The sequence below is a fragment of the Epinephelus fuscoguttatus genome, linkage group LG14 (genome assembly GCF_011397635.1).
Source record: "Epinephelus fuscoguttatus linkage group LG14, E.fuscoguttatus.final_Chr_v1".
In the NCBI taxonomy this organism is placed as follows: Eukaryota; Metazoa; Chordata; class Actinopteri; order Perciformes; family Serranidae; genus Epinephelus; species Epinephelus fuscoguttatus.
The window spans coordinates 43,128,732-43,195,012 of record NC_064765.1 but is presented as its reverse complement, the minus strand read 5'-3'; the positions used below and the strand labels follow the sequence as shown (position 1 = coordinate 43,195,012).

Below are 66,281 nucleotides of genomic sequence, written 5' to 3'. Positions count from 1 at the left end.
ACTGTGATGTCAGTGTCTTTGACCAAAGCACAAGAGAATAAAATTGTATTATTAATGTTAATGCAAATAATGTGACTGACAAATATTCGAGTGATTGGGTGTATTTTTAAACATGGGTCTCTTTAAGGGGAAGGGAAGCATAAATTGGCAGTTATCAAATGAGGTTCTTTTTTATTGAATGTAATTATAATTCATTGGAGTTTATAGCTTTTGCGCCCTCCTTTTTTACCCCCACATGATTGATTTTAGTAACATTGGCAGTTGGTTCACATTGAAATATCCATGCATCAAATGTTCATAATGAACAGAATTGAGAAACATTTTGTTCGAAAACAGAGAGAAGCTGTTGGAGACACTGAAAGCGAATCCTGGTGGGGCCAGAAAAATAGAAAATATTTCAGAGCCGCTCCCAGGGATGATTGGCTTCATATGTTATCCTGTCATTCCATGAGCTGTTATGAGAGGATGGAGTGGGTGAGGAAGAGAGAGAGGATGAGGACAAAGGGAGGGAGGGAGGAATTAAGGGGAGGGATGAGAGGAAAGGAGGAGAGAAAAGAAATGGGGAAGGGGATGATTAGAGAAAGAGGGAATGGGGAAGAAGCACAAAAAAGAAAGGAAGGGAACAAGTGCAGAAAGGAGGAGAAAAAAGGACAGAAATTGGGAAAGAGGAGCGAGTTTAGAGAAGAGGAATTATAGGAGATTAAAGGAAAGGTGAGAAGGTGCGATGAGACAAAAGGGTAGGGAGAGGAAAGGAAAGATGAGTTGTTAAAATGAAAAAAGGAAGAAAAAGAGACAAGAAGTCCAACTGGAAACAGAAGAGGAAAACAGTGAAGAAGCATGGAGAGCAAAGAGACGACAGGAGTCAAATCAAATCAAGTCTCACTAAGAAAACAACCAGAGCAGGAAAGCACAGCCAATTTGACATGAGAAAAATAAAATAAAATAAAGTGAATCCCAGCAGACTGAATCCTGGCTCTTCACCGCATCTGTTTTCAGTCTCCGGCTGCTGGACGGAGAGCTCCAGGCCCGGCCCACCACCCTGACTGGATCATACAAGACTTACACCCACGTACGCAATCCTAAGAGAGTAGGCCCGACGCCAGATCACAACGTGAACCAGCTGTTCTCCAGTTCTCACATATTCAACCAATCAATAGCTACAACCATGAGAGACAGAGTGAGAGAGAAAAAAAGATGGTGTAACTTTATTCTTGATCTTGCATAACAGACTGAAGCAGACTCAGGAGATAAGGTCATGACTTTCCCACCTCCAGATGTGAAATATTTGCCAGAAGTTGACCTAGTGGCCCAGCTGTCTCTCATTTGACCTGATAACCTTCAATTTTTAGACATAAAATCAGGGCACACACACAGAACCATCACCAGAAAGCCTCCAATATTCATTTTATTGCATTGTACACTTTGTGCTCTCAGGGTTGTTTGAGGGAAATTTGTTTACGGAACAAATCAAAAAAGGGGCCGCCGGTCCTCCGAAGCTAACTGTTCTGAAGTTTTCACTGTGTCTGGTGATGGAGAGAAGGGACATAGGATGTTTATGCTCTCCAATAAAGCTGAAAATAAAATAAATGCCAGAGAACAAGAAGAAGGACAATGAGCAGAATAGGGCTTTTTTGCCAGGAAGCAGCAAGTTTATAGAAAAGCTGGTCTTAATTTTGAGAAACAGCAGTGCTCAGTGTTGGAAGAACTACTTGGATCCTTCACTTAAATAATACCAAAATATAAAAATAACTCTCATTACAAGCCCAGCTAAGCTTTTTAGTAAAAGTAGTGATTATCAGCAAAATATGTCCATCCATCCATCCATGATCTGGTGCCAGGTCATGGGTGCAGCAAGCCAAGCAAGGCATTCCAAAAGTCCCTTTCCACAGCAACATTTTCCAGCTCCTGCAGAGGGATAGTGTTCCCAGGCCAGATGAAAAATATCATCCCTCCAGAATGTTCTGGGTCTACCCTGGGGTCCTTTCCCAGTGGGACATGCCCGGAAAACCTCAAACTGGAGGCACCCAGGAGGCATCCTGATCAGATGCTCATACCACTTCAGCTGGCCCCTTTCAATGTGAAGGAGCAACAGCTCTACTACAAACTCTCAATGTCTGAGCTCCTCACACTATCTCTAAGGCTGAGCCCAGCCACCCTGTGGCCGAAACTCATTTGCAGCCACTTGTATATGCGATCTCATTTTTTTGGCCACTACCCAGAGCTCGATCATAGTTGCCCTACAATCATAGAGCCCATAGAGCCCTCTTTTGAGTATTTGAGTAAAAGTACTCACATTCAGTGATGCCCCCATATATTTTTCACTGGGATGGCCACATGTGGCCTCTGAATATCTTGAGTTGGCACACCAAAACCATTTCTGACAAGTCATACCAATATGGTTGAGACCAAACCAAGGCATCCATTAAACTAGCTTAGAAAAGAGCGCCACATACTTCTCAAAGACAGTACTATCAGCCCCCAGTTATTTGTCATGGAGGGGGCATGGTCCACCCTTGAATGTGCCACTGCTCACAATGTGGGGTGTATATCCATCCATCCATTTTCGTAGCCGCTTATCCTCTTGAGAGTTGTGTGTGTGTGTGTGTGTGTGTGTGTGTGTGTGTGTGTGTGTGTGTGTGTGTGTGTGTGTGTGTGTGTGTGTGTCCAACCTGCATGTCTGTGGTCTGTGGGAGAAAGCTGGAGTACCCAGAGAAATCCCACGCTGACACGGAGAGAACATGCAAACTCCACACAGAAGGGCTCCCTCCTGGGATTGAACTGCTACACCACCATGCCGCCCTCTTATCCATATCATCATATTTAATATTATGTCTGGTTGGTTGAGGTGAGGCTTATTTTTAAGTATTTTATAGACTGTAATAGGTCAACTTGTCGTATTTGTTGATAAGTTTTGTATGTAAAATCTGAACCTGCAAAGTAACTAGCTTCTAAAGCTTGAGATATTACGTATTGTATAAAATTTCCCTTTGAAATGTGATGAAAAGAAAAACATATTCATAAAAATCTGCTGCTGCATTGAACACATGTCCATACCAACTAAGTTTTTCAGACATGCTGACAAGATTATATGCTGTATTTCCACGCCAAGTCATTATTCAACCTATTACAGAGAGAAGCATTCAGGCAGGTGATACAAATGCAGTCATAAAGATATTACACTGCATTTCTCTTCTTGTTAAAAAACAGCCACATCTTTGAACATAAATCCCAGTGGTGAGTCCAAAATGTGTCTTCTGTAGTAAAACAAAGGACAGTGGTATAAAGAAGAAAGGGCTGCCTTGAATACAACTACTAAACATCTCCATAATAAAATACAGACATTGTAACTGACAGTTGTGTTGTGTTTATTTTCTGTCACGCTTTGGTTTTGTTTCCATTATTTAGTAATAATCCCACATAGCCATCAAACAATCATCTCTAAGGCTGCTTCTTGTCATCAGTCAAAATAGATACGTTCTGAACAAGATTCAGGCTGTTTTGTGGCTTTGGCCCTGATCATTTTTCCCTCTGAGGTTTTAAGATCACAGCTGTGCCGGCAAGACTCTGACGCAGGTTTTTACCTGATCGGGTCAACAATTCGCAGGCAGCTGAACCAGCTGTCAGACAGGGTCAGAGGTCACATCCAGCACCTCAACAGTTTAGACTAGTGTCACTGCAGAGTCGCTAGGCATGTGTGTGTATGTCAGTATATATACACACACACACACACACACACACACACAGATATGTACGTGCTCATAGATTATGCATAAATGTATGCAGTATTGTACCATGTATGTTCTGTATGTATACACCCTGGTACATGCATACACACAGTCACACACATACATGAACATACACTGGCAAATGTTCAAAAATACAAACATACTATCTCTTAAGCTTTGTTTAATTATTAATTTTCACATATAAAATGATGCAATATGTTACACTATAAAATATTTACAGTTTGTGCAAATGAGATAAAAAGATACCCCCGGGGATTTATAAAAGGATCTGATCCCAAAAGAAACAAAGAAAAAAAAAACTTTCTAGGGGATAAGTGAAAATGCCTCACTTCTCTTGTGTGCATACTCCATTTTCCACACACTCTGTAATTGCAACAAGCCACCGTATCCACCTCACTACCTAATATCTTCATAAAACAGATGCCTTTTGCAGCCTGTTGACCTCTGGATTTGAGAAAATGACGTACACTCAGAAGGTTCTGCTGATGGTTTGGCTCAGATAAAGGATCATCAATTGTTCTGGCTCCTGAAGGAAACATTTAGTGTTCATCTTGTTCTTGTTTTTTAACAATACACGCATCAGACTTGTGTTGCGGCGGTGTTGCTTTGTTAGAGTTACAGAGTGAAATACAATGCAGAATTAATGCTAATGTGGCTCTGTGTCTGCTGAATGTGAACAAAAGTAATTGTTTGCTACCACATTAAGCCCAAACTACTTATAGCCTGGAGATATTGTGGCAGCTGTTGGCTTACTTTTTTTTCTATCCCCTTGTTGATCAAGACTGATGAAAGTAGCTTTAAGTAAAAGTTAAATTACTTACTTATTAAAAGCACACAAACGCTGCTCACGTACAGTGCCATGGAATTAAATAACTAAGTTTACAGCTTTTTGAGAATGCAAAAACGTGCAAAGCAATCGACCCCCTCCGAAAAACATGAACAGACACTTAGTCATTGTTTCACACTCGCAGAAATGGTAACAATGACCTCTTCACACACACCTAAAATGCACAAATCACAGCCACGCTCTCTGCTGCTCTTATCAATTACTTTCCCAATATGTAATTTGAGAAAGGCTTTGCTGACAGCTGCTCTTATACGCCAAACGCTGTAGAATTAGTCAACAGACAGGCTATTCAGCTGCACAAAGTGCCTGTCAGAGACAGTTATTACAGGGCGGACGCAGAGACGAGGCCTTGGACACGCTGTCACTGATACTCTTGGGGAAACTGTTGTGGCAGTGTTGCAAAATCTGGGTTTGGAATTTGCAGGAGGATGATAGACCTGTCAGGCACAGGAAGGTAAACTGCTGTCAATCTGGCTTTGAAACCTGCTTGAGGTGACTGCAACAAAGGAGAGACTGAATCACCTTGACACCTTTGGTGTGTTTCTCTTTTTTTTTGTTTCACCTGGTTAGCTCTGCCTGCAGGGTCACCTCATCCACAGGCCCGCAGGCTAGTGACAACCTTTGCTTTTTATGACCCTGACTGCAGGTTGACCCCAAGGTGCCTGGGGCAGGGTCATGACTGACAGGAGAATGCCTTTAAATTAAAGAGTCAAGACAGCTTTAATTTTCAGGGTGTTTTTCTTTCTTTCTTTATTACCAACCCCCACCCCCCTTTGTTTTACATTACTCCCATTGTCTTGTCACCTCTTGGTATGAATGACCTGCATTTACGGTTTACATCTTAAGTGCCATTCACAAAGAACTGATATTATCTGAGGAAGGACAGTCAGGGAAAATGTAATAATTGCCTCAATAGACAAGTGTCATTTTAATAAAATCTGCTATGTGAATTGGAAAAGAACTTCCAGCACAGATTGCCTACTGCATTATGATAAAGACAGACTGCTGCTGATAATACTGACAACACTCAGTTGGGTGAATAAAAACTAATTTCAGATGTGATTTGTTTTTGGCTCCCAGCTCATTATCCTCCTCCTCTTTGGAGGAATTCCTCTATAGGCTGAAAGTCTATTTCAGTGCAAAGTGAATGTTTTGCTTTGCTTAATTAAAATGTAAAGTTGAATTCATTATAAAATTGGTAACATTTCCCCATTATTAGTCTGTGCAAATGTAGATGGATCCCCCCCCTGTAGGAATCATGCACTGTTGCAAGCAATCACTTTAAACAATGATTTGGGTGAATCTAAACATAGCAGCTTATTTATCCAACATATTCTCACTCTGATCTTGTCACATATTGACGTGCTTGGACTTTCCACGTTCACATATGACGTGCAAGGTACCCTGGGTGTGCTGGTTGTTGACGTTCTGGGGCACCGTGTCAAGTTATGTCTGTTACATGCCTTGTCTTCTTCTAAGATGCACTTCCGTTTTCACAGGAAATTTAACCTTTACATACATACGTCTCAAAAATAAGCACACTATGTTGGTACAACACTGCAAATTGATGTTTGTTTCCTGCAACAGCAAACACACAAGGTTGGGTTAAGGCAATAAAATCACATGGTTAGGTGTATGCAACAAAAGCAGGTGCTTAGGTTAAGGAAGAAGGAACAGGGTTTTGCTGTAGAATCTTATGGAATGCAAATGCCGCTCTCTCGGGTGAGAGTCGGTTTTGTTGGACCCATCCACCACCCCTTCATCCCACCCCACTCGGACGCGTTTGCTGCCTTAACTTTAGTCCTTCACGATGCTGCTGTTAAACTATAATGGCAATGAGCAGCGTATCATGCTGACGTTAAGGACGCCTTTTTCGTTGGTTTATGGCCACAAGTCACTACCCAAGTGCTGGGCTCATTTATCTCCATTTACAGCCAAAAGGGTTTGCCCCACAGCTACATGCCCTTAGCAGTGGTGCTCAGAAACACACAGGGGGTTAGTTTCTATTTCTTCATGCATTGCTCAGATGTTCATTCACAGAAATTCGTAATATGGTTTTTTGTAGTGCTGCAGTCAAGACCTCCTACAGAAGGCCAAGTCCAGAGTGTATTGAGCCGAGACAAGATCAAGACCAAACCATAGTCCCACACCGCATGCAACGTATCCTCATACAACGGTTCGTTTGATATCCTACTAAAAAGGCACACACAAACAGCACCCCACAAATTAGGTTATGTAATTAGCAGAAAGGTATGGAGGTTAGGTTTAGGCAAGCAAAGTTATTGTGGTAAGGGTAGGAAAAAAATAAACGGTGACAATGCACCTTATGACAAAATGACTCAAAGCTCCTGCCACCTTACAGGGATTTCTTGGGTCTACATGGGATATGTACAAATTTTGGTGCATTAATTGTCATAGTACAATGTATGATTAGGACACAGTCCATTGCATGACACACTAATGAGGAAATGTAGAACATGCACACTATACAGTAAGCACTCCTCAAATTGATCTAAAAGATCCACATTCCCATATACATATTGCTCTTTATTCGCCTCTTTTATTATCAAATTGTATATTTGTGTGCATATTTGACAGATGTCTTGATAATATAATCAAAGGACATTGCAGAGGTAATACAAACAAACACCAAGGAGCTGAAATCAACATAACCATCTTAATTCAACACTCCTTTTTTGCACATGGCGAATTAGGGATATCCCAGCAATTATGGTCTTGACAGGTCTTGAAATAAAAATGTAGTCAAGTCTAAAGCCGCTTTTAGATAGGAGTTGTGCAAATTTGCAGGAAAGCCCAATCAGTCTTTTTCAGCATTGGCAGAATAAAAATCGGGAGTGCAAAATGCCGCCTGCCTACTTTTGTTTAGAATGCGCCTTTTCGGGCAATGGGGCGTGAGCAAGTAACACAAAGTGCAGCTCAGCATGTGACGTAAACAGTGATGTGGGAGGAAGCCGCGCTAGTCAGTCCTTCGGCAATTCTCTCGTAAGTCGGCCCGTTCCTCACCATCCCCATCATCTGACAGTTAATGGCCTCTTTGTTTGTGAGGGCAAGAAGGCGAACAATTCCTTGTCTCCACATTTGCTCATCTTTACAGTGTCTGTCAGGTTTGTGTTTCCCTCTTGCTACTAGCTGCTCGCTAATTCCTGCTATCAGCTGTTTCCTGTTTATCCACCACCAGTGGGTCATACGTCCAGCGTCATCAACAGCTCCTCCCACAAGTCTTCAACAGCCCCTCCCATTGCGGAAGGCCGCCTCTGTCTTTTTAAACTAAAAGGGTTCCGCAAATATGATTACCCTACGAGGCAGAAAATTGGCAAAGCGGCTCAACATTCGCGGAAAATCTGGCAGTTTAAAAGGGGCTTCAGACGAGATGGCCTTGAGCCTGGTCTCGAGACCGCAACCAATCTTAAGTTCTACAACACTGACTTATGATTCAAGGACCCTCGAGAGGTGCACTGTCTTCAAGAATCTAAAGCAAGTTTAGTTGTCTTTAACTCAGCACTTCTAGATATACTACAAACTGGATAACTGGGAATCTTTGCAGACTTTCTGGGTCCAATGGTGTCATGTGACCATTCTTGGCCACTATGCCAAAACTGCTGCACAGCTCAGTCCTGCTCTTGGGAGTTTACAGGATGCGACCAAGATGCCTGGTTGAATTATGGCAACCAAACTGTTTGTTTTCTTGGTTGGATTTCTGTGTTGCTGTGACTGGATCAACACTGACCAATCCACAGGGGCAAGCAAAAGCTTTAAAGTCAGAGAAGAGATGCCAGACAACACGAATTGGGAAACCACAAGTTCTGCCAGCGATTCATAAGATCTGGAAACCAGACTAGTGCAAATGTGTTTTATGACATACAGCAGCTGTGGGGTAATTAGCAGAGGACCCATTGGTCTCGTGTAAGTATGGCATCGAGCATCTACAGATGTGAGCACTGTACAAGCATGTGTGGTTTGCTCACTGTGCTATCATCATTCCAACCCAGAGAAATTATGTAGCAGGTTTATTTTTTTCCTACAATATGCCCCACTAAGGAAATCTTGACATACTTTGTATAAATCATTGTTCTCTGTGATAAGCAGAACTTCCTCTGGATTTTCTTGTCTGTTTTCTGTCATTAGATCTTGCTTTTCTTTCTTATGTGATTATTCTGGGTTAATAGGAAACACACCCAGGACATGCCCGACAATAAAAACTGGTTGGTTGTCATTTTGGAGATAAAGATAATTGAAGGTCATGCTGTTATTTGAGGCAAAATCATGTGACATATGCTCTAGTTATGCCTAGAAAGTAAATGCAATAAATCCAGTATTTACCGATGTTAAATGTAGAGTTGCCCTTCATTTGTAAGCAAATAATTTCTAGCAGGGACATGATTTGAACAGACAGGGACAAACAGTATTCAAAACAGACCAGAAAGTAGAGCAGAATTGCATTTGTCCTTTTCCTAGTAATCAAATCTGGTCCAGGATTTATGTGCATCTCTTCAATGTCCAGCCTCATATCTTGATGTTTGTTTCCCCTTGGTTTTATCGCAATTTATGTCCTCTGTGGCCCTGTGATGAACCCGATAGTTAAAACCCTCTTTACAAATACATTTGACTTTAAGTTGAAATGCCAAAATGATGAGTGTTTTTTTTTCTGCTTTATACTCCCATGGTCACAAAGTGTAATACACAGCGTGCAGCATCATACGTCTCAGAGATCAAATCTGAGATAACAGATATAACCTCTCCTTTGGCTGCATGTGATCTAGTTTTACTTATTAATTTAAACATATCTCTGCAGTTTTTCTAATGTGAACAATTCTGTAGAAATGCAAATGTAAATAAAATTTGTCAACACATACCAGCTGTGTCCTCAAATGCTATGGTTCTACACACTTGATGGGCCCTGATATCTGACCAGACACTCCTTTAGTTCTCTATTGGCCATCACAGCTCTGGTTTACCTGCAAGTCTGCTGTGCTGCCTGAATCCACACACACACACACACACACACACACACACACACACACACACTCCGGATGTTCAATGTATATTTGCTAAAGGATAGAGCATGGTCCACTTTTTCATTATATGGGTATGAAGCATCAGTTCCTTAAGTAGGAAGCCATGCAACTGACTGGCTCAAAATAAAGATCTGCTTCGGTTAATGCATGGTTCATTGCCACAGTTTACAAGGCTGGCAAAGAGAACCTTAACATTTTCCGTATTTTACAGTTTTCTGTGTTTTACTGTATGAAACAGGCTGATTGCTTGGCTTCCGATATTGCTGCTTGCAGCTTTTTCAAGAACTGTTCATCCAAACCACTTCAACTGTGCTTCTTTGGGTCCTGAACAATACACCTGCAATGACATAGTTGTGTTCTCCAGCAATGCTAGAATATATGCATCATTTGCTAACAGCTAACTATTTGGGATTACTATAGACTATTTCCAGGAACAGTTCCTAAAGTTACATTGCTGATGCTTGAAATGTTTGAGTTTGCTACAATGTAACATCTCTGGTCTCTTTCTCAGTTGGTTTCTGAATGTACTGTAGCAAGTGTCAGAGAGCAAGCTGTACCCAGCATGTGGCAGTGGAACAGTTAATAGGAGTTCCCTCTCAACACACTTCACAGCATGTACATAAAGCATTACTAATAAATATATGTCCCATAGATTGAGTTGAACTTGCCCTTGACACTGCATTTCCTCATCAATACATCCGCCAAGTGTGAAGTCAGTTGGATGAAAAGTTGTCGAGAAAATTGAAGGACAGGCATACATTCAGACCGTGAGAGTCATTTAATTTCACACAGATTGTAGCATGGTTGTGCTTCTGGCTGCCATCTTTGTTAAGTTTAAGGAAAGAAGTAGGACCTTGTGATACATTTAATCCATGTTACCCAAGGTGATTCCAAGATATAGTTTCCTTTTTGTTTTATTTATTGGATGGCAATGTTTGTCATTCAGTTGAGCGGGTCATCCATCAGTTCGGAAAATCGGCAGTTTGATCCCCAGCTTCACCAGTCTGCATGTCGAGAGATACTTGAGGCATGTTGAGCAAGATACTGAACCCCAGATTGCTCCTGATGGCTGTTCTATTGGTGTGTGAGTGTGCTGAAAACTGAGTAGCAGGTGGCGCCTTGTATGGTAGCCTACTGTATATGAATGTGTGTGTGAATTGGTGAATGTGACTTGTAGTGTAAAAAGCACTTTGAGTGGTCAGATGACCAGAAAGGCGCTATACAAATGCAGGTCTATTTACTATTTACCAGTATGCCACAGATGGAAATCAACAACTATCCAGTGTATTGTCATTCAATCAATTTCTACAAACATTCATGGTCCCCAGAGGATGGATCCTGACTTTGGAGATCCCCTGACTTTTCCTCTAGTGTCACCATGGGGCTGACATTTGTAGTTTACAGTGAGATACCTCAACAACAACTACATGGATTGCCATGGACTTTGCTACAAATATTCATGAGGTCCTCTGACTTTTCCTCTAGCACCACCAGCAAGTCAAACATTCCACCTATCCAGTAAAATATCCGAACATTTACTGATGGATTGGCACCTCTTGGGGTACAGAGAACCATAGGGTCCAGATGATGTGTTTTGGTGACATTTGTGATCCCCTGCCTTTTCCTCTTGTGCAACATGAGGTTGACATTGTTGCTTTTATCAAAACAAATATTGCTGTGAAATTTGGTACACACACTCATGTTTCCCAGAGGATGAATTGTAATCAGTCTGATCCACTGACCTTTTATGTAGCGCTATCATCTGGTTAATTAAATTTTGTTCAATACTTTCGTTTATGACCAAATAACTGCAGTACTAATCACACTGCCATCTGCTCAGTTGTACATTGTGTTTGGTGCTAATTAGCTAATATTATAATGTTAAATTCAAATGCTTTGTGCTTGGAATTTCTCAAGATTAAGCATGCATCTGTGTTGCGGAAAAGTAGTGGTTTATATCTGTTACATGGCTAAAGTGTCAAATATGGTAATTGGATTACAGGGCATGCATAAAGTCAAATGGGATTCCTCCATAACAGTAATAGATTTAAGTCAGTTTAATTTTTGTAACAGCAAATCACAAAGTCTCCTCAAAAGGCTTTGCAGTGGGCTTTACACAATTTTGGAGAATAAGGAGAAACCCTGAAAAGAGTGACAGAAGAGGTAGTCCTCTTCCAGAATGGATGGACATACTAAAGATGTAGTATGTACAGAGTAATACAATAGATATATGTGCAGAGTATATGACAGAAGCAACGATGATAAAACTGCACTTAAGAGAACTATAAGTAATACTGATCAGAGGAAAATATAATAGCCTTCCCTTTATTACAAGCCTAGCTTTACTTTTCAATCATGTTTTTCTGTTTACCACTTCACAATGGCTTTAGTCCTCTCTTGTTTAATCTTGTAAACCCGTGGGAAAAGTTTCCTTGTGCACATCATTACCGGTCAGTGTTAAATGAAATGTGTGAAAATGGATTAAAAAATGAGCCGTTCTCAGCTGGTTACACTAACTGAGCATTAACACAGAATGTTGTAAATGGGTTCCCAGTGATTAATACAAGGGTTAACATACTACAATGATGGTATCATAAAATATGTCATTACTCTCTCCTGTGTTAACTGTGGAAATAATAAACTCACCAATTAGAGAAATAAATACTGCCATTTCAGCACTCGACAAAACACTTCATGTGACGCACTGATGCTTTTCCACGGTGGATAGGAATCAAACAAACTACCCACTCAAGTATAATATGCACCACAGGAGCCAAGCAAGGCCTGTAAAACGATACACTACCACAATTGTGCCGACTGCAAGCAGCGACTTCAAAGAGTCTCTGATTGCTTATACTGTAGTAATGCTGCTCGGTTCATGTTGGTTGCCTCAAAGATTGTATGAGAAAGACATCTTTTGTTTTTGTTTTGCGTATTATTCCAGGACATTTGCCTTTGCTGTTTTTAATGAGCACATTTAATACCTAATTGGGAGATTAGCCTCCTTGCCTGCAGGCTGGAAATTGTGTCCCCCGCTGTGCTGTTTGCTGTTCAAATACAAAGCTCAGACAGTCATGCCTCTCAGCTTTGGTCTGAACTCATTCTTCGCTCTATCAGTCTGCAGGGAAATGAATCTTGATCCAGTGCTACAGGAATAAACTGGATAATGCAGCATTTGTACACAGAGAGGCTGCCTTTGTCAGGAGCATTTGACGGAGGGAAAGTTTGCCTCTATCTGGTTAGCCATAAGTAACTCTGAATGCCACAGAGTCTCAGGCTATTTAGCCTTCAAAGTGATCTGCTGATGAATTCACAGCATCAAGAGATGATGAATGATTTGATTCCTCTGAACGCACACCGAGACGAATTTCATTATGAGGATAGTGACTCTGTAATACACTAAAACACATGTGGTAGAACTTTAACGCATGGAGAGGTGACTCAGCCACAAAAACAAAGCTGTGAAAGATAAAACCGATAAAGAGAATAAGAACAAATTGATTGTTTGGCAAAGTTGCAACTTATCAGCATTACTTGCCCTTATGACTTATGACTGACTCTAATGTTTCGAGTAATTCTTGGCTATTGGTATGCATACACTGTATGCATTTCATGTGTTTTCAGCAGACAATAATCCTTATTATCCCATGTAAGTACAAGATATCTTATGTAAACCTCCACTACTTATTACAGCTAAGTTTTACATTTAATCTTGGGTTTCTTGTGGTCTGGGCAAAGCCCCTTATATCCACTACAAGAGAAACTGCGCACAAGATGTTTTAGTACTGTGGCTCAAACTTTGGACACCTTTGGACAGAACTGGAACACCTACTGAGAGAGTCGGGCCTGACTGACAATCAGCAACCAACCTTACTAATGCTCTTTTGGCTGAGTGGGAGCAAATCCCTGCAGCCTTGTTCCACATATTAATTAATGTGGGTGTAATATGCAGGTGCTCACATCATGTTCGTGTAGTGTAACTCTATCGTTTACAAGATTAGAGCCACAACTGGTTAGATTAAAATAACTTCACTCCCATACAGGTATGCCAAAATTGTAAAACCTTTGATTCTGATCAATGCCAAATAAAATTCTTGCTTCCCATAATTTTTGGGCATGGCAACTCTGGCATGAGTTAAGGAAGAATGTGGTTATGGCAAATACATTCTGGTTTAGGTTAAGCAACTAACACCTTGTAGGGAAAGATCATGGTTAAGGTTAATTAAAAGGCTAATTTAAAGGGACATTGTGTAACATTTTCAGTTGTTTATTGGCAAAAATCGATGTCTGCATTCATAAATATGTCATCATTGGTGTATTATTACCTCAACCAATAATCTGACTCATTCTCGTAAAAGGAGAATTTCAGAATTGTCTGCACATTGTGCGGGTAAGTCGTCTGGGGGGTTCCATAACGTTTCGCCATCTTGAGAATACATTCGCCAACAAAGGACATACAGCCCCGGCTTCAGCATTTTCGTTGAGAGCCAGGCCAGCGCTGTGACTGAGAAGCCAAAGGAGAGGAGCAAGAGGCCCTCCAGGATCATGCATATGCAGCATCACAGGAGACGGAATCCTCATCGATCTACAGCGTCGACCTCGTCAATCACAGCTAACAGCGCTAACAGCACTAACTGTTAGTGGCGCAGTGATCCGAGGAGAGGAATGAGGTGTGTGAGGTTTAGCCACTTGTCAGTTGTCAAAAGACACGACGTGATTGGTTTGTTTCGATTTACACCCGCCCCAACAGTCCTACGTTGTACACACAGCCAGCATGGTGAGGAGGGGGTTTGTCAACTCGCATCGCGTGTGTCTGGAGCCTGAATGAATACTCCATGAAGTATCGGATGACATGGTTTCATCAATGTTATCATAGCTTTTTGGTAGATATCATAGCTTTTTGGTACACAGCAGCTACCGTTGTTGCAATATGTGTTTGAATCAGTGAGGCACTAGAGTGCGCTATCCGTTTTAATGCAATATATGATTTCAACGGTAGATGGGAGAAATTCTTACACACTGTGGCTTGAAAGGTCTATGATGGGACACAACTTTGGTCTTCTGGATAAAGGTGGATGTGCTATAAAGCAACCAACCAAACACTGACCTCAACACTCTCACTTGTTACAAAAAGGGCACACTGCTCTCTGCATCAGCACTGAGCATTGGCACTGGACGGAAATAATTAGGTGAAGAATCATCCAATATGAATGTAATTCCTAGGATAATGGCTGCCTCAGATACCCCCATGAGTAAAGTCTGGAGAGACTACCTTCCAGCTATTTTTCACAAAGTAAATGGAGCAAAGTACAAACGATTCTAAACCTTCAATATCTCATCCCATCGGATGACTTGAGCTTCTAACTTACCGTATAATCTATGTAGTGAGGTTTACTTATGATGCTGTTTGCATCTGTCTCCCTTCTGTACTTTGGTCTCTCTTACAAAAGAGATCTTAATCTAAGGGACATTACCTGATTAAATAAAACTTATGGTAATCAATAATGACTATGCTGAGGCAGCATTTCTCTTAATTTAATCACTGAGGAGCAAGCAAACAAGCAGCCAGCTCTAAGACAAGGAAGACATAGTCTACGCTGTTACAACTCACTATATATCCTCATTCTAGGGAAGAAAAAGTCAGATACTGCCCAGTATATTACATGAGGTGGGGTACATTGCCCAGAATTAGCTCAGTACTGTAAAATTTGAGACATTTTAATATTTCAGAGTGAAATGTCACTGCGTGCACTCGCGTCTGTGCACAGTACTCAGCTTGTTCAAAACAAGACAATATGGTATAATTCTCACGTCAGCGAGGATGGACAAGACATTCCTCTCCTCGCATCCAATATTCCCCGCGCTCAACACAGAGCCACTCTCGCCACATCTCCTATGAAAGCTTCCTGTGGTGCCAACCTGCCCTGAGACTGGTGGCTTATGGGATTTGCGGCCCCTCATCACAGCTGGACTCTGCCTCTGAGCTCCACTTAACCTCCATGGTCTGCACGTCTGGGAGTCTCATTGAAGCTCCACTCACACTGGGGTGACTGGAGGAGGGGTGTGTATGTGCACTATTTGTACCCTTTTTTTCCCCAAAATTACTGCATATAAATGCAGGTTTTAAATATGAAAACCACTAAACATAGGCAGGAGACGACTTTCTGTAAAAAAAAACAAAAAAAAAAAAAAAAAAGAAAGTAATTCCTCTTAATCATCACTTGTAACCCACTACAAGAATGTGGAAGTGTATCTGCAGAGGCCTTCAGTCTGTTCTCTTATTTTCTTCTTATTTTGTTGAGTTGGGGACGTTCCTGGGCACAGGTAAGGTGGGGACTTTATGGAGTGGTAGCGACTAGGGGCCAGACCGTATAACAGCATGCATCCAAGCTCTCCATGCTCTCAGTTTCACTTTTGCTGGCAATGCTCTTTACAAACACTCATTGACAGTTCCTGCATAGTATACCTTCAGGGTGTTATACATTTATGCTTGAGGCATCAGTTTGCTTACAATGAAGTTGAGACCACTTTAGTGTCTGAATTAGGTTAAGCCTTTGATAATTAGCAGAGTACATCCACAGGGCTGCTGCTGGCTATTTGGGTGCCCTAACCGCAATTGTTTGTTGTGCCGCCTCCAACCCCAACTATTTGTATCAGTGTTACAAATAAGAAACCAGAACTATACAATTACAACATATATTACACTATAGAACTAACTAGAGAACAAGCAAACACGTAATAAAATACACGAAAGAATCATACGATACGATACGGTACGATACGATATTATATTGATTCCATTATAGTTAAAATAAATATAAAGAAATAAGAAAACAGAACTGTCCAATTAGTCATACAAAACAGAAGAAAAGTCACAAAACTTTACAATTCTGTAGAGAGGCACATATCTGCAAGATCATTAATGAGGTCAAAATATAACAGCTTCCGAGGAAGTTCTGCATCAGTGCTGATGACAGAAAGACCACGGATGTTCCTGTCCCATTGTTGAATGCAGGTATGTTTTTATATTTTTTGTATGTTTTTAGCTTGATTTTTGAAAAACTTCCAGCAGAGGCAACTGACTGCATTAATAGCTTCACTGTAAAACTAACCCTGTAGCGAGCGCAGTGCTTGGTGAACGTGTGCTGCAGCTTCGCTGTTTTTCACTGAACCAGGGGCAGTGCAGCTCAAACTGTATTGTGTTTGAGAGGGCCTTAACTGGAAGAGTTAATGCAATATCTATATAATTATGATTGATGATGATCATATTAGGCTGTTTCAGTGCCCCCTCCAGCACTGGTGCCCTATGCACTGCGCATGCTGTGCGTGCCTTTAGTGGCTGTGCTGCACACCTACATGCAGCAACAGCTGTGAGGAGGCAAGAAAGTAATCAGAACTTTAAATTTTCTTTGTCAAGCTGTCTTTCTTGATATTTACACATCTGCTTCTTTCAGCACCTAAAATATCTTGGACAAGAGACTGTCTGAAAATATGCTTTATCCCCATTTGTTGGTTGATTGTGTTTTCCCCCTCTCTCTGATGGTGGGTGTTTCATCCCGTCTTCAAGTGTGACCACTCTGAACAGGTTTAAACACTCTAACCTTAGACATGGTTGGATGACACTATACATCATCATACAAACTGCTATGTCTCATGCCATGGGCTTTAGGTGACTCAGTGCACTTGGATTAGGTGAAAGGTTTTAGTCTTGGTTGAATACTGAAAATGTCAACATTGATTTGAAGCACAAGATGAGGCATGACCCCATCTTGTGCTCAAAATTGTGTTTTGTTCATATCTTTGACTTTTCACTGCTTTTTAAGAACACCACACTACTTCCCACATTGGACCAAAACATTGCCAGTAATTGTGGCATAGTTAGGTTCTCTGCAAAACATATCCAACAGTACAAATTGGTTGCAAAACAGAGAAAGGGTTGAAATAGCACAAAATGTTGTTTTTTATCCCAAGTGCCTGCATGATGGTATGCAATTAGGATCTCAATTATTATTTATTTATGTTTTTTTTTTTTTATAAAATAATTACATGGTATTTGGTTGAGGGTGAATTTGGATGTCTCCTGTACTATAGTTGCTGTCTGTAAAATGCTTGCTGGGTCTGAGACCACAACATGGTCGACGTCAGCCCTTGAGGTAATCCTTGTAAGCCACTTTGGAATAAAAAAGTGCCAGCTGAATTTCTAAAACGGGAAGAAAAAGGAAGGAAAAAAATCCTCCATATTTGCAGTTACATGTCTTTTCCACAACAGCAGCATTAAGCAGCAGACTGCTATCTATGGAGAGGCATGCCAGTCTAATGGCAACAGTACAGGGACTCATATTTAAGCTCCCACAGACCTCAGTTGCTCCCACAAATGAGGCAGCTCGGTGGGCCAGGGAGGCGCACGGGGAGCACAATGCCAGCTGATTGGTTGTACTTACTGACTCAGTACTTTGGGCTGAATATGGAGAGCCTGTGCAAAGTGGCTCTGAAGATAAAATGAAAATTAGTTGCCCACTTAGCCAGCTGTACAATTTGACTAAATCACAAATCAAGTGTAGGTATTGTGGTTTTGACAGTTATTGTGAGGTCTCCACATGCAGGACAGGCAATTCTGTACCACCTGACACTGGTTTCTAAACTCGGTGCTTCTCTGTCATCCATCAACATGACGGAGTGACGGGAGGATTTCAGCATTAGTTGTCAGGGAGCCTCAGCTTTAACCTTTCTCTATTCTTACGGTAAAGCTGTGTTTACATCAGCTTGTGCCGTGTGCCATTGTAAGATGAAAATGTTTTTCCATAGAGCTTGTTCTGGCTGGAATATGTCAGCCACCAGCATAAGAAACTTAAAATCAACTCAGTTAATTCCTTTTATAGCCCAGTAGCATGAATCACAAATTTGCCTTGAAGGGCTTTATAATCTGTACAACGTACACCACCCTCTGTTCCTTTACCCTTAATTCAGATAAGGAACAACCCTCCCAAAAACAACTTTAAAGGGAAAAAAATTCAAGAAACTTCTGGATGAGCAGTTGAGGATCCCTCTTCCAGGTTGGACAGAGACATGGATGGAATACTGAACAGGTCTACCAGGCACAGACACCGGGGTCCAAAGTGTCAGGGCCCCCCCGTCCTTCACCTATGAAATGCCCCCTCAAAAGATATGTAGCAACCAGGAAGACACTCAATATGACCATGAAGAGACATGAAACAGCTACAAAGAGATGCAGAACAGTGGTAAAGAGACACAGAATGACTACAAAGAGACACATAATGACTACAAAGAGACACAGAATGACCACAAAGACACACAGAATGACTACAAAGAGACACATAATGACCACAAAGAGACACATAATGACTACAAAGAGACACAGAATGACCACAAAGAGACACATAATGACCACAAAGAGACACAGAATGACTACAAAGAGACACAGAATGACCACAAAGAGACACAGAATTACTACAGAGAGACACAGAATGACTACACAGAGACACAGAATGACCACAAAGAGACACAGAATTACTACAGAGAGACACAGGATGACTACACAGAGACACAGAATGACCACAAAGAGACACAGAATTACTACAAAGAGACACAGAATTACTACAGAGAGACACAGAATGACCACAAAGAGACACATAATTACTACAAAGAAACACAGAATGACCACAAAGAGACACAGAATTACTACAAAGACACACATAATGACTACAAAGAGACACAGAATGACCATAAAGAGACACAGAATTACTACAAAGAGACACAGAATGACCACAAAGAGACACAGAATGACTACAAAGAGACACAGAATTACTACACAGAGACACAGAATGACTACAAAGAGACACAGAATTACTACAAAGAGACACAGAATGACCACAAAGAGACACATAATTACTACAAAGAGACACAGAATTACTACAAAGAGACACAGAATGACCACAAAGAGACACAGAATTACTACAAAGAGACACAGAATTACTACAGAGAGATACAGAATGACTACACAGAGACACAGAATGACCACAAAGAGACACAGAATTACTACAAAGAGACACAGATGACTACAAAGAGACACAGAATGACCACAAAGAGACACAAAATTATCACGAAGATACCAACATTTCTACAAAGAGACTCAGAATCACCACAAAGAGACACAAAATGATTACAGATGTGCAAAGCAACTATGGAGAGACTCAAAATGACTACAAAGATACATAACATGACAGACTACAAAAGAGGTAAACAACAACAACAAAAGATCCGTAACCGTTATAAAGTGTGTGTGTATTGATGGTGGAGCCTTCTGCATATCTGTGCCCAGTGGCCCATTGTCTCATATTTTGCCCAAGGTCAGACAGTAGATGAGCAATAGATGTTGTGTGTACAGAGAAAAAGAAAAAAAACAGACTCTTCCTCACAAAATATGGTTATAATTTTATTTTATTTATTGTTAAATGGGAGTTTTTAAACTTTTTTTTCTTTTCAGTGCTTTCCTTCAGACATTTTTTCAAATTATTTTGCAGTTGTTTCATATCAATATCAATATATTTTCACTTTAACTCAAACAGCATGTTTAATTTGGAAATATGTACTCTTATTTCACTGTTGTTCATATTTGGTGCCTTTTCTTGTTCTATTTACATGTTGTGGGTTTTTCTTTAAAGATCTCTTTGTTTTTTAGTATTGAACCAAGGAAGTGGAAGTTAATCAAGATCAAAAACCAGAATTGATTACAAAACTTATTCCACTGCTGTATCACAACATACAGCTACTGTGGTGTAGAAAGCAATGTCTGAAGTTGTAACCCAGTAGAAAACTGACTTCTGTAAAGTTATTTTACTCCCAGTGTTGTTTTATGTATTATTTATTTCATTCCAGTACATTTTATTTTCTGTTTGCTAATCAAGGTGTCAATCACAGGTATCCTACCTATACTTGATTCTTATTGGTTCAGTCAGCAAATACAGACTTCTGATTGGAGAGGAGAGTCAAGTCCCACCCTCTTCACGTAGCAGGCCGTCAGCCAGAAGCACGGAGACGGCACTAGCAGCTGAAGCAGACATATTACTAAATGAGTTGATAACTAGCAAAACTAAAACTAGTGGTTTGTATAAATTTAAGCAGAAGTCTGGGTGTGAGGTGACCTACCGGATCTACGGACGTGTGCGCCAGGAGTTTTAACAACTGTTGGCAGCGTCTTGGTGAGTTGAGCCGAGCTGTGGCTAACTGCAGCTAACAATGGTAGCAGGTCTGCGTGCCAAGTTCAATGTGTCGTCATGCGGTCCTGCAGAGAGTTTGTTGCCTTGCTAATATGTGAAACTTAACTTTCTGTACACTGCTGATATGAAGAGTGTTAAAGCAGCATCATTTTTGCATTGATAACCTGATAGAAAAATATACAGTATGAGTAATAAGTCAATTATTTTCTGTTGATGGTGGATTAATTATTCTTTGTATTCTTTTTATGTTATACTGGGTACACTTGCAGTATGGCTGTCCTGTTATGCACCACCAGTGCTAATAATATGCGGTATGGTTAAGAAAAAGTACAGTGTGATGTGTGACATCAATGCTGATGTGCTGTCATTCAGCCCATGATTTAAAAAAAGATACATACATGTCTATTTCATGGATGAAATGTCAAATAATCATAATTTGATGTGTAAAATGTTAAATAATCATAATTCATGGTTAAAAAGCTACTGAGACTAGTTATGTTAAAAGGGATGAAGTGCTGAACAGTAATTCATGAAGTTAATCACTATTGTGTGACGGTAGTGTTTCTGCACAGGCTAGGTTTTGGAGATTCCCTGGAGAAAACCCCTAGATTTGAATGTGGATTCAGATTCTCCTTGATGAAGGAGATGGCGAGCCAACTGTGAAACTGAGCATCCGAGGAGCTGGAGTGACATCACTCTTGCCCCAAGGAGGAAACCCACCTTCCTGTCTTTTCCCCTTTCACCTCTGTGGTAGGACTAAAGGTCACACCTCACTACCTGACTTGACTGATTTAAAAAGCACTTGACTGAAATTGATTGTCTGACTGATGCTAGCTGAACTGAACTTAAAGGGACGGAACAAAGGATCATTGAACTCTTTTTCAATTAAAGGGACATTTTCTGTTATTTAAAGTGATCTGTTATGTGATTTGCCTTACCTGTTCAAAAGGGTGAAATATCGTTGATTTGTTGCACTGAATGCACTTAAGAGTCTCAGCTGGTTGAGTGAAGCTAGAGTGTTGGTTTAAACAAATATTTTATTTTGCTCTTTTTCCAAAGTGCCTTTAATATAACTTAACATTTAATACATCATCTGGCTCCAGCTACTTATTGTGTCTGTCATTCTCTCTTTAAATCCCTCCTACGAATCTAGACACTGGTCCTAACTGTTTAACTACTCTGTGTACCCTATCAGAAGTGGGTTACAAAGTATTACAGTAGGTTTACAATGTCAAACAGACATCCAGTATTTCTATCGAACATTATACAAACCTTGAGAGTAAAATTATGAAATACTCTCAGACGCAGATGCTCCTCCCGTCGCAGCAACACATGGCTGACAAGTTTGCCAAAGTTTGCTTGTACTGTAGCTGGCTTGAATACTTAATATTCCTTGCTCTGTGTCTGTATGTGGGCGTGGAACAGCTGTGATGAGATGAGCCTGGGTCCCAAGTGACAGAGCCTGCAGAATGTGTGCACAGTTTTCACCACCCCTCATGGCTTTCATTCCCTTGCACAAACTAAGAAAAAAAATGTCCATCAGAAGAAATCCTCAGTCGGCCACTGAGCTCTCAAAGCTTGTTTTCTTAAAAGTGCACTTTGCAAGCAGCAGTATGCCAATCTTTTGTGAAGATGAGCTCCAGCTCCTCCCATTCTGAAGAACTAGGATGATTTTCCTCATGTGCTCAAATCAAATTCTGGCATTAGATATGGACAAGGGCAAGAAATCTTCACCATCTGCAGGAAGTGATGGATCAAAGCTAAAGAGTGAGATACAAATAGTCTCCTTAACAGATGTAAGAGGCCACTTAGGTCTTTTTTCCTCTTTCTCATCCCTTTTTGGTATCCTCTGGTGTAAATAATGCTCATCATTCTCAGTTCACCAGGACCAGTTTAAAAAAATCCGACAGGGTTTCTGTTAGGAGAAATTTGTTTTGGTCCATGTGTCCTGGAAAAGTTCCAGTCCAATATTATCTTTGTTTATTCAGCTTAAAAACACTTGATAGTACTGTTACATGATGTAAAACAAACCACATATCCATCAGCTGTACGCTCAAAATCAGAAGAGAGATGTAACCACTAAAATCATGGGTGAGTACTTGCTATGTTCCTGTGTCTGTACATTTTAAACAGAAAACAAACATTTTGTATTGGGATATTTGCTGGAAATGACGTACTATACAGCCACCAGCAGGCAGATTATTACTGATGGTCATTTACCTTGAAAAGGGTACTAAACTCTCAGCTCCCTGGCGCCCTCCCTCCAGCCAGGTGCCACCCTATTTAGGTTTTTTATTTCAAAGACAATGCCTCACTACATCTTCACTATTCAGCCGTTCCTTGTCCGGGACGTCCAATAAAAGTTTTGCTAAAAATTGTTTCTCATAGCCAGTAGGACAACGCAGTCAAACTGATTTTGTTGCTGACATTCGCTTGCATCACATTCAGTTAGGACACAGAGCGAGTTTTTTCACCATACATGTGGACCAGGGAGATTTTGAATATGCCAGATTTCTGGTCAAAAATCTGGAATTAGGCCACCAGATAACATAAACCTTGAGATCAGAATAGTTTTATCTTTTTACCCAGATTTTCTCTCAACATATCCAAAAGGTTTTGCGTCTATAAAGTCTACTAGTGAAGGTCAAACCACATATTTCTGTGTATGATGTTTATGTCTATATATAATATATATAACTGTAATGGCATTCCCATCAGAATAATAATTTACAGTAAAATATAATCTATAATTTTTCTCAGTGTAATCACTTTCGACCCCCATGGTTCACTTTGTGAGCAGTGGACCCCGCCCCCCAACTGCACTACCCCCCCCCACTGGGGGAGGAAATAGGACATTCCTCCTGCTGGCTCGGGCCACAGAGGAAATGGAACAATATACTTCAGAAATAACAAGAGGAGGTCATCACAGCGATGGCTTTTATTGGTCCTGGCAATGTTGAAGTGGTGAGGATGGAAGATGGAACACAGAAATACTTTTTTTGTCTGTAAAGAACGATCACGGTCACAGCTGCTGGACTTTGTCCTATGTCTTCTACCTGAGCAGAAATCCCATTTATTTGTCAATTCAAAATGACAGAGGGAATTTTATTATCTTAATGCACTCTCTGTAGACTAACATATTCAAAATATCTTCTTAGCAAAGAGAGCAACTTTAGCTCAACATATCTGATGCAGGAGCTATCTTGATTTGAGAAATTAAAGATCTGATTTGTTTCATCTTATCAGCAAAGCAGTCTGATGTAATGAACTTATTCAAACTACAAACCATAAAGGGAACATAATCATAATCAGATCAGACCGACTTCAAAGTCAAAAATAATTGAATATTATATATTTTAAATACTGTGGAGAGAATTATGTAGCTTTGTCCATGCGCTAAAACAGGCTATCTGCATAACCAAAAGCAACCATTTCATCTGATTAGCAATGCAAACTGGTGTTATGAACTTCCACTAATATGCTCCCATAAAACTAATATGCTCATAATTTCTTACTCGCTTCATATGGCGGATATATGGCACCGTATTCTTATATTATCTGCATTAAAGGTTAATCTGTTTTGATCAAGGCACTGCTGAACTCCAACTGTGGGAATTTGGCATTGAGTCTGTTGACTGCAGAAAACCACAAGTGTGAAGTACTGGCATGAGGCCGACCTGGAATTAGATTTTACAGCCCACAAACAAGGTGTTTAACTGTCTGAGGTACAATCTCACATTCCTTCTGCTGTTTAAGTGCTGGATTTTAATGACAGACAGAAACAGTAGGCAGTGTTAGTATTCCTCAGTGTTTAATTCTTCTGGAATTTGCTGCGTCAATGTAGGGCCATTCAGTATGCTGCTCCTGAAGTGGGTTCCATGACGCGATCTAGACTACAGACCAAAGATGACCGAGCTTTACAAATTGGGGTCCGATGTCTTTTAAATGACTTGATTGAGAGAATGACACTTTTATATCTAACCCGTTATCAACATTTTGGGATTTTCACAAGTTAAATGTATAAGATTGTCTCCTATCTGCAGTGCTTTCATAGCCAATCCACATGAGAAAAATGCCTCCAACTCATACGACCATCATGTACGTTGTTTGTTCCTCCTCTACGTAAAATGACGATGATATATACTTAACATAATGTGACGTTACGTAACATTAAGTACATAAATGTAATGTTACTTATGTGCATTACGTAAAATCAGTGGCGTAATGTAGGGTATACACAGGTATATACGGGGTATACCCACCTATTTTCATATCCATTTAAAGTAAGCAATGGAATAAATAGGAGAGTCCATCCACTTCCTCCTCAGTAACCTACCCATCTATCTAGAAGTGCAACCATCTCTACAACTACCACGACACCACTGCTTTAAGTCTCAGAAGACGTAGTCTGAGTGGGCGGAAGTTTGCTGCAGAGATCAGCCTCTCATTTGGCGGAACGAGCCACCCGCTGAAGTCCCGCCCCTACCACCTCGGTTGTGTAGCAGTTTTCAACCGTTTTCAACACGTCCTTTACTAACTTTTGCGGTGTTTGATCTTGCGGGGGTGTAGCCATTTTTCTGCCATGGTTCGCGTCCTGTAGGTGATATTTTTGTGGGCGTGTTACACCAAAACCTGTTTCCCCCCGGCAATATTTTTGCAAGCGCACTGTTGCTGTGGCACCCCAGAACGATTGTGATTGGTTGAAAGAAGTACAAGCAGCCGGGCGTTTTTTCTCCAATCTCAAAGTGAGAGTCCCAGCCAGACCTTTCTTTTCTTGAGAAAGGTCTGGTGAGTGAGACTACAGAAGACGTCACTATTGGTTGTTTGTTGAAATTTTTTAAACATTGGGAACAACTGTTCAGTGTCTTGCTCAAGGACACTTAAACAAGTGGACGGGAAAATCCACAGACCGAATCACCAACCCTGTCAATAATGGACAACCAGCTCTACGTCTTGAGTTACCGCTGCCCCAAAGCTGACCTTCGACTGAACAGAGACAAGGTTGATTGGTTGTTGGTTACATGTTTGTATACTGCTGTTGACATGTTTTGCAGCCACTTGTGACTGAAGCGAAATACACTAAGTAAACTGTGAACAGTTGGTGACAAAGACCACTAGTCATGTCACCAAGGTTTGGGCAGCATCTCTTTTATGAGGGTGTGCAAATGAATTGATGTGGTAAATCAGAAAGCGGTAATCATTTTTGTAATTCTGTATTCTAAAAAGTTATGAAGATGATAAAGCACTAAAATCTGTGCATTTTTTCTTTACCACATTCATGTAACATCCTTTCCTAACTTCTCTTTTCACTGCATGCTATCAAGCAGAAATGACAGGTACTGTAGTTTTAGCACATCTTGCATCATAATAATTTCCAGTGCCATATAGACCAGCCGCTCATGCAGGCTACATGCTGCACTAAAGTGCTGGATAAACCACTGGCTCCACATCAGTATTCTCAGTGGGTGCCCTCCTTCAAAACACCATATTCTTGCAAATTACATAAACAAATTGTGATTGACCACGGCGGGGGCGTCAGTTTAGACAGCCAATCAAAACAACTCTACATGAAGTCAAAACCGCCAGGCTGAATTCTCTCACACACACGGTCGCAACGCATGAACAGACATTTAAACAGCACGTCTGCCACTGTGTCACCTCTCTGCTGTATTGGCATTGTAAAAGGACCTTGTAATATATATATATATTTTTTTAGATCTTGAACGCTGAGCTCTCCGGTGCACTACGGCTGGGTGCCTTCCATCCCAGCCCGAGCTCAGGAGCCCGCAGTCTTTTTATATCAATATTGCTGCAAAGCCACAGAAATTTGCTGAAAATGAAAAATGAAATAGGTGGGTTTTGTATGTGTGTGGGGAGCCTTTAAAGAGTGGGTGAGCGGCCTCATGGGAACAGAGTAAGTGAGGAGAATCAAGCCTTCGGGAGGCAGCAGGCCATGCGACTTCCTCCCTCTGTCTGCTCCACGGCAAATTCTCCCTTTGGATGCCTCAGAGCTTGAAATGAAGAGATGAGAATTTGGAGGAACTAAAAACAGCCTGACACTCCTCTTGGTCTTAGACGTAATTACTCAATGGACAAGGGATATTAGTTACAGAGAATATATGTTGATGCTAGAGGCTTTGGTTCCTCTGGGAACCACTTGGTTCCAAGTACAAGGTGATTCAGGCTGAGTCCAAAGTCTTTTAGTCTAAATAGGTTTAGGTAGGGTCCTTGTCTATTGCTGCAGGTAGTCACACTGCTGTTGTTGTCTCCTAATTTAGGTCTATTCAGGTCAACAGCATACAGGATCAGGTATTGTTATCCCCAAGTCTACTTTAAACTGGGTCTTAAATTGCCTTTGAGATCAGATCGATGTTGTTGAAGGAAAAAAGTAATTTATGCCTGTGACTTTCAGGTAGTTTCCATTGTTAAATTTTGGGTCAGGATCAAAATGTTAGACATGTAGACTTCCTTCTTGATGCTAAATTGAATCTGAATGTTACTACATTAACGTTGCTCTCTCTCTATGTATAGTGCCCCAAGATTCCAGTGGGTTGATCAGGCTGAAGTGTGCTATCAGGGCAGTTGATGAGCAGATTCAGGCTGAGGATGGATCTCTTTGGCTCCGCGACACTTGTGACAATCATTCAGGACTCATAACCTCCTGCTGACATACTGCCCAATTACTCGGTAATATCCACGGTACCTGTGCGTATGTGTGTGTGTGTTTGTGTGTCTGAAAGTAAATAGGTAAGGTGTGAGTGATGGATAAAGCTGCCGGAATGACATACATGTGGGCAAGTATGTGGACAAATGCGTATGTGTACACAGTGTGTGCACCATGTGTGAGCATGTCTGTATGTGTAGGCGCATCTGTGATGGATCAAGCTATCCCTGGAATGACATTCTTGTGGGCGAGTCTGCCTGCGTGTGTGTGTGTGTGTGTGTTTATAGCTGTATATATCTGTGAATGTATTGTATAAGTGTGTGTGTGTGTGTGTGTGTGTGTGTTTGAGATAGAGAGTGTGTGTGCATGATGGATCAACCTATCTCCACAGAGGCAGAATGACAGAGAGGAGCTGAAGACGGTGAAAATGGGAGAATGTTTTGGTGCTGTGACCAGAGTTCAGATGTGTTTTAGCTCCTGAAGTAGGAAAGCTGAGAACACTCAGGGGGACTGTTTCTACTCACAGATAGGTACCAAAGATAATGCATTATATTCCTTTAGAATCTGCAGATCTAATAATAGTCACAGTCCAACTTCCTTCAGACAGGTAGGTTTGGTCAGGTGAAAAGAATTGACGAGTTGAAACAAATCACAATCCTGGAAATGAGCACATGGAGCACATTTCAAGGCAAATGTGGCAGAAATACGTAGCTATTCAGAATTACAATACATGTCAAAAGAGAAAATAAAATGAATTAAAGTCAAACTAGAATTACTGCCTTGTGGTTGTATGCCTCTGCAAACCAGTCTAGTTGCAGTTAATGTCTATGTCATTGTCAATGAAAATGCTTCAAACATGAATTTTGCTGCAAAGAAGCTACTATGACATTGAATAATGTTTTAGCAGAACATTAAGATGTCACAATGAAGCTGACCTTTGACCTTTTGGATATAAATGTCATGTTTTTATCATATTAGACATTTGTGAATCTTTGATTTATAGCCAAATACATGTTTTTGTGAGGTCACAGTGACCTTGACCTTGACCTTTGAACTTCGATCACTAAAACCTAATTAGCCTGCTCATGAGCCCTAGTGGATGTTTGTGCCAAATTTGGAAATTCCTAAAGGTCTTTTCTAGATGTCACGTTCATGAGAGGAGTTGGACACAAGGTCACAGTGACCTTGACCTTCGACCACCAAATTCTAATCAGTTCATTCTTGAGTCTAAGTGGATGTTTGTGCCAAATTTGAAAAGAATTCCATTCTTGAGATATCACATTATGAGAATGAGACAGACAGATGGATAGATGGGTGTTTCAATCTACCAGAGATCTTCAGGCATTTTGAAATCAGATTCAGTTCGACAGACATTTTGAAACAGGATTTCAAAATGCCTGACAAAGAAACATTACATCATATGTTGCACAAATTAAATTTACTGGGAGCTGTTAATACAGTGTGTGGATCTCCTTTCTGGTTCTTGCTTTAGTTTGATTATTGATCCAGCACCTGCTTAAGTCTTTTGGATGTGCATGCCCTCCACCCTGCTTGTTTATCACTGGTGTGGAGGCATACAAATTAAAATGAATAAAAGAAAAAAAAAACCTGTTTGCTCCACAGAAGTGCTACACATCATCCAAAAGGCGCCAGCAAATGGGATATAATGTAAAAAAAAATGCAATCATCTTAGCTTCCTAAATCACAAGGAGGGTCTGCAGCAGGGTAAAGTATCCCTTCCCCTGAGAGCCCGAATCAAATTCAGGTTCAAGTAGGGTCACTGCTGGGGAATTTTTCAATGCACTGAAGAGACAAATGGGCTCTGAAGAGCAAATCAGAAAATGCCGCCTCAACACTGGTCCTTTATCCAGAAAACCTGGACTCACCAATCAATAATCGGTCCACTTCATCATCTCCACCGACCTCAGACAATAACCATTAGGGCTCCTCAGAGAACTTAGTGGAGAACTATAACTTGTTTTTATGTATTTGGTTTGTTTAGGCTTCATGGTGCTGTCGTGAATTTACAAGCAACATTGGACAGAGTTTTCGTAAGCTACCAGCAGTGACAGGAGTATGATGATTTCAGCACCTGGTTCTCCTGTACAACTGACTATGATTGGTTTTACTCATAAGACATTTCATATCAGAGATTTTTGCTGCAGCATTGTGAGATAAAGTTCTCAGTCCCAGTGAGCTGCACTGCAGAGATTTTGGCAGAGAATTGATTTTTGTTTTAGTTTTTATTTTGTACTGTTTTAGTCAAACCATCATTGTGTTCAGCTGCTGGAATTCATCACGCTGTATCATGTTACACATCCTTATTGACTTTTTTATTCCTCTAAATGGATTGAGTTGTATCAGAACTTTTTGAAGTTAAAATAAAAATCCAAAATAGTTCACCATTTCTGCTACTCCCTCTCAAACTGATCTGGCTTGTGTGGCCAGCCGGCTCTGACACAGACCAGATGCTGTAAAAATAAAAGCACAGAGACGGATGAACATATGCAGGCTTCCATCTAACCCTCCCCAGGGCGAATAAATGGGAGGCAACCCATCCGGAGATTTTTCGCGGGCAGTAAAACACTCTTACACGAAGGAGCCCCACCAGGCCACAGCTGCTGTCATTACAGAACATGAACTAATTGATTGGAGGGCGCACCCGCTGGTTGGGGAATGGGGGTCGGGGTGGGAAGGGGTTGTTGAGAGATTAGGAATGAGTGAGGACGTGAGGGGGGAACGGGGGAGGGACGGAGGGGTCTGTGGTAAATTAGAGGACAAGGGAGGTGAAGTAGTAGAGCGGACGTGAAAAGAGCAAAGAAGGATGATGTGGTGTGTGTTTTTGCGTGACGGGGTGTGGGAGTGAGAAGTGAGGACGTTACTCATCAGCAATTACTCAAGTCATGGAGCGATCACATACTGCTGCATTACTCCTTACAATGTGTCAGGGTGTAGGTGTGCAAACGAGGAACTCGTCATGTGTCATGGATGGATGTAGGCTCTGAATGATGCACATTATTTGTAGCCCAAAAATCGATTGTAGACCAAGTACTTAGAATATCTGAGAATTGATGTTGGGTGTGTGAGTGGAGGTCAAATTAATCAAAGCCAAACAAACATTCGACAAGGCACTAAGAGCCATGAAGACATTTTACAGAAAGAATACAAATGATGGAGTGTTGATCTGCACTGGCTTTGTTTCTTAGTTGCTTTGTCTCTGGTGCCTTAGGACAGAGTTTTGAAAACTGACAAGTACTGAAAGCTAGTATTTAAGTATAAACAGAACCACATGCATGTCTGCTGTCCGCCCTGCTGCTGTGTCCATATACAGTATATTTAGTAAGGATGACAACAGGGAGACACATAGCCCCTTTTCATACACACGTGCTGGCTTGGCCTGCCTCAGCTTGACTTTGTCAACTCAGCCCAGCGAGGGGATTTGCATCTTCATACAACAGGGCTACCTGCTTGTAACTGCAACTGATGAGGTGCTTGTTGAATTGAGTGAATGACAACACGGGAGGTGGTTGGGAGCGCATGACCCAACTCCTGAGGTGGTCCATCTTGGGTGTGACTCAGCAGAACTCAGCGTATTTAAATTGGTAATGGAAATGCAAATCAACACGGGCATGGTTTGACTCAGCGTGGCCAAAAGTTCCAAAGAAAAAAACCCTATGAGCCATTTAATTTATGAAAATCTACAAAGATATTTTTGAATGTTGAGAATGAGTTAGACATATTAGCCTAACCCCCGTAGACAAGTCATTCCAAGGGTGTCAGGCCCTAACTGCTAACTCCATCATCTTTGATCTTCACGTTAGATCAATGGATGGTCACAAGAACCCACTCAGGAACAACATACCGAATGGCTTTCTGGCTGAAAATCAGAAACAAGATGACGCAGTTGATACTTCATCTGCTATGCCTGATAATAGCAGTGGAGGTTAATCAAACATGTCGCTGAATCATCACTGAATGATGCCCATCCGATGTCACACAACACTCTTTGAGGCAGTTAGGCATGCTTCAGATTGAATCCGGAGATGGTCTATCTTGGAACAACTTGGCATGCTAAAACTGGTAACAGAAATGCCCTAATATTGACCCTTCCTCATTGCATTTCGTGTTATTGGAGTTTGTTTAAGTGGGGATTTTTTCTTGATTTCTTGATTGTTCAGCAATGGAGCCAAATATCCCTTATTACTTCAAAGAACGTGAACCGTTATCCTACTTTTACAGTGCAGCATTATTTTAAGGTAGGAGCATTTCTTGGTTATAGTATTGGCCAATTTAATTATCTTGTTTGGGTCAGTGAGAGCATGGTACAGTATAAGTCCCCATATGCTACAATATGTCTGTGATAAAAGTTGACTTACCCGGAATAGCATATGGGATCAGCCATGACTGCCAGGAGGCTAGTTGATGCTTGAAAGCAGGTATGAAGTACAGCCCCACTGGCCAATCAGATGCAAGTCAGGTCAGGGTTTAGGTTCTCCCATGAGCTGTATAGAATAATGGGCATAGCTACCGTGACATCACCCAACCCATTGGTTTGTGAACTCCGCTTTGAAGCCTCGATTTTGGCAACTCAGCCATCACCATCTTGTTTTTTGGAGTAATCAATAATATTTAGAAGAGAGGGTGGAGCTATGGAGGAGTGAGGGGTGGATACGACTCACAGACAGAAGTCACGCAGCCTGTCACTCAAGCAGCCCTGCCCTTAAATATGCGTAACTTTAAGGCTTAATAACAGGTAAAAGGGTATGTTATTTTAAAAAGAAAGTCAACCCCATACACTTGTCATAGGTGTTGAAATAAGCTACAAAGACCAAAACCATTTTTGTACCAGGCTGCAAACATGTTTATTTCAATTGGCTTCTGGAGCCATCCTCAAGTGGCCATTCACAGAACTGCAGTTTTTGGCACTTCTGTGTTTGACTTAAGCCTTTCTGAGTCCACCCACTGTATGTATACTGAAGGAAAGTACTGTGAATATCAATGTTTCAATCCGGCAGTTTAAAAGAAATCATAATACTTGATAACTGTTTTTAAGCATTAAGGCCAAGGATGGAGAACAAAACAAACCTAACCCCAGACAAGTCATTCATAACACCCAGTGTATGACAGGCTTCAATTAACATGATTAAATTAAAATGTCACACACTATTACTTTACGTCTAGTTTTGGGACTGACAAATAGATTAATTGATGGACAAATTACTGAGCAGACAAATACATCATTGTAACCCACTTTGTTATGATAGTCACTGAGGTTCCTCCTCATTCCTGAGTTTGTATTTGTCTTACTCAGGTACCTGCTGGCATTCTATAAAGAAAAATAAAGATGACAGCTTCGTATCTTCAGCCAGCTGTGTAATTATGGAGGAGTAAATGACAGCCATGCTGCTGGTATGCACAAGAAAATGTCAGCAATGCAGATGTCCTAAAAGCCAGTATGGTGTTTATCAAGGAGGCTGTACACAGAACTTGTATGTGTGTGCAAGAACATGTACTTGTGTGCAGCGGGGCTAGTTGTGTGTATGCACGAAGCCAAGCTGTTTTTTGTGAATGTGTGCATGCAAATTTTCTTTCTGTGATGTGTGTGCATGCCCATGTTGATGTAATTGCATGCATACTCGTGTGTAAAAGCGTGTCCTTACAGGTGAATGTCTCCTCTAAAAATTTAGGGCAGTGCATACTTCTGTCTGCAGAGCCCTCTTCTTATGCAAGTATCTGCATGTTTTGTTTTTCCTGTTTCTCAATGGGGCCGGTCACTGACTCAGTGCAGCCTTTATACCTCACTGCGCATGCTGCTGCCATGCACAAAACACACACCTGTAATGCAAACTAACCGCCCACAGTCACCTTTAAACTTGTTAAGCAATTGAATGTTACAGCAACGTGTGGGTGGTATGGTGGCAAAGTGAGCTATTCACTAAGACAAAAACATGTCTGGGTTTTAAGCCCGATGGAACTTGAACAGCTCTGTGAAAAATCTGGTTGGAGCGTAGCTGGTTAATGGGTAACACTCAGCATACAGTATGTTATTGTGCTGTCAGCTTTGATCCACTAATAGCAGTTTTTCATAGAGTAGTCAAAGGTGGAGGCCGCTGGATGCTGAGTTTTAAGAATAAAATGGTGCTTGAAAAGGAAATGTTCTCATTTTTCTGTGGTTTTACGTTTGGGTCTTTGTATAAAGGTACAAAAGATTCAAGGTCAGCTGATGGTCATGAATTTTATTAAAAAGGTACGTACATGTTGATCTTAAGAAAATAATGCTGTATTTGAGATGTGGAATAGTTGTACGATAAGTAGTGGTCAGTGCAGCAGGCGTGCGGTAGAAACTTGGCCTTGTAAATAAAAATGTACCCTCTCGTTCTACTCTTGCTGATACTAACCTGCATACAAAAGAGAGTTACAAAATGGGGCTTTATGGTCATTATTATATGAACCCTTTTTCCACAGATGGATTATTGAGTCAAGTTATGCATTTTTTATTATCAGAGACTCACATGACTCAGTCACAAGTTCCTTTGATAAACTTTAAAAATCTTTATTTGAGTAAAAGTAGGAACACCTCAGTCAGATTATGAGACAGTGGGCCCCTGGGCACAGAAATGCAAAAGGCCCCACCGCCTCCTACAAAAGAGCAAGATACACAGATTTTGTGTTGGTTTTCTCTTTTGTTGTTGCTATTTTGTGTCTCTGTAGTTTTGAGCATCTTTTCTCTCTTTTAGATGTTTTGTGTTTCTTCATAACCATTTTGTCTCTCTTTGAGGTCATACTTTGTATTTGGATTGTCTATTTTTTAAAAACTACACTCGGTTTTCACAGGAAATTCAACATTTACATACAGTCTCTTTCAAAATAAATGCGCTACTAGGTACAAAACCGCAAACTGACATTTTATTTCCTTCAACAACAACCACACGTGGTTACAATTAACCAACACACACACACGTCGTTGGGTTTAGGCAACAAAAGCACGTAGTTTGCGGAAAAAAGAACAGGGTTTGGCTTAACATTTTTTATGGGAAGCAAACACTGGCGTCCTGGGTGAAAGTCCGTGGTTGTTGGACCCATCCACCCACACTACTTGGACTTCCGCCGAATTAACATTTGTTGTCCTGCCTTGTTTTCCCCTGATGCCGCTGGGCGCCATTAAATGGCAGTTTGCTGCGTATAATACCGATGTGAAAGGTTGGCTCTTTCAGTCGATGTCACACCGGAAGTCACTGACTAAGCCCCAGATTTTGACAAATTCAGTGAGACCAGGTTGTCATTTTCTGTCTCTTTGTAGTTGCTTTGAGTCCCTTTGTAGTTTCTTTGCATCCCTTTGTGGTCATCATATTCTGATTAATATGAGTGACAACTTGCAGATAAAGGCCAGAGGGCCCCTGACACCTTGGGCTCCTGGGCCTGTGTAGTAATGTAAAAATGAATTTAGATGTAAAAATCATTACATCACATTAATTTATCATATCTTTACTATAAGATTATGCAGACTATTTTGAATATGAAATTTAAACTGGCAAGAACCTCAAAACTGTATTTAAATATACCATTTTATTACATGCACAACCATCACCTTTAAAGCCAAAGCCAGTGTTACTTCAACTTTTCTGTGGGACGTTTGGCTCCAGTGCTTCTTACTGTAGCAACATCATGCAATAATTCCTGACTCTGCGGATGGGGGCTACTAGGCGGGGGTGGGGGCATCATTATTTCATAATCCCACCATGCTCCTGCTCCTTCCAGGTCCTTGACATGACCAATCTTTCTGACAGCTGTGTCGTTTGTTGGTTTGGGGTTTATTCTTTCAAAATATGTCGTGAAGACAGAAAATAACTAAAGTAAATACAGCATCTATTTAATGCGCTTTTCGGTTGCCATGGCAAATTAACCTCAAAAAAGACAGCAATTGAAATTACAGTGAAAAAAAAAAATTTAGAATCTTTGTCCACACTATCAGATAATCCATCTTGCAGCTCTTTCTAACCTCCTGTTTCTCCACCTCACGCTCTGCTTCAACCCTTAAGTGGTTAACAGCCGTCTAGCTGACTCTTAAATGGCCCAGATTGCCATTACTAAGGTTTTCTGGAGCCATCCCTTACCCTTTTAATGACAGCTGCTTCCGCCATTAATTCTCAATCAATAATGCAAAAACACTCAGAGCGAAGTCCATCCTGCCACAGCTTTATTTTCTAATGATCTCCGAAAGCTAATGAGTCAGGCTAATTGGTCCGTCATCATCACCACTCAGGAGTTTACCAGAGGAAGTGGCTCTTCCTTTTTGAGCTTTAAAGAACATCAGATGGAACAACTGGTTTCCAGTGAACGACCTGCACAACCTGCCCTGCCTTGTGGAAGCAAACTCTTGAATGTTTCCACGCATTTTTTTCATTCCCAGCATTTTCTTTTTTCTATTGCATTTCCACAAATATATTTGCTTTGGAGGTACAGATAGATTTTTTTTGCATTCCTAGGCTTACAAACACACATAGCAACACTATGAGTATGTTTTGAAAGACCTTCGACAAGCTGCTATGTTCATATAGTTGAGAATGTATTTAACGAGCGTTTAACCTCGGGGTCAGGTGATAATGGGAAGAGAAACCTTTTATATGTTTTCATGAAAAAAAAAAAAAATACAAGCAAGATATCAGGGACACACATTATGATGGCTGGGCCAATTATAAGAGGCTATAGCATTACAAAGGATAAGAGTCCAATTCTGTTCCAGGTGGTGTTGAAAGTGGGAAATAAAAGCATGTTTAAAGAAAAATTTAGAAATTCTAGGAAATATGCATGTTCACTTTTTTGCAGAGAGTTGATACCGCTCTCCTGTCTATGCTGTAAATATGCCAGCAACTGGTTAGCTTAGCACAAAGACTGAAAACCAGGCCTCCAAGAAGTGCAGCAGGGCTTTGAAGCTAAATTTGTAGTGGCCAAACAATACAGTTACATCTGTGGCATGATGCCCTGTGGCCCAAACAGCCTTCTTCACTTAGACTTCTATTGCCAAAGAGACATCTGTAAATCAGTGAATACATTTTTTTGAACGTCACAACCCCCTAGAAATGAATCATTTCACTATCAGCATGTAATCTATAAGGTCCAACGGCTTTTGAAAAGTCAAGAAGAGCCACACAGTTAACTAAGTGTAAGGTCTACAAGTTACATTACTTCATGTGATTTAGCTAAAAATACATTTACAGTGCTTGCACAAATAACTATTCACACATTTATGTTCACAATTATTATTTACATATTAAAATATTCACAGCAGAATTGTTAAAAACAGTTAAATAATTTGCTGGATCTGCCTCAGTAATTCTCACACACAGTTACCTCAGTCTGTGTCCTTCTAGCTTCTCGTTGGTTAGTTAAGAGACATGTGACCCATAACAAGGAAGTGTAACAAGGAAATGTGGTTGCTGTGAAGCTGCTGAAGTGTCAAGAATAGTTAAGTGCTGCTTAAGAAAATGTATGTCTCCATCCTGCTGTGTACTCTCAACAAGAGTGATCCAACCACCATATTCCAAATGCTCACATTACATAATTTTATTTCTATTCAAGTTAGCGGAGTGCTAAACTGGAAGTAGGTTCTTTGGCTGTGAAGTCTTTAGTGCACCTGCTCTGTGGGCCACACAATGCAGAAGCAGTGCCGGTCATCGTGGTAGTTTTATATATAGCAGTTTAACTTTTTTGCCTTTGTGCGCTACTGTGCTAGCCTGGAAATCAAGACTCAAATCTAGAAAGATTTTGAGTCTGGCCCTCACCGATACACCCTTCCTACCCAAGGGGTGGCGCTAACTGAGGCATCTCAAATGCCGCCGCATGCAATTGGATAGCACGATAGCCAATCAGAGCAAAAAACAAGGTGACGTATTCATTGCACTAAGCCCCATTGGTTTGCCGAACAGTGGGGGTAACTGATATATTATGCCATTGCCGTATCCCGTCGGCAAAACGGCAAAAACGTCCTTCCTGGAAGCGAAGGCTTCTAGGACAGTCTTCTGTTCCTCTCTCAAGGAAAAAGATAAGTGTAGCTGGCTTGACGTTTCTTCCAAAGCTAAACTGAATGGACGCAGTCCTTCGGCAGCTGCCATCTTGGCTATTTACTTATAGATTCTTACGGCGCAGCACTGTCGCCATTGTGTTACACCCACCCAGAGCCCGCCTCTGTCAGATAGACTGGTCTGATTGGTCCGATGGCGATTCAACGGGGTCTGCTCGTCGGGGTCAGATCCTCGTGCAAAACAAATTTGAATTTGCTAGGGGCATCTGGATTTCCAGGTTACTACTGTGCAACATTCATATATGAATGGGGCTCCACCTGCAACGGGTCCATGTCATTGGTTCGACAGCCCATTGGTTCAACATCCCATTAGTCTGACTGTCCACAGTGCTGAACGGCTCGCAGCGGGCGTATGGTGCGCCGCGACTGGCTTGAGGCGGAGCAGGCTCACAGCTTATGTGTTTGTCACTTTGTTTTTCATTTTAACCCACACCATGATCTTTTCCTGACCCTAACCAAGTGGTTTTTGTGCCTAAACCTAACCAGACCTTAACCACAGGGCATCATGATGATTTTGGAACGGACTTCGGAACAATGAGTTTAATATGGTTGGAACAATGGGATGTCGAACCAATGGGCAGTTCCCCCTCCAACACCGTATCCAGTTCTCTTTACACATCCAAGCTGGAAACAGAGTCAGACAGCTAGCCTGGTAACAAAATCTGCCTAGCATTACCTCTGAAGTTCGCTAATTAAAACTTTTTATCTTGTTTGGTTTGTTTGCACAAACACTGAGGGATAAAAATGACAATCATCCAGATGTCTACGAGTCGCAGGATAATTAGCTAGGGTGGGGAAAAGAAGCCATATAGGAACCCCACAGGGAGGGAAAAAAAGATGCTAGATGCTTAATGAGATGCCTTAACAAGAGAAACATTGTGTAGATGTGGCCTGAGCAGGTGTAGCTCTTCTGCGTGTATGATCTATTGTCACATTAACTCCATAATACCACTCAATACTAGTGTCTAGGAGGCTATTTCCTAATGGTAATTCACCTCATTTAACAAAGCACACTATGGGGCATTTTGTTTGTTTATGGTCAAAATAATGTATTTCGGAGTCCAGCAGTTATGAGAAATGAACAGGGATAGTTTTTTTTTTCTTAGCCATCACCATAGGCCGGATGAAACTGCCGTTTGAAAATGCAATCATTGTACCACACATAAATTTTCACTGTGGGCTCATTCTGCTCCCTCTCCCTTTCTCCTCTTGCCAATATGAGAGGGGCTTCCCAAATCCAATATTATCTTGTAAAAACATGTAGGATGATAGATTATCCATAAATCACACCCAATGCAATACTGCAGCATGATCGGGGTCATGTAATCATCTTGATCATTTCAAACAAATAGTCCCTCGTTCGATCAATACAGGTTCAGACGCAGGCGAGAGAAATGCTTTTCTCCATGGATTTTGTAATCAGCAATAGCCTCTTGGTTAGATGGCAACAGCTATGTATTTTTCACTAAAGACTCAGTGCATGAGGTGACTAAATGGCTGCAGTATTGAATGTGTTTTAAACAAAGGGCCAAATGACCTGATCTGATGGAAGGACAGTTGTCAAGGCTTGTGTGACAGGTGATTTGTGGACAGCTGTGACCTAAAGGTTAGAACGACCTGATCGGGACTCCAAGTCAGAGTTTGAGATTCAACACTGTCAGAAATTTTTGTTAAATAGCTTTCTAAACGTGAATCATACCCTCATTAATATCCAAAAGACATTCCTCTATTGCTAGAGAACTGCATGATTGATACTTGCATGAGGAAAATCAATATCAACATCTTTTATTTGATGTTAAACCAAGACGGTCTATTGAGATCTAAATCTGTTTTTTAATGGGAGCTTTTGCAAAAGTTGCAGCACAAGTGTAAAACATAAACCAGCACAGGCACTATAAGTAAGTAGAGGAAGAAGAAAATAAGGAACAAGGCAAAGGAAGATACAAAAAGATACAAGGAACCGAAACAGGATGGGGAAAACTTAAAAGGCGTATAAAACTCACAAAAATATAGCTATGAATTTTAATAAAGCTAATAATTGCTTCATGTGACTCAATGGGTGACAAGGAAAATAGTTTCAGATCTCATGCTGCCATCTATGTTTCTCTTATCTGACAGACAACACATTGAATGCATGACAGAATGCAGAAGATTCACAGCAAATGAGTGCTCATGTGATTCTCCTGTGATGTTAGAAATGATTGCAGATCCCATATTTTCTGTCTACAGGAAGTGACTGTGATGAAACCGGGTCTGCAACTTAAAAAAAAAAACAACCTCACAGTTTGTCTCTCGAAATGTTGACAGTGACATTGTTCAGTCTGCCGAAGAGAGGAGACACTGGGAAAAACAAATTCAGCAACTGATATTAAACACCACCAGTGTGTGGCACAATGCAGCATACCCTCATACAATGGTTCATATAATATATTATGAATTAAGGCCCCACAAATTAGCAGCCCTACCTGTTAGGTTTACTAAAAGAATCATGTAGTGCGTGGCCATGTTACGTACAAAATGTAACACGTCAACATGATGTGACGAGACATGACATTTCATGACGACATGACCATTATGTCCACATAACTTTAAAAAAAAGAACTTGATGCTCAACTCAAATTTCTTGCGAGTGTAATATGTGCTCACCCAAAATTAAAAAGAATAGCAGATGAAGTTGTCAGCATTCACAAATGAGTATGATACTTTAACAGTGCATGGCAGAACAAGACATCGGACACATTTCAGCCTTAGGCTTTCCTTAGCGTTACTGAAACAAGAAGCATCCATTGCCTTCTGCCATGCAGTATCATATGCTCAGTTGTGAGTGCTGATGACTTCCTTTGCTATATTGACACCTAACTAAAAATAACTCAGTGTTAACTTTTGGTTTCATGCGGACACAAACACTGGTCTCCTTAAGGTCCTCTATGTTTGACCCGTTCAACACCCTGACCAGCTCCTTACGTCGACTTTGTTGCTCATTATACTATGTCTGCTGACTTCCTCCTTCACTCCCGTCAGCACATAGGTCACAGGATAGCAGCCTCTTGACTCATGATTGCATGAGTTATATAGGAAATACTGGGTTACAATTACATGGATTATATACAAATTACTGGACCATGATGACATGGGTTAGATACGAATTCTAGTGTGTTACTTTTCATAAGTACAAGTATGGACAGTGCATGAGAAAACTGAACAACTGGTGTACTTGTTTACCACTTCTGCACTCAGAAACCATGGCTAATTCAGGTCGTTTGCAAACTAAAAATAAAAAAATTACTTCACTTTATGGTTTATACTGTACATCTTGGGTCCTATTTCCATAGTGAATGATCACTTTTAAATTACAGTGTGGACGGTCAGCCTTTTTAAAATGATAATATCATTTGGCATTTTATGCCTTAATTAGACATTGAGTAGAGAGATGCCAGGAAATGAAGGAGAGAGTGATTCAAACTAAAGGATGTTTACGACCGGTGGTTTACCCACTGAGCCACAAGCTGCTTCCAGCTATGTACAATTAAAATAATAATAGTAATAATTTAGTTTGTAGAAGCTGTTGGTCAATTGTCTGACTTCCTGTCCAAGCATTTGCCATATAGAAATATATGTCATCTTCTACAACGGTTTCTCTCATGGAAATCTGCTACCCATCAGATTTATATCTAAAGTAACTTTCAGGTTTATCTAAGACACAGTGCCTCTGGTGAGTGTTCTCTCTGCCAGCCAGACTGCATGGCAGTTATGTTGCTGAGCCAAATGTAAGGCTAATGAATTGTGTTACTTGCTGTCACTCTTGCAGTGGTTGGACTGGCAGGTAACCAGTTACCACCAGAGACATCCATTAGATACATATCCATGTCAAGCACAGGCCATGGATTTATATCAGTCTATAAAATGAATGGCACATAATGGAGGCATCCATCCAGTAAGGGCAGAGACTGTTTGCTCTGCCAGCTTGTTCTTTGACCCTTCAGTGTGTATTTGCTTGGCTATAATCTAGGTTTTCCTATGACTAAGTTATGTATAGTCTTCTTTTTTGTTGTAGCCTCAACCTGCCTCGTCAACTTATTAGTTACCCAACATGCCATTTGACAACCTCAAGAAAGACTTTGATGAAACACCTATAGATTGTCAAATTCAGCAAGAACCATCCAAACAATGAAGGATTTTTTTTTCTTAACCAAAAAAAAAAAAAAAAAAAAAAAAAGTTGGAAATGGAATATGTCTAGTGGCCACACTGAGTTTTGTTCTTTTCTCCACTGTCCTGTTTTCTGGTGTCTACTTCTTCTCCAGAGGATTTCTTGGTGTATGACTTCTGAACATCACTGCAAAATTGCAGCTCTCAAAAGAAGTACTTTCATTCTGGGAGACTGAAACCACGCTCTCAACTGCCATTCTTCTGCCATCACGCCACCCAGGAACAACAGATGACACTAGAAATAGAAGACAGTTGATATTAGTGTGTTGGACTCAACAACTGAAAAAATATATATAAGCTAGAAATAAAAATATCGGAACTGTTTGACACAGTGTATGACAGTCTTTCCAGTGACTAGTCCCAAACACACAGAAAGGTTTTCCAAACAGCTTGTTTTGACATGTAAAAGCCAAATACATTGTGGCATTTATATTTCTCTGGCCCACAATTTGCCGACAGGGTGAAAATAGAAGTTATATTCTACTGTGTATAATATGTTTTAGGATGACATTTTAAAATTGAGCGGCCTGTCAATCAGAGAGCAGAGCTCTACAGTATAAATGACCTCTGCAGCGCAGCATTTAAACACAGCAGCTTCTGTTTCCAACAAGCAAGCTGGGGAATGTATCATAAGATCAATTGTTTGGTATGATAACATCATGAGATCGTGGATGCAGCATATTGCCTAATTATATCATGCAAGCTCTGTATCTGGAGGCATCACATCATTGTTTTTATTCTGAAGCTCTCTGCTGTGTGTTAGAACCCACATGACCGACACACATTTCTGCGAATTTGCTGTGCTTAGTCTGATGCAACAAGCATTTTAAAATGCCTTTGTGTGTCTGGCATCCCCTTTCTACTTCTTAAAATAAAATTATAGATTCATTTGTCACAAGATTATTTGTTAAAATAAAACAACCCCATATGATATGAGTTAGTACATAGCAAAAATTCAAGTTGGTATTTTTGTCTTTCTCAATCTTATCTGCAGATTTATGCTGCACCCTTTGCTGCAGTGTCTCTGCTTGTCAGTTAGAAAGAAATGTAATGAGTTAACAATGAGTGTTGTGTTTTCACACAAAAAAGCCACATTTTAACACATTGAGTAATACTGAGTAAAAACATGGGGTAGATTTGTGTCTGTTTCCCATTAGTTACATTTACAAATAAAGCATCAGCACAAATTGTTGATCACCGGCAGTATAATTTTCTGTTCCGTTTAAGGCCACTGTTGAGTGAAACTTGTAACTTTAACTCCCTGACCAAAGGTTAAAGAAAATAGGTCAATTTCTCATGTTATGCAGTTAATGTAAAAACCTCTCACCCTCAACAGATGTGCTTCATTTATATCTAATTGAACCAAGCCTCACTGTGATTGGTCCCCTGCTGTTTGTGAATGGGAACACTGACTGGGAAATGTCATTCATGTGTTTGGCTCTGGCTCAGATTAAAGGTCCCATTATTGTCAAATGGCCCGCTGTTAATATCCCCAGGCACATAGCTCTGTGGAGGTCACCATGTTAATAGATACAAAACTAGCCCATTACCATTTTCATGCACGCTGCGCGGGTAAGAGCTTTTAAACACAGTCAAAGAGAGTCAGAGAGATTTTTATTTATTTATTTATTTATTTTTTTTTTATCATCATGAATAGTGAATAGTTGTTGAAATAAATAATTTTGATGCAGCTGATCATGCTTTCCGTTGCATAACTGTCTATTAAATGGAATTTAACCTTTTCATGCAATGTAATGTGATTATGTCTGTGAACTACAGTAGATCAACCTTTTCTTACCAGGATGTCAAATACCAACACCTTCTCACGCTTGTATCAGATGCACAAGGCTTTCAACTAACTTTTAAACCCAACTATGGCAATATTAGATGCTCAGAACCACTAGTATAATGAGTGAGAAAGGGTCAGAGTGGATGGATGGGTCAAAAATACAGGACTTACACATCAGAGACCGCTGTATATGTCCCGTGTGAGACCAATCACAACGTCATTTCAACAATATCTTTTTTTCTAAACCTAACCAAATAGTTTTGTTGCCTGAACCTAAAGTAGCTTTATTTCGAAAACACAGCATGCATGTAATGGGCAGAAACTGACAAGTCCAAAAGTAATGCTAGAGGAGTATCTAGAGCATCATAGTTAAAGGGTAGGGCCATCAACCAAGCGGCCATGTTTGATGAGTTGGGAGTGAAAACGTGTTGACTTGATTCCCTTCAGGTACCCATGCATGAAAACATCTTTGTAAAATATCGAAGCTGAAACTTGATGAATTTTGCCATTGATTCATAAGGTTGTGCAGTTTCTACAAATCTGGAGGTCAATCAAGTAAAAAGAGTGAAAAACAGATTGTGGCATCCATTGATGTTAACTCTACAACAAATGGACATATTGGCCTCATTTTGGACATATTGGATTGAAACCAGAGCTGAACACAGATGGCTAAACATTGAAATTGATGGTATTGATTGAATTACCAGAAACTGCCTCAGGTGATGAAGGAAATAATAGTCAGGATGAATTTCTTGGGGAGGCTGAAACCAAGCTAGAGAAGGACAGAAGTCCACCACTGGCAAAAAGATGGGAGACGATTAACTTAAAGTTTCACGCATTGAGCTTTATTAATTCTTGGTTTTCTCAATCCATTTTCCTTTATAAAACCTAACTCTTAATAAATATTTTTTCTTCTCTGTAAAAAGAAAGACAGAGACTCCCAATGGCATACGTCACCACATACAGATGACTAACATTCTCTGTCATGCATGTATATAAAGGTTGCTGTTGCAACAGTAAGTCAAGCACACTCCATTACTGGGAACATTGGTCATCCATTACTGGGGTGCGTGTATGTGCATGCCCTTTGGCACAAATGGCAGATGGTGAAAAAAAAATCTGTTTTCAATTGAACAGTTTACTAGCCCGTTAAGAAAAATATGTGTTGATGTCGCAGCATTGATCCCGCATTGAGATAAAAGGCATAACAGGAAACTTGCACAAGATATTTGATGCCTGAGGCCTCTCCGCGGCTACAGCCATTCACTGTGTTGCATATAAGAAGTGCAAGTAAATGTTGGTTGTTGACAAGTCATTCATTTCTCAACCAACCTCTTATTTTTTATACTGCACTATTTTTGATTTTTCTAATTTAGAATTGTCTGTATTTAATGTTAACTGTATTTAACATATTTGATAAACTCTAGTGAGGAATCTGGTGATGAAAGCTGCAGCAGACGGGGTATTTAATTATTTCTGGTTAAATGCAGATATGAGAGAAAGGCTTGTCTTGAAATTATGGGAATGTGACATCTGTGCTTTGGCTGGGTTTGTGAAACAAAATGATTTAATGCACACAGGATGGACTTCCTGTCTTAGTCATCCAGTCGCATTTTCTAAATGGGGCTTAAAAAAACTGCACATTGGACCTTAATTTGCACAGCTCTTCTTCCACTAAATGGAAGCTCCTGTCATTTTTATGATCTGTGTGTCAGTATCCATTAAGGATTTCCCAATGACAAATTTTTGTGCATGTAGTCTTGTTCTGCAATGTCGATGACCTCATTTTGAATTAGGAATTAGCAGTGTCCTCTTACTCTTTTTCTTAACCTTTCTCTCCAAGAACTACATTTTTTGCTATGTCAATAAGCTGGTTCTGATTATTGTTTAAATAATTGATTAATTTCTAGTCTAAACATTGTCAGAAAATGCCTTTTTCTTAACAGCAAATCCTCACAGGTTAGCTTTTACTGTGCCAATGATTTGTATTTTAATTCAGTAATTGTGCTTTAGTTCATTCAGTTTCTGAATGGCATTTCAGTTAAACTATTTGTAACTCATCTCAAGTTTGGACAGAGCGTGACCATTCTTTGGACTTCAACATATTACTATGAGTACTACATTCCCATCCTGAGTTTGTTGACCACTTTCTTCCTGTTCCTTTTCATTCTGGTAGTTTTGGTTTCCTAGCGAGTGCGATGATGACGGCATCGAGCTAAGCCTTTGGCCACAGGATGGGATTGATTGAGTCATTCATTCATTCATGGGACATATCCCACAGGGTGGACATGACATGGAGAATAGATGGACACAGTTTTCTAAGGAGCAACAAAGTGGGTTTTTGACCGGAAGACTGTCTGCTCAATTTCCTGGAACGTCTGGGAAAAGAAATGTTCCCCTTGGTTCGGTGTTGATGTTTCCTTGAGCAAGGCACTGAACCCGAAGCCATTCACATTTTGCTGATAAATGGACAACAGTGGGAGACTGGTTTTCTGGAACTGTGAAAGAAGAGGCTGAAACAGAACTTTTGAATAATGAATGAATAAAAATGACAGTGACAAAAAACAATATGTCCTGTGTAGGACATAATTGTTATTATCTAGTGATTGAGAAATGATTCTGGCCGTAGTAAATATTAAGTTCCAGACCTAAATCCAACTGAGGACCTATGGGACGTTATGTTTTGGTGCATCTGGCTCTGCCAAGTACTGCCACAGACTGTCCAGGAGCTCACTGATGCCCTGATCCAGGTCTGGGAGGAGATCCCCCAGGACACCATCCACTGACTCATCAGGAGCACGCCCAGTGTTCCCTTAACTTTTTTCAGCGGTGTATGTCCCATCTGCTGCATTTGGGTGGAAACCTTTCCAAGTGTTTCTGAAAGAACCAAGAATAACAGGCTTAAATTCAGATTGAAGGTCGTACAGTTCCTCAAATGTCATTCTGGGTTTTGAATGGAACCATAATTAACTATAAATATCCATTTCAAGTTAAACATAAAAATCACCATTTTTGGGAGTTATGTGTTAGGCCTTTCCACTGCAGTGATATCAATGTTATAAATAACATTCCTCCAGACTATTCTGTGGTTTGTTGCCTCCAATCAAACCTCATTAAACGAGCAAAACAAATGTATCACTTACATGGTTTGGCATGTGCGCCTTACTGCTGAGCACTAGTTGAATCATCATATGAAAAAGAAAAATAACCCCGATCCTCTCCTCTCACTGGTTGCCCAGACTATGATAAAGCTCTTTTGATAGAGATTAATCACCCCCACCTTTCCCCAACGTGGTTTATTCCAATTTTTTTGCAGGCGAGCATTTTTCCCCTCCTGCTAATCTCTTCAAACATTTTCAGGCGAGCCGAAAGCAGACTGGTTTGAGTGATCAAGCTAAATTGCCTAAGAGGCCATTAATAGTTTATAGGGCCGAGGCTGATGAAAGACAGGCAGGAGGAGAAGGAGAAGAAAGCTAATTAAATCAGTGTCGGGGGGTCGCTGGTGTCTTGGGCTGGCATGGTGGGCCGTAAAGATTACCATTATCACTTTCATTACCCCGGCTGATTGTTTAGAGGTGGGGAGGGTTTGGGATGGAGGGACACGTGGCACCAAATTGCTTCGCCATCCCCATTTACAAACCTCTGACAATTTCCATTATCGTAAAGTTATGGCGCAGGGGGTGAGAGATTTGATTTCACAAACAAAACTCGCCCACCCTCTGTTATATAATTTTCATGGTGTGCTTGATTTCTAGATTTCAACTTACATCACAGAAGCACAGTTAGCACATTTTATTGTTTTTGTTTGTTTTTTTATTTTGTGGTAGTTTTAAAACTTAGTTGTGCTGGTGTTGAATGATTACATAGGTGCTGGATAGGATTGATAAAAGACATTTTTATGGACCTGGTTTTAGCACTGGGCCATTGCCATGTTTAAAGAGTAAAAAAAAAAAAAACTGATGTAAAGTTAGATGGTCACAACTGTCTAAAATATCATTGCATGCTGTAGATTTTTTTCTTAGCAGAAAGTAAGAGACCTTGCCCAGACCCTAAAAACCAGCCTGAGACAGAAAGTATGTGGGAAGTGTGTCCACATATTTTGGACCATTAACTATAAATACAGTGGAGAAAGAAGAGTAATATTTCCCTGTGAAATAGAGTCGATCACAATTTAAAATAGCAGAAAATTAAAATAGAGTAAAGCATCAATGCTTAAATGTAGATAGTTTCATTCCACCACATGAACACAAACATTCAGCGCATTACCAGTTTTCTATTTTGCCGTCATCAGTGCTCAGTATGGACTATCCCACATGCTTCTACATATATTTTATTTGATGAAGAAACATATGCTCAGGTTTGTGGAGACTGAAGCTCAGACATAGACTGGATCACTCCGTCCTATGTTACATAAACTTAGAACAATGGCATATGTATAATTAAAAAAACAACTGTTATTAAAGTTTGAAGTGTGAACATTGGCCAGTGTAAAATCACATATGTTCTGCCATGCTTTTGAATCCCACTGCTCTCCCATTGTTTGTCCAGCAAGGTAATAACAGGAATGACCTTGTTCCCATAGCAATCTGCTGTTCATTATTGGATGCCGGTTTGGCCTGGGCCTGTAACTCTTTCATACTTTTCTCCACGTCCAGCCTTTCTTTCAGCTTCTGCCATGGACGGGGTTCTGCCAGCCTGGGCGGTTTAACACAGAGTGCTGCCACTGGGTCGGGTTTATAAATATGCGCTAATGAGCTAGCGGCTGATTGTGCTGTGGCACGCTTACTCATTACCTGCGATCACCATGGAGACACTTTTCTGTGGAGGCAGCGCATGGATGCCATGGTACTCGCATGGAGCAGCATATATTCAGGGGAGTGATGCAGAGGCAGTTTATTCGAAATAAATACCTGCTAATGAGAAGTCAAAACAATCTGAGGCAGAACTGGACTGATGATGATGATGGTGATGATTTTGGCTGAGCAGCTGATATTTCTGCTCATATTCACAATCTGTAAATTGCCCATTAAACTGCAAAAAGTTTTGAGCCATTTTGAGTATCTAAAACTTTCTTGAGAATATATCCTTCTCATGGACAAAGCTCTGAAACAGACACTAAATGTCTCCACTGAAACCCTGGATAATAATACATACAACAGCTAATATTTTACTGTCCTACAAAGTACACCAGCTCCCAATTGTGTGGACTGCTTCATGTGCACCATCTCAAACCTACATGAATTGATTTGGTCAGATCTTTAACACAGTGAATGCTAGCTGTGAGGGATAATCTGTAAAGTCTATCATGCTCGCAGCTCTGTGAGGCTGCAGTTAGGCACTGTGATGTTTGGAGCTAAATTCAAACATCAGCATGCTAAATGCCTTAGATTTATAATAATACCTTGATACTGGATGCCCAGATAGTGCTTATTCATTCCAATGGAGTTGCTCGCACATACCCCAAAACAAAAAGTTTTTAGCTTCTTGGTTTATTCCCGCAGCATGTGGTCAACTGAGTATGTGCGGTAGTGTTTCTTCTGCTGGCCCCACCTGCGAGTTCCCACTCATCTCATAGATATTATATTGTAATGATGTTACAGATTTTTAAATTGCTTTTCTGGACCCAAGGAAAGTTTTACAAATATAAATCCCCCATGAATCAAAAATTCAGAATAGAAAGAGTCGAATTGACCTTGTTTGCAGTTTACTGTGTCCTGTCAACAGTTTACAGACATTTCTTTTATAATTGTGGGGAAAATGCTTTTTGGGCTGCATGGAATTTCTTTGGCTGCATTTTGGCAAGTGGCCATGAGGAAAAATTGACTGCAAGGTTGAGATGCTTCCCTGGGGGCCTGTGAAATACCATGACAATGTTAACACGCTTAGCAGTTTACCATTGTTGCCATTTTAATTTAGCACATTACATTGCAAAACTTTGCCAATTCGTACCACACAAAGGAAGTTAGGAGAAATTTTCCTCAAGGGCTTTCTACCAGTAAGGTATCTCTTGGCTGAGGTTAGGTAAAAAGTCATGGTTTGGGTTCAAATGAATAGATTTCTGTAGGCAAGGGCTTTCAGGGAGAAAGCCTAAAAGGCACTTCTCCCATGTGCAACACAAAGTACATCTGAGGATTTGATTATAACTAAATCTTGACCTGAAGATGACACTAGTTGAAAACTCATGGGATACCCAAATTTATTACAGTTAATCCTATGGGGACCATGCATATCTGTACCTAATTTCAAGGTAAGTCATTCAACAGTTGTTAAGGTATTTTGCTTAAAATGAAAAATGTCAACCTGCTGGTGGCATATGATTCACCAAAGGGGTGGCATGGTGGTGAAGTGGTTAGCATTGTCACCTCACAGCAAAAGGGTTCCTGGTTCAAACTCCAGGGTGGGGGAGAACCCTTTGCGCTGTTCTCCCTATGTCAGCATGGGTTTTCTCCGTGTACTCCGGCTTCCTCCCACAGTCCAGAGATATGCAGGTTAGCTTAATTGGTGACTCTAAATGGCCCAAAGGTGTGAATGTGAGCGTGAATGGTTGTCTGTCTCTATGTGTCAGTCCTGTGATAGTCCGCAACCTGTTCAGGGTGTACCCTGCCTCTTGACCAATGTCAGCTGGAATAGGCTCCAGCCCCCCCCCCCACAACCCCCAACAGGATAAGAATGAATGAATGAGGATCACCAAAGTCAGTGGAATGCATCACTTGGGGACAATGACTATTTGGCCCAAACTAAAATATCTCACGGATGACATATTACAGTAGAATGTTATGGTATGGTGTGACAAATATACATATTAGTACACATGTACTATTTATATACATTTATTTTACATGGTATTATTGAGTGTTCTGTCTGTTTTGACCATGTTGTAAAGCATTAATATTCTTATACTGAAAAAAACACCATATATTGGGATGTGAAAGGAAGAGAGAGAGGAAAAATAGGAAACAAAGATTTGGAATCCTATTTCATTGTAATTGGTTACTGCCCAAACCGCATAGAAGTGTTTATCTCTCTCACTCTCTGTCTTTCCTTTATGCAATAAGCAAGAACGTATGAAAAAATTAGATTTAACGATTCACCAGTTGGTGTAACCGAGTTCACATCTCAGCTAATGACCGTCTTTAAAATGTGTGTAGAAATAGGCTTATTGACTTTTGTTGCCTGCAGTGTATGAATGCAGTCTGATGCTGTTCTGTCCTTTACTCTCTACAGTGGTACTTACTGTTTCAGGCCTGGTCCAGCACCAAACTGGGAGAGGGGATTAAAGAGACAGCCGGCCTGTTGGATCCCAGCCCTGCTTCTATAAATCATGCTTTTAGGGAGGCTTTAGTAAATGGCCAATCAAAAGTGTCAGAGCAGGTTATGTAATAAGACATAAATCACTTGTGAGACTGTCTTTGTTTTGCTGTTTTGTCTCAAAATGCCTGCACTGCTGCGTTCAGGGTTTGAAGAAACTGGTTAACAGATGTAGCCTGCGTCGATATCCACATTGCCTAAATAAATGCTGAGCACGAAGAACTGATCAGAAAATTAGGAATTGGTTCTTCTCTCCGACAAAGACTCATAACAAAATGGCAGTTGGCTGTGAGCCACTGTTTTGAGTTCTTCTACTTTATGGATAGCCTGGAAATCCAGACCCCAAATCTAGAAAGATTTGGGGTCTGGCCATGAGTAATGAAAATGGCCCAACTCAAGGGGCAGCACCAAGCATGCATTTGTAAATATCACTGCATGCAATTGGATAACACTACGACCAATTAGAACAATACACGTGGTGACGTATACGCTTAGCTACCAGTGGAGCTAACTGGTAGATTAGACTCTTGCCGTATCCGGTCGGCAAAACAGCAAAAACGTCCTTCTTGCAAAGGAAAGACTCGAGCGCCGTCTTCTGTTCCTCTTTTAGAGAAAAAGTCCAAGTCTAACTCGGTCACTGTAGCGGCCAAAGCCGTTTCAAACAACTGGTGTTCATCCGTAGCCATCTTGCAATGTTTACTGACTGATTCCGGACTTCGTCATCGCAGCGCTGTCGTCATTTGTTTAGCTCACCTCTCGCCCGCCTATATCAGATACACCGATGTGATTGGTGCAGCTCGGCTCCAATGGCATGGGTAATGAGCATCATTACTGATTGCTGGAATGACTCATTGAGCAAATTCAAATTGTGCTCTCGCGAGAACTACTTTATGGATGCATTCAAGGATGATTTGATTTGGCGTCAGTGAAGGGTGACAAAGGAATCCTAAGTCAACTTTACGGTCAACATATACACTTACTAGTCACAGTATTAAGTGTATAAAACTGATCTAACCAAAACTAACCAACCTCATTCTATCTGGAAACAGTGAACTATACAAATCTCCAAAGTACAAAATATAGAAACACTTGCTCACTCTGCATGTGCTATTGAAATTTAAACCATTCAAAATGATCAAAATCATTATATGTACACAACATAACAATCCTCAAGTGCTATTTTAGTCTTTAACAAATGGGGTGTTGATGTACTTACAATGAATGTTCACTCAAAGTTCACACAGTTCTGAACAGTGAAGCACTTGGGGAGAGTCCTGTGTTTTTGACCCATCCACCACCCCAATGCATCCTTACATTAAGGAACAAATCCTTCTTTCAATACATTGGTCACATGATTACAGCCTTCCCAAATATGTAGGTTACACAAATGAATGGCTCTTGATTATTAGGGATATGTATGAATTTTGGTGTATTACTTTTCAAGGAAAACGTTACAAACAGTGCACAAGAACAGTCTGCTTAGAAACACAGCTGAGTCTGTCCTTTAAAATGCTCTTATAAAATAATAACACAGTATCCATGACTAAAGTGTTTTCATTAAGTTTAAAAACATGAATGCTGCATTAAATCTTTTTGGTCCTAATCTATGAGAAAACCTGCATTTATCACATTAAGGGGACCGAATCCTTCTTTCAATACATTGGTCACATGATTACAGCCTTCCCAAATATGGAATATTTTGAGAATACAGATGGACATCAAACTAAGCAGTGAATTATTCTGTATTACTTTTTCTGCCATGAAAATATATCTCTTCTGAAATCAGTGAAACTGACATGAAAAGCCACTCTTCTCCTGTAGAAACCTAACAGTGAGTCTGTATTTAAAATGCTCTTATAAAATAGATCCAATGCATTCTCATCCCAAGCCATCACATGTTGCCACTTTTCAGAAGCCTATCACACCCACATATTACATACATGATATGCTGCATTAAATCTTTTTGGATGCCACTAATCTATGTCAACGAAAAACCTGGTTAGTTTATCAAAACATCATGGTTTGGCCTCTACATTGATGAGGTGACAAGCAAACACTGGTCTCCTGGGTGAATATTTGTTGAGAATCCACCACCCATCCTGGACATCAAACTAAGCAGTGAATTATTCTGTTGTTTTTTCTGCCATGAAAATATATCTCTTCTGAAATCTGTGAAACTGACATGAATAGCCACTCTTCTCCTGTACAATCCTAACAGTGGACAGTATTTATGACTCAAATCCACAATAGATCCAATGCATTCTCATCCCAAGCCATCACATGTTGCCACTTTTCAGAAGCCTATCACACCCACATATTACATACTAGATATGTTCCTGCTGTTAACGCCCCAGGATTCTGCTTTTCCCCACACTGCAAGAAAACACCAAAACTAATGAATAAAAAAACAAACACACAAACAGGGGTGCTGGACATGTACAACAAGGCCCACACAGCATATGCAGACATCAGAATAGACAAATTGTGTACATTTGCAAAAAATGATGGAAACACGCTCCCATTCTATTCAGCAGAATTTTCAGTAACTTGCGCAACATGATGAGTTTGTTGTGTGTGATGTGATCGCCCAGTGTTTTGGTGAGTTTGTGGATCAGGTTTTTATGAGCTCGCCCATCACCTCCATCTCCCACTGCTGCAATGTTTCTAGTGCTGAACTGTTCTGCTGCCAGGCTCTGTAATGGAAAAACAGAGGGTCCAGGCCCTGGGATGTCCAAGTGCTGTGTGCATGTGTGTGTGTGTGAGCAAGTGTAAGGAGGGAGGGAGTTTATTTTTGTGTGTGCATGTGTCAGCATGTGTGGGTGTGTGTATGCACATACTGAAGAGGTTTGCAACAGTGGTCTGTGTGTTTTTGTGTGTGTGTAGAGCAGGGGGGTAGTTTGTGTACGCAGGGAGAATTTGTGAGTTGTACGCATGTGTGTGTTTGTACACGTCTGTTTTCTTGGGCAGAGGAAATACACACACACAAAGGGAAAGGGAATATATCCATGACCAGTGAGCATGTTTGTAACAGCGTGTTTGTGTGTGTGTGTTTACTCAAACATGCCCGGCTGTTGGAGTGCCTTTGTACATGTGTGCCTTCCTGCATCTGTTTGTGCATTCACAACACAAAGGCAAATGGGAAACATGGGACGGGTGGAGGGAGCATTTGGGAGTGGGGTGGGGTTTTGAGGGGTGACAGCTCTCCAACATCTGCAGGTCCACTCCCACATTCAGGGAATTCCTTGAGAAATGTACACTATTTGTCTGAGCCGATCTGAAAGGGGGTGGACAGGCCTTCCTGACTCTGACTCCGATATTGTGTGTATTTTTTCCCAATGATACACTGTGCAGAGGAAATGAGTTTCGGTTGCAGAGAGACAAGAGCGACGGATGGTTGGGGGTTGGTGATGGTTTTCATTTAGCTCTCTTTATGAGTCAGGACAAAGCTGGTCGGGTCAGAGAGGAGCTGCGTGCGAGGAGAGGAGGGAGTTGACTTGTCTGGTTGATGTATGACAAATGCATATAGGAAACGCAGGCAGAGGGGAATTGGATTCTTCCCTTCTCTGGGAGATGGCAATGACTCCTTTTTTTTTTCTTCCTTTCTTTCCTCCCTCCAGGCAATGAGGTTATGGATTTGGACAGGTGTGAATACTGATGATGAATAGTAATGTTGTTAGCTTGAATGGAGTGCTGAGATGGATGGAGCGAGCGCTGCCTTTTGATTATGACAACTGCAGAAGGATCGGCCGCCCCCGTGAGAGTTTATGGGGCGTTATCTGGTGTAAATGGCAAAATAAATGGCAAATAAATTCTGCATCTTGTAGTTCAGATCCGCTTCATTTTACAAGTGTCACTGGCAATATGGGAAAATGTGCGCACACATACATACAGTACATGCGTCATCTGGTAACATGGGCGGAATCACTCACTCACACACACACACACATACAGGCATACATGGTTTAAGAGACCAATTTTGCAGATTCTTGCATGGCAGTGGTTTATGAGACCACACCTAACGCAACATCTGGTGAACTTAAAAGACGTATCAAAAAATTGTATTTTATCTGCAGAACACAAATCTGACTTCAAAATCATCAGTTCTCTTTTAGAAAAATATGTGACATATCGCAGGCTTACGGGGTCAGACAAATAGTGGTCTGCGAGACCAACAGTGTTTATGAGGCCTGTTTACATATAACACACAAACACAGACCAGGTAATGGTATGAGAGGACTGACCAACATTACAAGGTCTGTTTACATATAACACACATACACAGACCAGGTAATGGTATGAGAGGACTGACACACATTACAAGGTCTGTTTACACATAACACACAAACACAGACCAGGTAATGGTATGAGAGGACTGACACACATTACAAGGTCTGTTTACATATAACATACATACACAGACCAGGTAATGGTATGAGAGGACTGACACACATTACAAGGTCTACAAGAATACAATACTATATTTAATGTCTTAAAAACCCTTTTAAAGACCCACTCCAATCATCCTTTTTAGCTATTTTCATTTGCAGTTGTCTCTAAATTGTTGTTATGAAGTTTTTAGCCAAAATAACAAAACCTGTGCCACTTTCCAAGACTTTCCTTCTGCAGAGCGCCAGTTGCTCATTAGCAATGCGCCTCTGAGTCGTGGGCAGAGGCGTGCTGCTGCTCTGCACCCTCCCCCTCACACACCACATCTCAACCGAGGAAAATAAAAAAAAATAAGTTAGTAGCAAGGTTAGCATATTTTACAAGTCAAAGCAATCTGATCCCTGCATCCGATGCTCTCTGCTGCTGTCCCCCTCGCAGGGGAGCCTTCTGCCTGCCAACTGCCAGCCTGCTCTGGCTGCTGAGCAGCGAGCAACCAAAACTGCAAGCTTTGGTTGCTGCTGTAGAGTCAGTTCAAAGATTACATGCAAACCTGCAAGTTTTTAGTATCACATAAAAAACTTACTCTTCAGGTTAAGAGAATAGACAAATAAATCTGGGTTAGATTAATAATTGGATCACAAATTAATGAATGAATGACAACCATTACTTCTTCAATGTGAGAGAAACCACAGAGACACAGTCGGTACATGTAGCGTTAGACGCCAATCTGTTGTTGATCTTTTGTTTACTCTAAGCAGCACGTGTTAGGAATTTTCCATCATTAATATGCACTGGGTCAAACTAGGCTTTGCAGTCATGACAAGGCCACCCCAAACCTTGGGTTTAGACACTGTCTCCCCTTGAGATAGTGGTAAGCAGTGATTCTGCTCCTTTTGGGGAAAACAGGAGGCATTCTAATAGCATTGCTATAGCAGCCAAGGCCAGATATGTGTTTGACTGTTTTCCCTGAACAGGGTACAGGTAACTGGAATCAGAGGTTTGATATTATGTTGGATGGAGAACAAAGGTCCTGAGTGGCATCTAAGCAATGTTTTGTCTATAGACCAGTAGACCAAATTCTGTATATTGTAGATGTGTTGGATCTGCCCATATTTGGGCATGACTCAAACCTATGGCATTATCTGTGTGGTTTCCCCAGAGGACAGACACTTCAGAATTGAAAGGAACATCAGAACATAACATAATAAACCTTTTCAACGCAAGACATCCTGGACTCCTGTCTACTCTCTCCACTGATGTATGGGGCTGCATGATTAAAATCTCTAACAACACGTAAAGTAATAGTAATCGTGCTTCTTAAATGGCTTGTTTATTATTGTTTCTGGAAGCTGATAATGCAGTAAATGTATTTTTCCTTTATGATTTAAGGTTATCAACCTGACCTGAACCTCCTTCTGAATTAACAAAATTAATTCAGAAAGGAAAAGGAAAAGAAACTGAGTTGTCTGCGCGTCATCTGTTGTTTTCTAGGCCTTTCAAGTTTGGCATGTTGAGGAAGAGTAAACTTGACAAACACAAGCTGTTGTATGACACCATAGATATATTCTAAAAAGACAACATAAAAAATGGAGTGCAAATGCAGCAGTTGTTGGTGTTGGAGCCTTACTCACCCATAAAAATGTGGTAGACGTTAGAGGTGCTCCTATCAGGATTTTTTGGGCCGATAACTGATACCGCTCACAGGGTCTATTTGAAGCCTGAATTTTTTTGTGTAGCATTACATATTGATGTAACTATTCTTAAGAACATTAACTATCACAATTAAGAGATTTCAATTTCAATTCATTTATTTCAACGGGACAATGTGCAACATTGAACATATTAAAAAAAAAACATTATTGCACCCAATTGCAGCCAGAGGCTGATTTACATTGGCTGTCCCCCTGCCAGATGTTACCGGCAACTTCCTTAAAAACATTCAAAACATTACACTTAATAATATATAACGATCATGAATTGATAACTATTTATTGCTTATTAGCTGCACAGATTGCTTCTTCATTGTTCTTCAGTGTGGATGACAGTTTTGGCGCTTAAAGTCAGCCCCTTGTTTCTCACAAAGTCTCTAATGTTTTGGCATGTTCTATTTTTCAGTGCTGGCTGTTCACATTCTTTGCAAACCAAACACTCCTTCATTGATGCCAAATGGCCTTTAACTATGTGAGACTTGAAATGTCTCAGCACAGCATTTTCCTCTGCTTTGGTCCATGGTCTTCGTGTTGTGCCTTTGCGTACTGAAAACAAACAAGATGACATAATTGTTTGTTAGTATGGCTGAGTACATGTTTCATCCAGATATAAACAATGACTAACCATGAGAATTAATGGGAGTTTTGTTTGCCACTCACAGAGTAAGAGGCGGCTGTGCCAGCTGTTTACTAATTGTAATAAATGATGATGTACTTCCTGTATGCACGCCTGTAATCTGTAAAACTGTTTCTACTGCAAAGGCTGCATATTTCGCTTATCAATATGTTGACTTTTCCACCTACTCCCACCGTAAAAACTTTCTAGCGATATTTCAAGTTTTTTCAAATTTCCAGCGTTTCCATTCAGATTTTTTCATGTGCAAATTGAACATACAAACCCCACTTCTCTGTTTGTCTCTGTTCGTCTCTCTGTCCTTACATGTTGATCTGATGATGATGACCTTTCTCTATAGGCCTAGAAACTCCTGAAAGTTATGCACCGGATATTATAAACTTGATACGTATTAAAATTCAACTTGATCATACCATTATGTACAGGAAGGAGTCCGTCTGTGTCAGGAGTGTCCATGTCTGAAAAATGTGTAACAGGAGAGCATAGTAGATGCATTTTATTAAATAGTATCTCTTGTTCAATTTTGTAATGCAATTTGTTGAACATTATTTACAGTTGGTTATTCTTTCTGTAAATATGTTCGTCATTATTGAGGACAAGAAACCTGGCCCAGAGAGCAGGTTCAATAAACACTAATTGCCAACATCAGTTAGCTCAATGAAAGCAGAAATAGATCAGACAGGTTTAAATTGTATTGACACCTCATATCCTGATCCAAGAAAAGTTTCAGGGTTCTAGTGATTTTCAGTCAAAAATGTGTCTTTAGATGTCTGTTTCACATTTATCTGTAGCCTTTAAAGAGGTATGTCATGGCCATTTCCACTGTTCATCGTTTATTCTTGGTGTCTGCTTAAATAGATTTATATGCTTCAATGTTCCAAAACGACATTATTTGTATTATACTGTACATTTTACATTGAACTCTAATCAGCCTCTGTCTGAGAAAATCTGTTTCTCTTATCAGATCACACTTAAATCGGACCATTAACACACAGGTTGTTTCTGATTCTGCCCTGACACTTCAAGACATTGGCCATGTTTCCCAGAGTCGCTCTTAGCTTAAGAAGAGCTTTCACTAAGTAGGAAATAGGAATAGGAAACAAATGGTGTGTCATATGACTATATTTGTGCTTGTTTAACTGTCCTGAGACATTTTTCATTTTTAGGGTGCTGTTGGCCAAGGGGCTCTCAGGCTTATTAAGATCCTTATTAAGGATTTATTAAGAGGGTTCTTAAGTCCTTAAGAACAATCGAATCCAGTAAACGCGCCATTGTAAAGTGGCCAGGATCTACACAGGATTAAAAATTAAATGATAGAATGGTTAATAAATTAATCAATGGAGAGTATCTAGAGCTAGTTTCCAGTAGTATGTACTATGTGTACCAACATGCTAGATCACATTCAAAATACATACCGTTCGGTTCACGAGGACAATCCACCTCTGCTTCTTTATCAATGGTTTGTTCCTCCTCACTCTCATCTTCATCATCATCTGTGACATCTGGACAATTAATGGGAAAGTATTTTAATTTGGTTATAAAACAAATTAAAAACGTTACACCATACATCAGTGTCCCAGTGTCAACAGACAATGAATAGATTTTAATTTGAATTCCATGTGTAATATCTGAATGTCGGAGCGTTATGTCAATGTTACTTTGGTAACTGACTCAGAATGAAAGTGATCTCTGTTTCTGGATCAAGTCAGTTTTCATTGAACACACTTTCTGGAATACCCCCCACCAATACATCACCATGATGATTAAATCTAAGTTTCAATGAATAAATAATAAATTCAATCAGTGCCCACACATCCTATACTGCTTTATACTGCTATATTTTACATACTGCCTGTCCAACATATAGACTCATAGATGCTGTGTTGCCCAGTGAATTGTACATTAATGTCACCACCACATTGGACCAAGCAAGACTGGCCTGTAAATAAACACAGGTAAACAGAGAAGCTGGGGTTTTCTGGATAGAAAGCACTACAACATTTACATTTCTCATTTGATCTCAATGAGTCCACCATGTAAAAAAAAAAAAAATCTGACCTGTTTCACCCATTTATGACATAGGCTCATGTTGATAGGCAGATGTAAAATACGATCAGGATGTCTGCACTGGGCTATTATTTTGAAAATTTACTGGATGCAGACGCACCGCATTTTATCAGTCTAATGTCAGTGCCATGGACTACATATATCATTACCATAGTTTACATGTGTCAGGTCCACAACTACATGTACCAGAAATTGTCATTGTAACTCTGTATATTCAGTGATTGTTGATTGCTTTGTACACACATATGAATGTGCATCTGTCCATCCTGGGAGAGGAATCCCTCCTCTGTTGCTCTTCCTGAAGTTTCTTCCAAATGTTTTTTCCCTGTTAAAAAGGTTTTTGGTTTTTTTTGTAGGAGTTTTTCCTTATCCGAGATGGGGTCTAAGGACAGAAGATGACGTCCCTGTACAGACTATAAAGCCCCCGGATACCAATTGTGATTTTGGCCAATATAAATAAAATGATTGACACACTATGCGTTTATGCATCTGGTTTCCTGTCCAGCTCAATCTGCTCTGTGCAGCTTGACAGGTTCGGCAGAAATAGACAGATTCTAAATAATAGGAGACATCAGATAGATCATAATTTTTCTACTCCACATATTACAAACCTTTGAATATGAAAACATAGTTCGATTAAGTTCATTATGTCTTCACAGCTTGATTATCACTGAACAGTGTTCTTTTTTACCTTACAGTGATTGGAAAAAAAAAAACAAAAATGAATTCAGGTGAGGAAAATAAGTGTTACAGTGCTTTTTATCCAGAAAAATCACAGTTCCTGTTTACTTGTGTTATCTTTCCCAGAACTACAGTGGGTAAGGAAAGTATTCGGACCCCGTTAAATTTTTCACTATTTGTTAAAGGGATAGTTTTGGTTTTTGACATGAAGTTGTATGACATCCTCACCCTCAGTGTCGTGCATCAACAGTGACTTTTCCCCACTGTGTCCTGTGAGCAGAGTTCTGTCCTGGTTTTGGTGTTGAAGTAAGTAATTCCGGCTAGTTTGCTGGGGTCACAAAGAGAGCGTTTCGCATCACAAAACAATGTGTTCAAAAGGGTAACACATTTGCATCACAAAACCGGTGTCCTGAAAAAAAGTCAGACCTCACAACTTTGTCAGATGGAGTTGTAACGGGCAGAGAGAGAAAGGAGAGATAGAGAAGCGGTGCGAGCTGAAGTTGGACCCACAGCTGTAGCTGCGAGGTGGAGTGAATGATGAATGGTGGTGCTACAGCTGTGGGTCCAGCACCGCTTCTCTGTCTCTCCTCTTTCTCTCATCACTTGTTTCATAGTCAGACATGTTAACTTTAACTATTTGTTAACTATTTCAGCTCATTTGCTCGGGGATGGAAGTCATCATCTCAATGACTCCCATCCCCGCGCAAATGAGCTTCAGCACATGCCATCAGGCCATAGAATCAGAGTCCCAGGGTCAAAGACCACACGTTAAACCATGACCAGTGAGCTTGATTTTCTGCCCATGTCTCTGTCCTGTGCTGGGTTGAGTGTCCCCTTGTCTTTGTTTTTGTCTTTGTGTTGTTGTTTTCTTGTTTTTGTCTCAAATGTTTTATTTTCTGTAGATGTTTTGTCCTGCTACAAAACAAGTTTATCTACGGGTATTAAAGCGAAAGCCGCCAAAATGCAACCAAGGCTTTATTTGTGATTGAATATGAGTCAAACCTTGGGTTAATGCATAATTATGTGAAAGAGGCACTTTTAAGATTTACCATAGTTTCATTTTCAGGCACGATAATTTTGAATGGGAGCGCTTGGGGGCACAGATACGATGGCATCAAAATCGCTATTTTTACTAGGGATGGGCAGCACAAGCAAAAACACTATTCAAAAATCATGGCAACTATTCAACGATTTTTCGAATAATCGCGCCCCCTCCCCACTCCCCTCTCGGAGCCACGCAGACAGAGATCCATTCATCATTACGGCCGGGCTCCACCGGCTGCAAAGCGTCACATCAGCGTAGCGTCGCGGCGTATTCATTTGGGCTCCACTGACTGCGTACGGAAGCGACACGTAGAGAAGCCAGCGGGGTTGTTTACCGTTTGCAGAGCCGAGAGGCTGCATGAAATGTTAAAGCATTTTCCACCTAAGTTATTACATATATTTGAGTTATCTACAAGTTTACTGTACTGTTTGTCATCTACTCGCTTTCAAATGTCCGCCACAGACATTTACACAATGTCACAAAGTCATCACATATCACCTCTGATAATGGTTTATTCATTTAAAAACACATTGTGCTCGTTTAGCACACTATTTCATGTAGTTTTTATCTGCTGGAGGGTCGCGTAGGGGAGCGTAGCATGACAAAAATAGAAGAGCCGCATAAATTAGAGAGATGTCGCGCGACAGACGGAGGTTGTCGCGCCGCTCCCGTTGCCGGTGGAGCCGCTGTAATCGATTAACAGGGGGGCGAGCTGCTACGGGACTCGCGCTGCTGACGTGCCCAGCCGTACGGTCCCTCGCCGCCTCCTGCGTGCCTCGCTCTCAAATGACTGTGCATACTTGTTGTAGACTTGTGATACGCAAGCTTTGCCTCACAGAGTTTGCACTGCACCTCATTTTCATTTATTTTATTGAAGTTGTTCCACACGGAACTTTTTGATGACTGTAGTAGTCTCTGCATGTTTCTCCTGTTTGTAGAAGAGCATCAAACTAGCTGGTAGCCCATCTCACACCGCTGTAGCAATCCTATACTGCCCTCGTGCGGTTAGGAGCTGAATTGCATGTCAAATAAGGGGGGGAAATAAGACAGCGAACAGTAATAGTCGCATTAAAAAAAAATAAATAAATAAAAAAATCGATTTTTCAAAAAAAAAACACTATTCGAAAATCGTGACCCATCCCTAATTTTTAGAACACCAAGAAGGCTTTACACAACATGAAACTTTGCCCGTAGCTTCACCAGGGTCTCTACACATGAACACAAGCATTGAGAACATTGTTTGTGTACACAGAGTTTATGAAAAAGGTTTTTGAACTGCTCACGTTAGCTGCTGCATCTCCAGCATGCGGCTGTCATGGCAGGCAAAAACTGTCGATCCCTGAGTGCGACCTGACAGGCACGCTTGAGGAGCGGTTCACCATTGCTCTCCTGCCTGAGCAAAGTTTCATGTTGTGTCGAGCCTTCTTAGTGTTCTAAAATAGCGATTTTGATGCCATAGTATAGTAGAGAGAAAATAGTGCCAAGTGATTGTGAGGTCTGACTTTTTTCAGGACACTGGTTTTGTGATGCAAATGTGTTACTCTTTTGAACACATTGTTTTATGAAGCAAAACGCTTTATCTTTGTGACCCCAGCAAACTAGCCAGAATTACTTAGGCTACTTCAACACCAAAACCAGGACAGAACTCTGCTCACAGGACGCAGTGGGAGAAAAGACACTGAAGGTGAGGATGTCATAAAACTTCATATCAAAAAATGAGATGGTTCTACACCTTCATCAGAGTCCAGCTGTGTTGAATTTCTGTCTAAATAAGGCCTTACAGCCCATCGGAGCAAAAATGAGATCCATGAGCTCAAAAGAACTGCCCCAAGAGCTCCTAGACAGAGTTGTAGAAAGGCACAGATATGGACAAGCTAGAAACAAAAATTGCATTCTGATATGGAAGAAGTTCAGGTCAACCAGGACTAGCCGTCCAGCCAAACTCAACAGTTGGGGGAGAAGAACCTTGGTGAGAGAGGTAACTAAGAACCTAAAGATGACTGTGACTGAGCTCCAGAGATCTTGTGTGGAGATGGAGAAAGTTCCAGACCGACAACCACTGTTGCAGCTCTGCACCAAAACTGGGCTCTATGGCAGAGTGGACCAATGAAAGCTTCTCCTCAGTGAAAGACAAATAAAAAGGCTGCACAGAGTTACTCACAGCCTGGGAGTCCTTCAGGTGTGTTTTTGAAAACCCTAACCCGCCTTTCATGTGGTCTGAAACTTTCTCCATCTCCACACAGGATCTCTGGAACTCAGTCAGAGTGATCTTTGGGTTCTTAGCTACCTCTCTCACCAAGGCTCTTCTCCCCAGTTGTTCAGTTTGTCTGGACGGTCAGCTGTAGGAAGAGTACTGGTTGACCCAAACATCTTCCATATCAGAATTATGGAGACCACTGAGCTCTTAGAAACAATAAATGCAGCAGATTTTTTTTCTAGCCTTGTCCAGATCTGTGTCTTGCTACAGCTCTTCTTCAGCTCTTTTGACCTCAAGGATCTCATTTTTGTTCTGATATGCACTATGAGCTGTAAGGCCATATTTAGACAAGTGTGTTCATTCAAAATCATGTCCAAACCAATTAATTCAAGACAGCTGGACTGTGATGAAGCTGTAGAACCATCTCAAAGCTGAACAAAAGAAATGGACGGCACCTGAATGACCTTCATAAGTATGACAGCAAAGTTACGTATTTACTCAAGTATTTACTTGATAGGTTAATTAATTACTTACTATTAAACTACAAGATTCACAAAGGCACGGTCGATAAAACTCCAGTGACGAAGCCCTCTGTAAAATGTTACCCATGAAGATCCCGTAAAACCAAGATTTCTTTAAACACATACATATAGCCCTTTAAGTCTGCATTTTACATGAAGAACATACACATTTAATTACCTTCAATTTCGTCAAGAGATTTTCCTTTGAGTTCATGCATCTTTCCCCTTTCCAGTGCAAGGAGCAACTTGGAGATTTTTGCACTTTGTATGGTAGGGTCTGACAGGCGGTAGAACTGTCTATGTACTGATATATCGTGCCCCATGAAATCAGCAAGCTGATCTAGTTGCTCTTCAAGTTCAGGATTTGTGATGTGGTCGCTATGTCTTTGCGCAGTTGAGTTGATCGTAGATACTCTGGCCTCTTGGCACCACACTCATCTGCGAGCTGTCTGAGACACTGATGTCCTCTGTAGTAAGTCAGACAATTTGGTACAGCAAACAAGTATTCATTTTGGTCTGGGACACCACATTCCTTCCTCTTCTCAATCAAAAGGTTGAGTGCATTTACCATCTCAGGTGTCAGCAGCACTGCTACCTTTCTGTCCCTTTTTCCTTTCAGTTCAACACGCTCAAAATAGTTGCAGAGTTTCTTTTCAGACTCTGACAGCCCCAGTTCATCAAGGGTGTTCGTTTCTTTGTTTCTTTCCAGAAAATTCCTCAGTTTTATCTTTGAAACCTCCCCAACACGTCTTCTATTGAAGAGGACAATCTTGGTCAATGCAGCTTTTGCAAGGCTGGAGTAGTTCTGCACTGTTGTGTCCTTCGTCAATGCAGCAGTTGCTGATTCAGCAGTTTTGTCAAGATGCTTGTTAAATTTTGTCACATCATCAGTGAGCGGTAATTTGGCTGCTTTGTTATATTTCAAGTCACTAATGGTGCTTAAGGCACAGTGGGATATGTACTCCGACCACTTTGCAGTATATAGCTTCTGAAAAGCTTTTGAGGATTTAATCAAGTTGTCATCTCCAGCCATAAGAGCATGACAATGAATGATGTCACTCACTTTCAACAGTGAGTGTCCAATTTTAAGTGCAAGGCTTGGAGTTTTGTAACAGTTCTTATCTTTATCAAATCCTGCTGTTTCTTTTACTGCTTCAATTACTTCCATGAAATTTCCTGGTTTTATGGCATCCTCTAAGGTTAGGATTGAAGACCTTTTGCGGATGGTTTGCAGGAATCTTCCCAGCTGACGGATTTTTTGGCGGATATAATCATGTTTTGAAGGGTCATGTCCATGTTTTCTGAAAAGGGTGTCAGCATACCGAAGAAGGCAGAAGTCATTACGAATAACACTTGCAATGTCATCGTCATGCATACGGCTTAACATTTTAAGCACCCCGTCATTAACTGTGCTTGAACATGCTGACTGGATTGCAGATGCTAGGCCAAGCACCCTTTTTCTTCCTTGATGTTCCTGTTCCTCTGCTTTGGAGGAGCACCTTTTCATATGTCTCCATAGTTCGGTCGCAAAAACATACCCTTACAATGGATACAATATTCATATTTTTACATTCAACCTTCTTAGCTTTGCGCTTCACTTTAAGCTGACCACTTCCTTTTTCAGTACATCTCTGTTGTACTCGAAGTTTCCCCTGTTGCGAAGATTCTCTAGGAGCTTCTTCCTAGTTGCTGAGCCTGCTGGGAGACTGAGGGCATATGCTATATCAGAATTGTCTTTTATGTGAGTTTTGAAATGCCGCGCTATTTTGAAATGAAAATCCTTGCAAATGAAGCAGAAATTTTGTCCTGCTCTTACAACACTGGTTGAAGGTACTGTGTTGGTGCAAGATTGTCCAATGTCAAGGGTGTCATCTGTGACAGTACAGTTCATAGAAGTATCCATTAGTGATTCTTCAGCAACCTGGCATGTTGAATTCGCCAAGCCTTTTATTGGTTCCTCATCTTCTGTGTCACTTTCTGAGCCTGGAACGTATTCTGGATCACACATCATCCGATGCCTCCTCTTCACTGAAGTCACTTTCATTCTGATTAAAATACAAGGAAAACAAAAGAAAACATAAGGCATACATAACACCTGCAATAAGCACTACATGACAATCAACAAG

General features: G+C 40.7%; 1 long non-coding RNA gene across 3 annotated transcripts; it reads left to right on the top strand.

The window, feature by feature from the left end:
- The first annotated feature begins 20,667 nt into the window (after window positions 1–20,667).
- LOC125900807 (uncharacterized) lies at window positions 20,668–42,064 on the top strand. Of its 3 annotated transcripts, none has more exons than XR_007450880.1 (4): window positions 20,668–20,848; window positions 21,439–21,616; window positions 27,398–27,553; window positions 41,914–42,064. It is a non-coding gene; the product is annotated as an uncharacterized LOC125900807 (long non-coding RNA). The 3 variants fall into 3 exon arrangements; XR_007450881.1 differs by having other exon boundaries at window positions 21,439–21,628; XR_007450882.1 differs by lacking the exon at window positions 41,914–42,064 and adding an exon at window positions 27,922–28,092.
- Window positions 42,065–66,281: the final 24,217 nt, after the last annotated feature.